Genomic DNA, 72,089 nt, shown 5'->3' with positions numbered 1-72,089 from the left:
TAGTTGGTGGAGCCCTTTGGTCGGATTAGGCTTCATTGATTTTCCCGATCTTATCAAACCTTTAACTAATCTAAATACTGATGATTTTTGTGTTCATATATCTTTTCCTAAATAAACAAATACCCAACCAATAGTAGAATAAGACAAAATAAAAAACAACGGCGGGGAGACAAAAAAAGGATAACTCAAGGGAGAAACTTTGTTGCAAACAATATCAGAGTCATTGATACCAATGTTTTAAAAACTGAATCGATCATCAAATCAGTAAGGGTACTGGGTCACTGGTTCATTGATCGAACAACTAGGTCATTGGTCGAACCACATGACTAAACTAGAAAAAATTCAAATAACCCAGTTGAATAAACTGATCTCTATAACAAAACTATATAGTTATTAAACCAATTAAACCAAATGACTCACTCTCTAAAAAAATTATGATACCTAGAAATTTTTAAAATATCACCATTTCATAGTTTCATTCTTTAAATTCAAATTTTAAATATAGTTACCACACACAATAAAATAGTACAAAATCCAAATCCAAATAAATTTTAAACAAATTAATTTCAATATAAACTGAATAATAAAATAACTCTGGTGTCTAATAAATTTAATTCTAAGGAGGGAATGTTGTTCCAAATAAATTTTGAACAAATTTTATTTAAATTTTTAAAAAAAATTTATCCGAGAACAAAAACAAACAATTGACTAGTTAGTTGTCTGAAATCACCAGTTCGCTAATTTTTACTAATTTTGACCGATTCTTATTTGTTTAATAATTTATCCGGACCAACAATCAAACCATATTTATGACCCCTCCGATTCCAAATTCGACCGACCTGTTCGGTCTTGCTTTTAAAACACTTGATTAGTACCGGCAACTTGCACTTTAAATTTAAATAATATACACATCAATCCTTTTATTCTTTCTTAAAATGAAAAACAATCCCTTTATTCTTATCTTTACCAAGAATCTCTCGCTAGGATAATAATCTACATAAATTCACTTGATATGAAAACCTATACAGAATAAACACTTATTGCAGAATGTTATTGAAAAACAATTGCACTCAAACCTTTAAGTAATGTATAATTTATATTTAGGCTCAACTTAAAGAAGTGGAAATATTCAAACTGTAATGAACATTTGTCTGCTTTCTTCCCAATAGCTACGCTCAACAGCTTCACGGTTTAGTGGTTGAATCGTTATAATAGATTCTGGCACCGGCAACATAGGTGGTGGTGCTTCCGATCCAACAATCTTTCGACAAGTCTCAAGGAGGCACTGTCTGCACTTGGGGCATGATGAGTGTGCCTTTAGCCATTTGTCAATGCAATGAACATGGAAACCATGATTGCATTTTGGCAAAATGCGTACATTTTCACCCTTAGTAAACTCTGAGAGACATATCACACACTCCGTATCTAAACTAGGTAATTTCAGTTCAGTTGAATAACTCACTATTGGGAATGTTTTGAGAGCCTTCTTTTTGATTCCTTTGTTGACCGATTGAGGTGAAGAGTTGCTGCTCGAACTCGAAGAAGCGTTATTGTTGATGGCCATGTTTGAAAACCTTAAAGCACACCTTATGATGGAGTTTAATACAAGTGAGCAAATAAGAGCACATATTAGAACTGCAAGTATCATCACAACATTTGCATCAGTTTCGCTAAGACCAAAATATATATTTGTTGAATTGTTGTGTGTGAGAACTTGGGAGGTTGTTAATGATTGACGATCAATAGGTCCTTGGAATAGTAACCTTCTTGTGTGAGATCCCACAAGAAGTTCATGGAGGAGTGGTGAAGAAAAGGAAGTAGAAGCATACATGTTTTTTGTTGAGGAAGTGGACGAATTAGTTCTTTAGAACTTATATATAGGGCAGCTAATAAGGTAGAATTGATATGGTATCTGGCTTTAACTAAAGTTTGAATAAACTACTATAGTAGTTGATGTTTTTTTATCCCTTTTTCTCCACTCATCACTATGTCTTTTTGTGCATTATTTAATTCAATGCAATCTGGCTTTATAATCAATTAGGCTCCATTTTAATTCCACTTAAAAGGACTTAATCCAATGTCTCATCTTTTACGTCCCTATGAGAGAAAGATATAGAACCAAGTGGGCAGGTGAGTGGAAAAGGTATATGGTTTTCTTATCTGCCAACGTCCTTTTGGTGATACTCTTGAAACTCTTGACAAGTTGAGGTTCAAAACAATAACAATAACCATCGAATTATGGTTGGGAACTTAGTTAGAAAATGATTTACATTTAAATTTCGTCAAAGTATAAGTGGTGTTTAAATCAAGAATTTCGTAGTCCAAAATATTTTGTTTACCACTAGACCAAATCTTTTGAATATATCATATCAATTATATAAATAGTGGTCATAGTGGATGTACATCTGGATTTAAACTGAGGTCCATTGCAGATATATTTGGATTTATTGTAGGACATTCATCATTTAACTATTTTGAAGTTCTTATATTTAAAGGCAGACATAGAACTCATCATTTTCATATTAATGTAAATAGAGTATTGATCAAGCTAACTATTTAGAAAAATCGCCTCCTTTCTACGATTGGTAGGATTCGTTTGATCTAGTTAGTTATACAAGACACTTAGGATTTATGATGGTCAATCAATCTTCCTAACAAACTAGATTTTTGCATTAGAAAATTTGTCTAGACAGGTAGCATAGAAAGTAGAAATCTGACTACATCTTGGAATATCATTTACTCACCTTTTTTAAAGGAAGTCTTGGTATGAGAGATATTGAGATAATAAACAAAGCCAGTTGTTTATCTCTTTGTTGGAAATTGTTGACTATCAATAATCAATGGTCTTTTGTATTATTAGTAGATACCTCAGTCACAAAAAACTAATCATGCATAATATTTCTTCTTCTATATGACTTGGGGCAATGGGAAGAACATTGATTCATGGTCTGAAAATGAGTTGAGATACAAAATTAAAGATTTACATCTAGTATTACCAGTGGATATTCATTTTATGCAAGCTGCTAAGATTTATTCAATTATCCAAGACATAAATTTAGAATATTCATCATGGCTTATCCATTTTTCCTCCTCAAAATTTTGAAGACATTTTGAAGATTAACTTGTCATTTGATAATACATTTGCTGATAAACTTATTTGGACAAAATCTATAAATAGTGATCTATGTTTTAAAGATATATGTGATTGTATTAGGAAGGATCGCATTGAACATTCTTTGACAATTTATTTGGCATCCCTATTACCACCTTATAAGTCATTAGAGACTTGGAAACACTACGCCAAAAACTGGAATAGACAGCGCACCTTAGAGGGCGCTTTATTACAAAAGCGCACTCTAAAGTGAAGCAAAAAAATAAGGAGCGAACAACTGGAATAGACAGCGCACTTTAGAGGGCGCTTTTGTAATAAAGCGCCCTCTAAGGTGAAGCGAAAAAATAAGGAGGAGATAGAGGGACAACAATACAGGGCGCTTTTAAAAAAGCGCTCTATAAGTCCATGTGCATTTCCAGTTTATAAAGCGCTTTTGGAAAGCCTTAGAGAGCGCTTTCATAAGCGCCCTCTTAGGCCCCCTTTAGAGGGCGCTTTTTTTCCACAAGCGCCCTCTAAGGTCCCCTTTAGTAAACATTAAAATTATAACATACTGCGCGTTTTATTATTTCACTCTCTGTTATTTTCGTTCTTTTTCACGTTAGGGTTCTCACTGCTACGATTTTCGCTACTTCTAAGGCGTTCTCCTTCCACCTCTATTAGATCTACGACGTTTCCTCCTTCTATTAATTCGTTGTTAGCTGTTCGATTTTGACACCATAGGTATTTTTCTAATCTTCATATTACTTGGTTTCTCTTCTGACGTTCGCTATTGTTCATTTTTGATTTCATTTTTCTTGGTTCATACATTTATTGAGTATTCTCAACAATAATTATTGTGTTGCAATGCTAGCAATGGAGACTAGGCATTATGGGTTAAATTTCACCAACTGTTCCATTTGTTTCTCGATGTAGAAAAAGGAGGCAGCAATATCTAAAACACCTTCTACCAATCAAAGGTATACTATGCAGCTTATGAGTGTATTTATTCTAGCATACATAGCGTAGCTAGTAACTTAAGAAGTTTAGGTATGGATGTTATTTAATAGAGTAAATTAGAGTCGACTATTCTTCTGTTAGCTTTCAGTTAGACCATTATACAATTCTACATATATATTTTCTAGTCAATGTTTATCTTTTGTAAAAACTATATGATGATATATAACTATGCTACAAATTAGTGCATACCACTAATGCTTAATGCATGGTTCATACATTCTCATGCTATTGAAGTCAGAGATATCTGAAAATGTTGAGAAACTAACTCAATAAACCAAAATTGTTTTGGTTTTGGGTTGTTGTTGGAGACATGAATGCCCTGCACAGAGACTAACTCAATAAAGCGAAATTGTTTTGTCTCATCCCATTTTTGGTTTCTCTTCTGAAATTGTTTTTTGTTTATTCTAATTAGTAATGGATAATACATGGATGTCTTCCAATCGATTGTAGAGAGAGTACGAGAATGGGGTATCAGAATTCGTTAAGTTTGTCGTTGCGCACGCCGAAGACCCCAGTAGAATGATATGTCCTTGCTTGGGTTGTTGTTATGGGAAACGGGTTAACGCAGTTCAGTTGACATCGCATCTAATGAGGCATGAAATTGATCGAAGTTATACATGTTGGAATTTGCATGGTGAGAAAAGTAACGAAAATGTTGAACCGGGGGATAGTACGACCTATGCCTCAAACTATAGTGGCGCAGATACATACGATTGTGATCGAGTTGAAGAGATTGCAGAAGCACTTGAAGGAGATCTTAAGGATTGTCCCGAAATGTTTGAGAGGTTGGTAAGTGATGCAGAGAAACCTTTAATTTGTATGATGGTTGCACTAAATTCACAAGATTGTCTGCGGTATTAAAGTTGTACAACTTAAAGGCGGGCAATGGATGGTCGGATAAAAGTTTCACAAAGTTATTAGCCCTTTTGAAAAATATGCTTCCTGAGGATAATGTTCTTCCCAATCGAACATATGAGACCAAAATGATGTTGTGCTCTATTGGCATGAGCTATGATAAGATACATGCATGTCAAATGATTATTGCATGTCATGATTTTACAATCAAAGAGAACTTAGTGAAAAAGGTACAGGTCAAATTGACATTACAATCAAAGAGAACTTAGTGAAAAAGGTACAGGTCAAATGATTTTAATTGTTTTCTTTATTACAGGTAAAATGGCTTTTATTACAGCAAATCGAGTCAGTTGCATCAAAAAAAAAGGTATAAACACAATTATATGATATTTATGCATAGAAAATGTTAATTCTTGATCTTATACTTCACCTAACTAATTTTATGATATTTTAGGTTCATGCTATTGATATTGAACAAAAAGAGGTTGTTGCTAAGAAGACTGCGGCTAGCAAAAAAAACATACATCTCAGAGATGTTTTTGCTACTTAGTTTTATTTCTTTTTAAGTTATGAATTGGTTGTATATTTAGAATCTTTAGAAGTTAAACGATTATATATCAGTGGATTGTTGTATATATATGGATTGTTGTATATAAGGCTTGTTGAATGCAATGTGTGAAAAAGGGCTTCAAATTATACAGTTTTAGGTGTACTGCTTCAATATACAGGTTGTCTAAAATAAATAAAAAAATATAGCGCTTTTAAAAAAAAAAAAATTTAAATAACCACCCACTTTAGAGGGCGCTTTCCAAAATAAGCGCCCTCTAAACCCTTTAAATTTCCTCTTTAGAGGGTGCTTTCCAGTAAAAGCGCACTCTAAACCCTTAAAAGTTTCCACTTTAGAGGGCGTTTTCCAGTAAAAGCGCCCTCTAAATCCTTAAAAGTTTCCATTTTAGAGGGTGCTTTCTTTAAAAAGCGCCCTCTAAAGTGGCCCTTAAAGGGCTTAAAGAGCCACTTTAGAGAGCGCTTTCACCAGGAAAAAAAACGTTGTCTTTACCTATGTCAGCGCCAGATTATAGGACGCTTTAAAGCGCTGTTATAGGCCAAAAAAAGCGCCCTCTTTTCCCTTATTTGGCGTAGTGAAATTAATACACATTGTTATTGCAATAGAAGACAACCTAATTCGAAGGAAATGTATATGGTTTTGAGGTACTCTCTTTGCAATCATGACGTGGAAACTACACACCACTTATTTCTTAGATGCATGTACAATTTACTTTTCTAGCATTGGATAAAGCGATTGTTTCACATGAACATTGATAACACTAGTTACGAAAGCTTATTCAAACTTGTTGGTAGAAGTTGAAGCTCTCAAATTCCAAATTTGTTAATGACTCTCATCATAATACTCCCTCTGTTTCATAATAAGTGTCTCATTTGAGTAACGCACGGTTCTTAAGAAAATGATTCGACGTGTTGATTTTAATTATAAAATTAGTACAATTTACTATAATGCCCTTATTAATTATAGTTAGTGGATTAGTTAAATAGAGTGAAAGTTAATAAATAAGAGTATAGTAGTGGAGAAAAAAAATAATAAATGTTCTATTGATATTGTAAAGAGAAATTTATTTTGAGAGAGAGAGAAAAAAATTATAAATGAGACATTTTTTATGAGATGATATGAGTAATTATTTGGAAAACATGACACATAACAAATAATATCAAGTTTCAAAATGATAAAACTGACTTTGATAGATACATTCTTCATGTTAAGCAATTGATTTATATGGCATCTAATTTTTTCAAGGATAACATGCACTCTTTAATTCGCAGTTTACAATTATTAATCGCTTTGACATTAATTGTCGACCTCCTCCCTCACCTAGAAGCATACAAGTTAATTGGTGTTTTCCTAGTCATAATTGGATTAAATACAACACAAATGAAGTTTCAAGAGGAAATTCTAAACTATTAACTTGTGGTGACATATTTAGGGATATTTAGGAACATTCTTTGAAGCTTTCTCAGTTAAGTTTGGAGTTTGCACCTCCTTTAAGGCTAAATTGTATGAAATCATTCATGCTATTAAATATGCTAACATAAAGAATTTGAGAAATCTTTGCCTTGAAACTAACTCAAGTCATTCATGCATTTTCTAATGTGAATATTATCCTTTGTCATCTTTTAATTAAATGGAAGAATACTTTACACACTATATACTCCTTTAGATTCAAGATATCTCAAATTTTTATAGGGGAAAATGCAAGTGCAAATAGATTAGTCAATGCAAGTTTTTTTGTTGATTATGACACTTGGTGAAATTCATTTTCTATTTGTACTTTTTATTTCTTTTTTTTTATTTAATAAATTATCTTTATTAAAAAAAAAATCAACTATGATAGAAGTATTTTTGATTTATTGTTTTATATTTATAAATTTTTAAAGTTTATGAATCACACCTCAATTGTTAAATTTATAATTTTAAAGAATTGATTGTAAGATTTTCTTTGAAAGAGTTTGCGTCCACTTGAAGATTATGATATAAAAGTTTTAAGAAGTAAAACTAACAAAGCAAAATCGTAATATACTATATAAAACTATAGTTTTTATCTTCTAGAGAGGAAATCTAGTTGGTGCAAATTTGAAACACATTCCTAATACTGTTGTTACCATGTTTTGTGACATACTTCATACGACAAATTGTAATATACTTTTTTATTTAAAAAAATACAAGATTGTGATGTTACACAAAAAGTGTCATTATTTGCATTTTGTTAAAGAATATTACTTTCCTCGAAATATTCTAACCTATACACTTGCATTAATATAAACTTTTTATAGGGAGTGGAAATATAACAGTTGATTAAAAAAAAAATGGTTAAGATTTGTATGTATTTGTTTCATGTTTCAACTGAACACTTGCTGGATTTCATCTTTTAATAAATCCTTTGATTAAGTGTCGTATTTAAAAAGCAAATCATTTGATCAAATAGAGAAAAGTGAAAAAGAGTGTGTGATTTCAATACCTAGTCAGAGATCACAATAAAATTAAAACTAGAAAGTGTGAAGTAAATAGATAAAAAATGAACCATAGTATTCCTACTTGTAGTTCAATTATATTATCTTCTTCCAAAATCTTGTGTTTCAATCTTTCTTTTTGATTTTTATAATTGAATAATTTACTTGGCTTTGTAGGGTTTTTCTTCTCTTCATTGGTTTGATATCTATGTTTTGGGTATTGTTTCTTCAACAACAAAATCAATTGTTTGAATTTTGCGAAAATTTAGACCATCATAAATTTCATTACAAATCAGATTAGTGGCTTTTTTATTTTCAATGTATTGTATATCTTAAAATACTTTTATTTTTTTTGTTTTTGTTGTTGTTGATGTTGAGAATTTAGTGATTTGTGATCATCACAAAAGAACATTTATTTGTTTTAATTAGAAATATGTTGCTATAGACTAACCCATACTTTAAATGAGGAAAAGTTTCTTTAATATAAAAAAAAAATCTGCTTATTAAGATCTCGTACTATTCGATTAACAAAGTTAAAATAGAAAAATTAGAATTTCTATGTCATTTAATTGATTATCAGTTTTCTTAATTGATTAGGATGTTTTACACTTTGATTAAGTAATTAGAAGAACCTCTTAATCAATTAGAAAATGTATTTTACCTTAATAATTGATTAAAACAAGCTTATAATCATTTAAGTATTTGCCTAGATTGCTTTTAAGATGTTTTATCAAAAGAGATGAGGTGTGAAAATTAATTTTGGGTGTGGTTTTGCATTGCCTTAGTATCTGAAGACTTATTCTTGTCCCTTTTATAAATAAACTGATCAAAATTAGATAAAATTTTAAGCATATGATCAGACAAACTTTGACACTTTCGCATATCCAAGATCATAACTTCACATTCACAACTTCAAGCCTTCAAGATCCTTTGCTTGATTTAACATTGTTTAACATTTTCAACTAAAACTTTATACATTTAAATGATGAGGTTTGTAATATTTCTTTCTTATTCCTATGTCATCATTAGGAACCTTCGAGAAAGTTGTCATGATCAAAACTATTTGATGGTTTTCTTCAACACAACTATTTGATAGTTGTCATCATCAAAACTATTTTTCGAAATTACCTTCACAACACGTAGAACCAAAGATCTCATTAGGACCCTTGGAATCGCTAGATGTTGTATGAGAATCCATCTCTAGAAGATTGGAAGGATTGTGGAGAAGGAGGTTGATGTGGTGGATGAAGTGGAAACTGATATATGATTTTTGAAAACTTTTTTTTAAATGATATTAGCTTGGTCAATTTTAAGAAAATAGATGAAGTGGGGATTTAAGCACGAAAGATAAAAGATAAGAAAGTAAAATATAATATTTAGAAAAGTGTACATCAGGATTTGTACTAGTTTGGTCTTAAATCATATAACTTACTCCAACCTTAAGAGTTCCACTGTCAACTTGAGATTTTATCATATGATAAATCCACAACCTTCTTACACTATGATTTTACTCAAATTTAACTTGTAATTTTTATAAAATTACAATGTCACAACAATTACACATCGCTTACTTAAGTATTTTTCTCTTTCACCACTAAAATAATGAAAAGTGTATAAAATAGTTTCTAATAATAGAATGAGTAAGATATAAGAGTAGAATATCAAATTTTTTTCTTGCTAGAAGTGAACACAATCCCCCTTTTATATAGAAAAAAATTGACAAAGAGAGGAAACTTTTTTGGGTCGAATCCACTTCCAAGTCAATTAAACTGTCATTTTAATCGATTAGACTATTACCCTAATCAATTTAACTTCTTCTTGCTTCCTAAGTGGTTAGACTTAGAAAAAAATGAAAGATTTGTTGGGTTTAAATCCTAAACAATTAGAAAGCTTAAATAATCAACTATTGAGCAATGTTTCTCCATAATTGATTATATATAACCCATAATCGATTATAGGTCGACTTTTTATTATATAATCAATAAAAAAACATCCATAATGGATTAGATATTGGCCAGAATCATTTTAAGTAGGTTTTTAAAATCGATGAAAATTTATAAGATATTTAAGTCACTACAATATTTTTCCTCTAAATGTTGCTTAAAAGAATATGGGACATTTTCTAGACATTCTCTATGCGAGCATTGTCCACCGTTAAGAAAACATTCTTTTCGCTTTTTGTGCACATTTTTCAAAAACGTCCCCTAAACTATATGAAAATGGGACTCTTTTCTATGACATTTAGGCATGAATTTTATGGTGTTGTTAAAAGTTACGATAGATGAAAATCGTACCCCAAAAGTGATAGTGTGAGAATACTATATAAGGGCGGTTTTTAAATGTTGTCATATCTGACAACAATTAGCAATTGTTCCCTAAAAGTGAAATATTGAGCACACTTGGTAAATGTTTCTATAAGTTACTTAGGAACTTTTTTACCATATTTTTTTATAAAACAAACAATTCAAACAAGAATTGCACCAAACATAAATTGTATGTACCACAAAAGTTGTGTTAATAAAATTTTAAAAAATGACAATACATAATTTCTTTAAGCTTAATGTTTAAGCATTAACTCAAATACATAGCTTCAAACAATAACTCAAATGCGTAAACACAATAGATACAAAATGTCTAACATTACTTAATACTATAAGTTTAACACTTAGACGTATAAGTCTAACAAAATGATAAAATACATAGTTTCTTTAAGTTTATTGCTGAAGCACAAGCCTAAAACAACAACATCCAACTCATTTAAGTTTGTCAAACTCATTGTCATCTTCATCATCCTCTTCATCACTATGTCGTCCACTTGAAGCTCATCACCTATGTCATCCTCTTGAAGTTCTTCACCTACTTCATCTTCATCACTTGAATCATCCTCATGAAATTGGTCACTTAGGTCGCCGTCCTCATCAACATCTTCATTGATATCTTGTTGCATAAGAAAATGAAAAAAAATCAACCAAGACAATTCTTACAAAAATCTAAGCCACTACCTTTTTTAGCAACAAATATATTATTAAGAAGATAAAATCCTATAACTAATTCATCCGATCCAAATAAGAAATGGAAGTCGTTCGATCCCAACAACTAATCCAACAATTAAAATTATAAATGAATGTGACTTTATGATGTTAAATCCATTCTTAGGTTGGAATGTGTACATGGTTCATTCTTTATGTTGGATTGTGTACATGGTTCATTCCCCACAACTAACATTGTTGTGCCACGACTCTTTCACCTCACCAACACGAAACAACAACTCTAACACAATAATACCCTCATTCAAGAATAATAGCTCATTTTTAGCATGCCCTAGCAGAAAGGTTGGTAGTAGCAAAAGATGGAGTGCACCATAAGAATTGATTTTTCCAATCACAATTGGAGTACATACAAACAAATTTTCTAAATTACTATATAAAACAAAATATACACATGATTCAACCAAATGCATCAAGCCAACTAGATATGCAATTTGTAATCAAAATCATGAGAGGATTCATAACAAGCTGTAATTTCTATATCTCATATATAATATGAGGCATTCGTGCTAATGTATTATTAATAAGATAAAACCCAACAACTAAAACAATAGCAGTAGAAACAATTTTCAACAATAGACCCTATGATCATGTAGATGAGCCAATTATAATAACATAAAATAAAACAATAATATTTATATATATATATATATATGATTACCATTAGAAGACATGGAGTATGAGTTGATGTAAAGGAGTGCATTTTTGGGCCACTCTCCTCTGGATCACTATTAGCATCTCTATGGGATAACCCTAACAAATCTTCTATTAATTTATATTAATTTAAGAATTATAATGTTGAATTAATGTCTTAAAAATATTTTGCAATCTATCAATCTTATCTTCAAAATTATGCCTCAATGTAAAAACTTCTTTATTGTGTACTTTTTTCAAAACATTGATCTCCGACTTTTGCTTTAAGGAAGTTTTAATAATGTTTCTCCCATAACAATGTATCACTTTCCTCACTTTCCTCGTCCAATCCTTCTTTATCATGTTTAGTTTACTAAAAGAATATAAACTATTACTAAAAGGCTGTAAGGGAATGAGAAATTTAAGATATTATAAGGCTAATAGAACATAAACACGGTATAACAAAACAACAACCCGTCAACCTAAAAGAACACAAGGATAGACTACACTCTTCATCAAGAACAACAAAATAAATTCTAAAAAGACTATCGGATCCACTAAAGAAAATTCAGATGACTTGACAAAAATTCTAGTTTTTTCTTTGTGCAAAACGTTTATGAAAATAGTGGACAAACAAAGTCACATGGATGGTGGAGATGGATCTAATTGGCGATACACTTGCAACAAAACGACAAAAGGGTTGTGATTTCCTCCAATTTTGTAAAAGTTAGATTTAAGAAACAGAGTTTTTTCCCTTCTTTCAACATGTGAACATTTTCCATTTCTTTCAATATTGTCACCGTAGGCCTTAGACTTAATTGGGTCCAGTTGAATATTTTTTTTTTCATTTACTTAATGTTATTTTAATATCTTTTACTGAGTGTGTTTTATTTTATTTTTTCTTAATGTTTTTCTTTTCATAATTAATATTATAAAATATACAATTTTATTATTAATTTAAATAAAAATCATATATATTAATATTAAATTATATTAATATTTAGTGACATTTATTATAGTTAAATCATATTATCATTAAATTAATTGATAAATTTAAAATTATGTGTAATCATGATAAAATTATAAATGTGAAAACATATTGGAAAATGAATCAATTAAATTAGAAGTACATTGGAGAGAAAATTGCTATCAAATTTTTTGTTGTTATTGAAATTTTTATGCAACATTTGAAAAATATAAGAATAATGAAACAATCGAAAATTGTTCCCATAAATATTTAAGAGGACATTTATCGGTTATTGTCAAAGATAAATTATAAGAACACTTAAAAATTGTCCCAAAAGCATTTTAGGGAACATTTGTCAAGTGTTGCGAGGATTATCTTAACAACAATAAAAAATCGTTGTCTGATATTTTTTTAGGTAAAAATTTACACATGTTGCCTAAAATAGTATTGCCATAATCAATAAGTGTGTGTGTGCGCGTGTGTGTGCGTTCGTGTGTGTGTGTTTTAAATAATATTTTTTTGAAATCTCTCTCTCACTCACTCACACGCACACACACATTGGGGGAGGATAGGGTATTTCATGCGTAAATACATATTTGACAAGGCGGCACCTAGATGATTAAAATTTGGTCTGTGTATAATAATATTGTAGGAAGAGGGGCCATTAATGACCAAATACTATACCTTTATCTCTTTGGCTTGATCTTGTTCTCCGAAAGTAATCTTCAAGGAGATGTATCCTTTTACTTGTACATGTTCTCTAGAGAATCCCACCAATGATCCATTGAAAGGATTTACATCTTTTGGATTAAGGCAAAGTCTTTTGAACGTCTCCCAATAAAGTATGTCTACAGAAGTCCCGTGGTCGACGAGAACCCATTTTATCTCTCATTCATCGCACTTGATGGTAATGACAATGAGCTCATCAATATGAGGGAGGATGTCAGGTGTATCTTTCTTTGAGGAGGCGATTGTGGCTTCTGGTGCACAGGGTTCACCCTCGCTCTCAACCTCTAGGAGATCTTCTATATTCAGGATCTGTTATGCGTTCCTTCTGCAGGAAGAGATAGTTTCCCCACCCCTAGTGAATCCTTATGCTACGATGTTAAGCGTGTGACACACAACTTTACTTCCCTCGCCTTGGGATACTTGTTTCACCTTATTGGGTCTGGGACTTCCTATACCCTCTCGCCCATGTGAGATAGGTTTGTCTGACGCATGGGAGGAGTCAGCCTTCACATATTTCTCGAGGTTCCCTACCTGAATCATCCTCTTGATTTTCTTTTTGAGTAGGTAGCAATCTTCATATGGTGTCCCTTGACTCTATAGAACTTGAACCATCTTCCTAGTCTAGGGTCCATTACATCTTCCTTTGGAGTAGGTGGTGCAGGGATATTGTACAGGTGAATAGCCTCACACCAGATATGCTCACGATGGGTGTTTAAGAGCGTAAAGTTCTATTTTGTCTTTCCTATCCTCTTGAATGCTCTTTTGTATTATATGGGAGAAGTATAATTCCTCTTCCTCTGTTGGTGAGAACCCTCGGCGTTGGGAACACGCTCCATGATATCGCATGCCTTCTTTTCGGCGTAGCACTTCTCACCTTTCGTGTATCATTATGTTATGGCGACCACATCCGCAAACGAGAGCGTTGGCTTATGGGCGAGATATTTGTTGAAGTGTCCCTCCTTAAATCCATTTTGGGACGCCCCAACAAACATTTCTTGCTTTGGTGGAACGATCCTGATTGTGGCCTTGTTAAATTAGGCAAGGTAGTCCCTCAGCGATTCCAACAGATCCTTCCGTATGTTGAAGAGGTTGGTGGTGGACATCTTTCTATGACGCCTGACGGTGTAACACCTCATTTTTTATTTATCTTTAATTTTAATTGGAGTTAAATTGATTTATATTATTTATTAGAGTGTTCTAATTAAATTAGTGGTATTTTGAAGATGGGTTTAATTTTTGTAGAATTATTATTATTTTTAATTATTTTTAAAGAATAGAATAGAAAAATGTGAGGTAATTGGTTTTGGAGAGGAAAATAGAAATAAAATAAAAAATGAGGAGAAAGGTATGATTAGTGAGAAATAAGGGTAATGAAGATAATTAATAAAACAAATTTAGTTTTTTTTTATTTAAATAGAGGAGTTGGGAGATATTGGAGTCAATGTGTGTTTTTGATGGAAAATAGGCAGAATAGAGAAAAACCTAGAAGAAGCTTTTGGAAGGAGAAGAGACAAAACCCCTTAGCCAATCTTCATACATGCTGTAAATTCGAGGTAAAAGAGAGGGAGAATTATTCATGTATGGGCATTTAAGCAGATGGATAGCGAGGATTTCTTATCCCCCTTCCTTATTCTCTATCTTTTTCCTCTTTAATGATGTTTGAGGCCGGTGAAGGTTTGAGCAAAACCTTTCTAAGCGGTTAATATAATTTGACTTTCTTTCTCTACCACGTTGATTATACTTTTGAATTGATGAAATATTGTGTTGACACTTTATGATAAGGCGATAATTAAAAAATTTCATCCTTAAATGATTGAGTATGTGATGGAAATGTGATAACATGTTGAATATATGATGTTTTAGTCATATTCATCAGGGTTGTATTTATTGCTATGTTAAGGCGGTTAGGACTAAAAAAGGCGAGTCAAGTTTGGATCTATTCAATACGGATAAAAATCAGACAATTGTAAAACTCGGAAAAGTTGGGATACAAATTGGGTAAGGGTGTGGCAGCACGTGGCAAGACTGCGGCGACATAGTCGCGCCAGAGGTCCGGAGTGGGAGGTCACGCAGCAGGAAGTCGCATCAGCGTAGGGCGGCATGCGTATAGCTGTGGGGCGATGGTGTAAGGTGGCATCTGCCGAAGGTGTGTGGCCCGCGTAAGTACGCTATCTTTTGACAGAGTACGGAGGCGGCAGGTGGCGGGTCGGCGATGTCAGGTTTTACGGTCCGACTCGGCGAGTTTCGAGTCGTTTTCTAATCTGGTGACTGTTCGCTGTTGTTTTGATGAGTTTAAAGTCGTTTTGAATTAAGAGAGTTGAGTGTATTATATTTTAAAGCCTTTCAGTTATTTTTGTAAACCTTTGATGATTGTTCGAGTTAAGACGGGAGTTTGGAGAGAAACCCTTGCCAAAAGGTAGTGAGATGATTTCAGAATTTAAAGTCAAGGCAGTTTTAGAGTTAAGTTTTGAGTAATCTGATGAGTTAGAGTAGAGTTGATTTTGTTTAGAGTTGTTATTAGTTAAATGAGTTGAGGTTAGAGTATGTCTTGTGACTATTTATTTTTGAATAAAAAGTGGAAGAGTTCTTGTGAGCTCTATTGGGTTATGAGTTGACACATCAACTGTTAAGGTTTGGATAATGCTATTTTGTCTACCGTGTTGGTGAGTAGTTATATAATTATATGTATTGTGTTAAGTTGTAATTATATATATCATGTCGAGAAGTGTATTCAGAGAGGAACTACGATGTTGGCCTTATATTGGCAATATTTATGTTGAGGTGTGTAGCTCAGAGAGGAACTACAATGGTGGTCTTATATTGGCGATGTTGTGTGTTCAAAGAGGAACCAATGATGATTATTGTATTGATATTGTTTGTTGCATTGCACATATGCATCATGTGTATCAGATATAGGTAGGACTTCTGTCTAGTGAGTGTCACAAATTCAGAGAGGAATCATTGGTTCCGAGAGGAACTAGTGACGAGTCTCAGGTTTAGAGAGGAACCGTTGATTTAGAGAGGAAACAGAGACAATGGATCAATTAGTAATATAACTCTAACATCTAAACCTTGGCACCACATGCATTGGAGAAGGAGATGAGCAATGCATTACATTATATATGTGTTGTGATTAATTGTTGTTATCAATGAAGTTATGTGATCGATTGATAATATGATTGAGCTATTATCACTGTTTTATGCATTATAACATTTATGAATGTATTCTCACCCCCATTTTTTTGTATTGTTGTTATGCATATGCTTCTTGTGTCAAATATGGCTAGTGGTCTTGTTCATTTATATGCTTCTTGCTATGCTTTTTTTTGTATTGTTGTTATGCATAAGTTTTTGTGTCGCTTTAATAGTGTAACAGTTGGGTTGGGATCATTTACTTATATTATTTTTTGGGTGGTTATGTTTACCTAAACTATTATTTCATTGAGTTAATATGATTTCTATTTTGATGAGACAATGAAGTTGTGTTTTTAATTTTTAATTTCTGTTGCTATTAAGTATAATTCTGAGGAAGACGTTTAATTTGAGAAAAAATGTGACACCCTGTCATACCCCAAAATTTGCCCATTAATATTTCAAGACATTTTTCAGGGCACTCCGACTCATTTTTATGACACTGATCTCAAAGGAACGAAGGCCCAGCTCACGAATGGCCCAATCCAGAAAATGGCCCAAAATTGGCCCGTTCGCTACACGCTCGCCTAGCGAACGTTCGCTACACGCTCGCCTAGCGAAGCAAACGTTCGCTACCAGCTCGCCTAGCGAGGCTGACAGACAACAAAAATTTCGGGCTTCATTCTGAGCCCATTAGGTCATGAAAAAGGGCATTATAAATACCAGCACTTCAGTAACGAAAAAAGGGAGGGAGGAAAAACAGAGGAAGACGGACGGAAACCCTGGCACGGAAACCCTGGAGGCTACTTTAGAGAGTTCCGAGTGAAGAAACCCTGAAGGCCGCTTCCCCGCCCCGAAGCTACTGCCGCCCAACTCAATCCGGCTCGCCAATTCAAGGTTGCAATTCGATTGCAAACAGGTTTGCATTACTATTATCGTGTTATTTTCTTAATTTGCATGTGATACCGCTTTATGTTCTTAACTTACATGTGATAATATAATTGAATTCATAAACATATTTGAGGTTTTGCATGTGAATTTAAGTGTGCCTGGATATTGTGAATGCTGAACCATATAATTATGTGTTGGATGCCATAAGCCATGCCGCAGGTTGAAGTCATACTGTTCTGAAATTCAAAACCCGCAGCCGCTCGCTAGCACATCGCTAAGCGAGCACGCAGCGAGTGTTCGCTAGACCTTCGCTAGGCGAAGCAGAGGCGAACAAGGGCAGCCGCCAATATTTTGTTTGTTATGTCTTATGCGTATCTGGTCGATTCTATGTTAATTATACACTGTTGTCTTGCTGTTGTTTTTCTTTTACGGTGTAATCCTCGATTGCACCCGGATTTGGTATGCTAACCCGTTTGTTGAATTTTGCAAAGGTTCATATGTCCCAGAAAAAAGATCGCCGTTTAGGTCTTCCACTTTATTTGTGGGATACCCTTGGGGAGACTCACCCTAAATTGCTTAATTAATTTTAATGTGTTAATTTTAATGTATTAATTTTAATGTATTAATTTTAATGTATTGATTTTAGTATGGACTTAATTACTTAATTGACTTTAAAATATGACCTTTAAATAAGTGATCTTGGACCTCTCTTTGCTGCCTTACGGTATTACGGTATAACGGTCATGTCCCGCGAATGTAGGGATACACTTAGCAACGGCCCTTCGGTTAAATCATCATAAAATAAATCATAGTCCCTCGGATGTTGCCTTCGAAAATACGATTTTGTCCCTCGATGACCCTTCGGTGTAGCCTACGGTTAAATGATGATCGTCCCTTCGAATGCTAAGGTATCCTTACAACTGTTGCCTTCAATGACCTATCGATGACCCTACGGTGACCCTTAAACATCCAAAGGGTAAAATTACTTACTTCTCAATAGTAAGGACAGTTTTACCCCCATAAGGATAGGAAACGTTCATAACGACCTTAGGAAGGTATAACTCTCAATTGCTGGATCATAACCTAAAACATTTCCCACCCCTCACACTTTGCAAATCCTAGAAAATCACCACTTGGTATACATTCATACTAGAATCATTACCAAGTTACATTTTTCTAAACCGTTTTCCAAATCAAACGAGATAAATACTTTGTATACATTCATACGAGAATCATTACAAAGTTAAACTCTCTTTTCGAAACATTTTTTTAAACAATTCACGAACACTTTTCAGACAAAAATATAAGTGATCCAGCAATTAAGAGCCCATGGATAACCATGGATACAAAGGGTGCTAATACCTTCCCTTTGTATAATGTACCTCCCGAACCCAAAATCTATTGAGGTCTTTCCTATTCTTTTCCACCTTTCCTTATTGGATAAAAGAAAAGTCGGTGGCGACTCTTGCTATCCGCGACATTGCGATAAAAAGCAAAACACCCCAAGTCAGTTCACCGTATGATAGAACTGGCGACTCTGCTGGGGATGACTTTAAAAAGAGAGGTTACCTTAAAAACAAGATCACTTATTTAAAATTGTCTGATTTACTTTTAAGGGATTGCTTGGGTATTCTTGAGTGAAAGATCCTACACCCGGATCTAGTGTACCTTAGGTAAGTAGCAATAGATCATCGCGACTATCCGGCGTATACTGGAATGGTTAAAATGATGGCTACGGTTAATGTGACACTTTGGATGTCCTGATGTTCCTCATGTTCACTTGAGGAAAAATTTGGCATTCGCGTGGTGTCATCAAAGCATTAACCAGACCTTTAGAACCCTAATTGACTCATCCTAGCCATTAGAAAGTAGTGAGATGACTGGCTTCGGTTCCGACTGAGGTTGGTTGAGACTCGATACTACACTCTTTGAGATTGGACTTTAGGGAAGCTTCGGTCAACCACTTGGTGTTGCACTGAAGTGGACTTAAAGAAAGGTCAATGATTAGAGATCCTTCTAGAACCCGGTTACTATTCTAGGACAGGTTGAACCAACCAAACTTCAGTGGGGAGGGTACTTACCTATGGAACTCATGCAAGCCTTAAAACCTAGGAATGATGGTTGTGTGACTTGCTTGTGCTTGTTATTTATTTAACCTCATAACATCCTAACATCTTAACATCATAACATCATGACATCATAACATTGTACTAACCATTTCAAGGACTTAGGGATTTAACTTTGCTCTGTTTTGTAAAAAAAAAAAAAAAAAAAAAAAAAAAAAAGAGTTTCTTTTTTTTGTTGGTTTACGTAAAGTTAAATTCCAAAAGTCCTTGAAAACATTTCATACATTGCATAGCATAACATAACATTGCATAACAGGTAATCTAAAGGGATCAATGTTCTCACGGTTTTCATGCAAACAGAAAAATGGACCTCGAACAAACTGTCAAAGATCTCCAGACTCAGAATGCTCAACTCCAGAAGATGATCTTGAACTTATCCAGGGGGCAGGAGGAACTGAAGGCTCTCTTGCTCGAGAAAAAGAAAGACAAGTTTAGCACAAGCACTGCAGGGTATGCTAAAAGCAAATTTAATTACCCTCAGAGATCCTCCTGCAAAACCCAACACTACTTCTCCTCGTTATAATCCCAATGCCAGGTGTGCCTATCACTCCGATAGCCCCGGGCATGATACAAACGATTGTTGGTCGTTGAAGAACAAAATTCAGGATATGATCGACGCCGGAGAATTTGAGTTTGATCCGCCTGAGACTCCTAATGTCATCACTGCTCCTCTGCCTAAGCAGGACGAGACTGTCAATGCTATGGAAGATACTGATGACGATTATGACTTGGATAGCTGGATTTTCCCAACAATTGGTGACGGACTCAATAATTGGAAGGCTGAAGACACTATCCCGATTTCCTTTAGTCGGGAGTAATTGTTATTGCTGTTTTAACATTTTAAAGCATTGTGTCTATACCCGGGGCATAATAGCTAATTTTTAAGGGTTTGTCATTTTCATAAGCATATTCATACTCAATAAATCAATGGACTTTTTGCATTCAAATATTGCGCTCTTTATCTTTCCTGTCATTTTTCAAACAAGCTATGTTTCTTGCACACACTCACGTAACAAATCGCGTATCCATATTCACTCTGGATCCTGTGGATAATAGTTCTACTACTGTTCATTATGACTTTGAAAATCCGATCTACCAAGCCGAGGATGGAAGTGTGGAAGATTGTGAAGTACCTGGTGAACTTGTCAGACTGTTACTACAAGAAGAAAAGACCATACAGCCGCAGGAGGAATCAATTGAAATTGCAATGGGTACTGAAATAGACAAGAAAATTGTCAGAGGTCTCTTGGGACACTTGAATTACATTGCCCGATTCATTCCACACTTGACTGCTACCTGCAAACCCATCTTCAAATTACTAAAAAGGAAAAATCAAGAGATGGTATGGAATGATGAATAATAAAATCAGGAAATATCTCCAAGAACCTCCAGTTCCGATGCCACCAGTTGAAGGAAGACCTTTAATCACGTATTTGACCGTGTTAGAAAATTCAATAGGGTGTGCTGGGGCAACATGACGAGTCTGGTCGAAAAGAGCATGCCATATACTGCCTTAGCAAAAGGTACCGACTGTGAAACAAGATACTCACAGCTCGAGAAAGCTTGCTGTGCTTTGGCTTAGGCTGCTCGCCGACTAAGACAGTATATGTTGAATCATACCACTTTATTGATTTCTAAGATGGATTCTATCAAATATCTACTTGAGAAACCTGCTGTCTCCTGAGAGAGTTATCACTGATAATGGTACTAAACTGAACTCTACACGCAGTTCAAAATAAAGCACCATGACTCTTCTCCGTATCGGCCAAAGACGAACGGCGCCGTGGAGACTGCTAATAAGAATATCAAGAAGATCATACAAAAAATGACATAACGTACAAAGACTGGCATGAGATGTTACCTCTTGCTCTTCATGGTTACCGCACTTCGACAGGGGCAACCCCTTTCTCTTTAGTCTATGGAATGGAAGTCGTTTACCAGTGGAAGTTCAGATTCCCTCTCTAGGAATCAGGAAAGAGATAAGCTCAGATGAAGATGAACGGATTCGAACTCGACTCGATCAAATAAATTTGATTGATGAGAAGAGACTTGCGGCTGTTTGTCATGGGCGGATATATCAGAAAAGCATGACCCAGGCATTTAACAAAAGAGTTAAGAGACAGGTGTACCAACTTGGCGACTTGGTGATCAAACGTATCATTCTACCACAAGGTGATCCCAGAGGCAAATGGACTCCCACATACGAAGGGCCGTTTGTGGTTAAGAAAGTATTCTCTGGTGGAGCCATGATACTTGCTACAATGGATGGCGAAGATTTCCCGCACCCCGTGAATGCAGACATAGTCAAAAAAATACTACGCATAAAAGAGACCCGCTAGGTCGACGTACCTAGGCAAAAGTAAGGGCATCCCGACGAACAAAAAGGGTTCGGGCAAAAATTAGGGATAAACATATACAAATGTACACCCGGCAAGTCGAAAACCTGAAAAGGCGGCTTGGGCAAAAAGGGGTATCCTGGTGGACTGAAAACCTGAAAAGGCGGTCCAGGCAAAAATTAGGGATTAAAGCGTATGACTATGTCCCGTTCTCTGTCAGCTTCACCCAAGTTTCAAGGGACCGAACAAGCCAATCACTTCTATCCGACAGCAGGAGATGAGATGCTTGAAGACATAATGACGGTAGTGGATTTAAAATCAACAGGACTTTTCCTGCATAGCTTTTTCTTTGTTTTCTCGGCAATTTCCTCTTACTAGGATTTCTGTCTCCTTGTACACGATTTGCCTGTTCATGGGCCCTCTTTCAAAATCAATACAATTTCATTTCCAAAAAGATGCTTTTGTCTTACTTTCTCTGTTTTGTTTGCGTAAACGTCCATTGATTTAACTTGAATTGATTTATGCATTTGAATACGATCAATGTTTACCAAAAATGCATGCCTAGAATGGTAATAGCAATTACTACACGACTTCAGGATCGAGGAGAAGGTCTAACCATGCTTCCCAATGAATCAGTTGCTAATTCGATTCCCCGGCAACGCCAATTATTCCCCAGAAGAGGTCGGCACCACCAGACAGACAGGTCATCTCTTCCATCCCCAGCCAGGCTCTGTTGAGTGTTTTCATCGTCAGACAGAAATCAAGTATCCCCCAGCTAAGAAAGGGTCATCAATACAAATATCTCCCACCAGAAGTTCGAGATCTATCTCCCCAGTAGAGTCCCCTGGAAGAACGTTTCAGACGCATAGCGCATTCATTACATCATTTCACATCACATACCTACATACAATTTTCATTCCGCATCATATACATTACATCATTTCATAACATATACATGCATACAATGCTCGCATTTATTCCAGACGCATAATTCACTCTGTAGCACCTCAAATTTGCACCTATCATTGTACATACATTCTCATATTAGGTCATAGCATATCATGGTCCATCTGCATAGCATTGCATTGTCCCATTTGCCTCAAGTGCAAGCCAATCAAGAAATTAGGTCAAACTGGTCAGGAGATCAGTCAGTCAAGCAAGCAAGTACAAATTCCATTGAGCCAAGGCCCTAGGGTTGGTCCAACATGTTCACATGACTTGGGGATCCATTTGAAGTGTTTTGGTCAAGGATTGGATGTTCAGAAATCATCAGTCAATGCACAGTCAGTCAGAAACCCTAAAAGTCAACTGTTGGTCAACTGTCCATTTAATCAGTGATTTGATGATGGAAATTGGTTTGAGAGGTCTCATTCATGTCCATATAAACCTCATATATCATGTCAAACACCATCATGGAAGAATTTGAAGCCAGATCAGAAATTTCCAAAAATGGAAACTGGACCTGTAATTGAAACTTACCAAAAATGGAAAGTCTTGATCCTCAAACTTACATCATGATACAAGCTTCAAATGAATTTTTGCCCAACATGAAAGTTGAAGATCTTGTTCTCCCATTTCCAAAAAGTCCAAGAACTCTCAATTCCCATGTATGGTTGGCAAGTTATGATCAAATCATTTTCAAAAATTTTTGAACTTCAAAAGGCCATATCTCTCAAACCATTTGGCCAATTTTGGTGGGGTTTTTTCCTACAAGTCACATTTGATCCCCTCTTTCCAAAAATGTAATTTTCATGAACCAAAACTTCACCATGCAAAATGGCATTTTTGAACTTGCCTTAATTAAATTCAAGTGAGTTGAATTTTGACTTTTCAAAATAATCATTTTTAAACCATTCTACCATTCAAATATGTTCTGAAAATGCATTTTAGACCTGTTGGAAGCCCATCCTTGTGCAGTACATATAGCCATCACCTACTTGCTTGAAAATTGGAAGAAAAGTACAACTTTCAACCACTCTTTCATGAACCATGCTTGGTACCATCAAACAGAGATTTTGGACATCATTTTTCTGTCATTGAGAACCCTAGTAACAGCAGCAGCCATGATTTTGCACACGAAAATCACTCATTCCCTAAAAACTTCATTTTGGCATTTTCCAAAAATCTGTCAAAAACTCTCAAAGAACTGAGCCTGGCCATTGTTGTTCCACCATCCAAGCATCATTGTGGACACAGTTCAATCATCATTCTCCATCTGTAACAGCTTTTATCCAACTGTTTTTTCTTCACACATCATCCATGGCAGAACTCGGGTTAGGCCATTTCAAGAGCTGCTGAACCAAAATCCTTCAACCATCCATCTTTGGGAAGCTATTGGCACATCTGTTTCAAGCCAAACACACGAAAAAGCAACTGAACCACGACTGTTCTTCAGAACTGGTAAGGATTCGACCTCCTCATTTTGCTAAATCAATACATGCTTTAAAAAGATCTTTCCATGCTGAGCTTAACAGTGGTTGTGGTTTTAAAAATGATTGAGTATTTGCAAAGATGTGTTGGTTTGAAGTTTGGTGATGAAACTTGTTTGTGCTCGATTCTTGAGTTTTGTGATGTCTTAATGAAAACCAATGATGGATTCATGTTGCTTGTTGTCTGCTGATCATTTTTGTATATGCAATTGCATTTTCTGGAAAAAAATTGGTTGAGTCGAATTGGGAAGGGATGAATGTTGTTACTGTGTGTTTGAAACCCTAGAAATATCCAAACCTTGCCCAGAACTGGAATTCACGTGCTGTAGCTTCCAGAGCCAATCAAATTATTTCATTTCATGGCCCAAAACGGCAGCGTTTTGTTAAGTGGCCTGGATAATTACAAAATTGCCACTGGCGTGGCATGTCTCATTGAATAAATGTTGTTTTTCTCATTTTTATTTCAATTTGATGCAACAACTTGCAAAAATCATAACATCTCCAATTTTAATCCAAATTTAATGGGATTTTTTGCATTAGATTCATCATGATCTTTACTTTTTTATCATAATTTTTCCAGAATTTTGTGATCAATGGATTTTAATTGGTATTAGGGTTTGTGACATGTATGCATATTTTGTACACTTTGCCAAAACATTTGTGAAATGATGATGCTTTATCCTATGGCCCTCAAATGTTTTGTGCTTAAACTAGACACACTCATGGTGATTTTGGTGTAGAGTTTGTGAATTTATCATTGCTGGTTTGTGAGATATGATTTTTTGAATTAGGGTGTGACAATTTGTGTCACACCATTGATGTACAACTTGCTGATTTTTGTATCCATGTTTCTTGACCTTCAAATGATTTGATTTTTTGCATGAACCTACTCTTGTATGTCTAGTTTACATGTGAATTTTCTTGGATTTATTTGTGGCATTTCCTAATTGTTTGACATTTTCTCCCCTGCTTGGTCATATGTTGACTTTTTGTGACACATGTTCCCATTTCATTTGTGAAATTCTCATACTTTATTAGATGGACATGAAATTTTACATGAGATAACTAGACATCCTCATCTTTGCCATGGTTTTAGTCTCATTCATTTATCATACACCATCTCTGATTTATGATTTTTCTAAGTTGATGCATGTTTGGTTGACTTCTTTGAGCATGTTCAAAATTGCTTTGACTTTCTGATTTTTATTGACTGCCTTCCACTTGTCCAAATGAGATGAAATTTGACATGCTTACCATGCTGTGGGTTAGGATTGATCATGATTTATTTGTTAATTTTTGGAAATGTTTGAGTTGACTTTTGAGTTAAGCCTTGCTGTTGACTCCTATGAGCTTCTGTTTGCTATACCTTGACCTAATTTGTTCATGAAATGATGATGATGATTGATATGAATGTGAACCCAATTGGTTTTGGTTCTTGATTGTTTGAGCATGATTTTGGATACTTGCCCTTTGCTGTTTTGACTTTTTCATTCTCTTTTGACCCTAGGCTTGCCCTAGTGGTCCTGTTACTCACTTTTGAGCTTGTGTTTTCAGGTTGACCAACAAATGACCAATGAGACCAATTCTTTTTGATTGAGCTTGCTTGAATATCATTGATTAACTTGTTTGTTTTGTAGGTGGCTTGGCTCACATGCCTTGAGCCTTGTGCCTTGCACCTTCATTTGCTTATGATTAACTGTTGTTTTGAAGTTGCATACTAACATCTGCTTGACCATTTCAGGTGCTTTTAGTTGCTCAGTTCCTTGTGAACTTTTGCTTTGCTTTGCTCGTATAAGCAATTTGCATTGAGGTATACTTCTAATCTTCATGTAGTCTGGAAGACCTGGCCTGTTACTTGGCCAGGCAACTGTCTGAAGTCCTCCTTAAGAGGCAATGTTTGTGACTGTTTACTTTTGTCCTTGTATAGAGTCAAAGACCTCCTAAGTGAAGAGGCAATTGGCAGAACCAAGGGATAAGCAACCTATCCCCTGCTATTCAGTGTGTCTTCTGTTTTGCTCACACCACTGTGTTGATGCATTGCAGATACAAACCCAAGATCTTGTACAATTGTACAGTTGAGTCAGTTTCAAATGTGTAGAAGGGTTCCCACTTTCTGAACCCACACATTCTTGTCTTAAGCTCTCCCAGGCCAGGGATAAGAGCTGTGAAGTCTCATCTTCACTCACCCTTCATCTGCTTCACCTTGGCTCTCAATGTCAAGGTTAAGAGCAACATCTACCCAGATCCAGAGGTTTGTTTGTCGAGGTTGATATGACCCCTCGACTAAAACCTAACCTTGTTTGAGCCCATTGCTTGCATATAGTGTGTGCTACCTGTGCTTGTATGTTTGTTTGACTTGCTTCCTGTGCAAGTTAGGGTTAGTTTAGACTTGCTCCCTGTGCAAGTTAGGTTTTGCTTGGCTTGCTTCCTGTGCAAGTTAAGTGTGTGTGGCTTGCTTCCTGTGCAAGTCATGTTTAGGATAGGCTTGCTTCCTGTGCAAGTTAGCTAGAAACCTTAACTTAGGGATGATTTTGCATGACAACATCTAGGCTCGAGTCGTAGTCTCCCTAGTTGTGTCTCCCTCTGTTATCTGGTTAGGCTAGGTCCTTTGTCCCTGCGTAGGGGAACTACATCGCCCTGATCTTTATACCAGATGAAGTATGTAGGCAGGAGATTGAGCTGATCTCTCCGGGCGCCTTTTTTTTTCTTTTTTGTGTGTGTTGTTTGACAATTGCTAGGCTCGAGTGCCTGGCTCCTTAGCAATTTGTTGTCTGTTTGTTTGAGTGTGTGCTTGACAGTTATAGGCTCGAGTCCCCGACTCCCTATTAACTTGTTGTGTTGTTGTGTGCTTGGAAGCTGATGTAAGTCCATCGAGTGGCATTAGGGTTCCAGTGTGCGTGTGTTTGGTTCGGATGCTGATGTAAGTCCAACGATTGGCATTCAGGCTCCACGTTTGCCTTTGTGTGTTTGTTTGTGTGCGTGTCAGCCGAGCTACGAATGCTCTGATTCTTCTCTCGTCCGAGAAGATACGTATGCATAGGATGCGATATCCTAGCGAGCATGTGTCGTTTCCCCAGTCCGAACTACTTCGACTCTGATGTCTATGCTTGATAGACTAAGTAGGCCCAGGATGCGATATCCTGCCGAGTCAGCCTTGTCTGTTTTCTTGTGTCTCTTTCAGCCAGTGTGTGTGTGTATGAGCAGCGTGTTTAGCAACCATTTTCCTTCCTTTTGTGCGTGGATCCCGTCGAGTACGACGGATGCGTAGGGGTGCTAATACCTTCCCTTCGCATAACCGACTCCCGATCCCATTCTCTTTGGTCGCGAGACCATGTTCTTTCCAGGTTTACTCTGAGCGTTTCCTTTCCCTCTTTTGGGATAAATAACGCACGGTGGCGGCTCTGTTGTTCTTGTTTTCCCGCCGGTTTTTCGCGTGATGCGACAGCTGGCGACTCTGCTGGGGAATATAGAGAAGTTGACCTGTGCTGGTCCATCTTCCCTAAGCGAGTCTCTCCTAGCGCTCTCTAGGTTAGGGTTTTGGTTGCTGTTTGTTGTATTTATTGCATTCATTTGTATATATTTGCATTCACTGTTTGCATTTATTGTTTGCATTAATGTTTGCATTCATATTCATCTGTTGGTTGTGCTGTGTCTCTCTGTTGGGGTGGGAGTTACTTGAGGTAAAAGGCCCAATACCCAGGCCATGAGTGAAATTTAGGATACTTAGGAATAGAGTGATTCATGGGAAGCGGGTGGTATTGCGCCACTTAGCGGAACATTGATATCACGAGCAGTTCAGACCCTGGTGGGACATTATCGTTACATACTTCGGGTGTGTATATGATGATGTTCTGCGAAAGGTTATTTATGCTGCGTTTCTTTCGACCTTACCCTGGCCTAGATAACACCCGTGAGTGGGGAGGGTCTGATCATTACAGGTACAGTTGCTGATTGGTTGGTGATTTGTTGGTGACTCTTGGTACTGATGGTGACTGTGAATTATGGGGCATTTATTTCTGGGACGCCAGAGTTCTGTCCGTGGTTTATCAGCGGGTTCCGTTTATTTCGGATCCCCGGGCTGAGTTGAGAGTACTCGTTCAGAGGATCTGTCTGTCACCCGTTCAGTGGTTGTTCCTGTGAAGTTAGTGATGTAATCTCCGGTTCCGTTTATTTCGGAACTCCCCAAGTTGGATTTATGGTGACTTGGTCCCGCAAATTGACTGGTTCAGAAAAGCAGAGGGTCTACAGTTGACTTGGTGGCACAAGGGCCTGCATTCATGCATTTGCATCATATCATCTCGCATTCATCTGCATTCAATTCATGTCTGTCCGTACTCAGGGCCCGTTATTTTTAAATTAAAAACCCCGGTTGAGAGACATCCAGACGTCAAAGTGTTGTTGATTAAATTTTATCTGTCTCAATGAAACCAGAAAAAAAGAGGACTGAATGTTCCTAGTATGGACAGACATTGCATGTGTGAGTCATACTAACCCATTTGCTGTTTTGAGGTTTCAGTATTCAACCGGTACGCATAGCTCGTCTGTTCAGATAACCTGTTGGGGGTCAACAAATCCAAGCTGATGGATCTTCCCAACGCCGATATCCTTGAACTGAAAGAGATGATGAGGGAGTTGTTCAGTGTTGTGCAAGGGCTTGCCTTGGGACAGAAGGCCATGTCTGAGAGATTGGAAAAGATTGAGAAATGGCTGATAGTAGAGAAGGTTCAGGGGAAGGCTCCGTCCTCCGAAGTAAACAAACCTTCTGGTACTGTAGCAAGGAAATCCTCCGACAGTGGTCCATTCAAGAGGGAAGTTGAGCCAGTTGGTGTGCCTGCAAAGAAAGTTCATCCTGATTCAGCTCAACATATGACCCCTTCAGCTCAGATACGATCTAGCATACGATCCACTCTGATCTTCAACAACTCAGATACGATCTAGCATACGATCCACTCTGATCTTCAACAACTCAAGTAAGGTTTAATGTACGACCAAGTTAGACCTTCATCTTCTCAGATGCTACCTTCGGACAGGTACATTTCTGAATGGTAGTCTAGTATACGGCTACTCCCTTACTCAGATGCTACCTTCGGACAGGTACATTTCTGAATGGTAGTCTAGTATACGGCTACTCCCTTACTCAGATGCTACCTTCGGACAGGTACATTTCTGAATGGTAGTCTAGTATACGGCTACTCCCTTACTCAGATGCTACCTTCGGACAGGTACATTTCTGAATGGTAGTCTAGTATACGGCTACTCCCTTACTCAGATGCTACCTTCGGACAGGTACATTTCTGAATGGTAGTCTAGTATACGGCTACTCCCTTACTCAGATGCTACCTTCGGACAGGTACATTTCTGAATGGTAGTCTAGTATACGGCTACTCCCTTACTCAGATGCTACCTTCGGACAGGTACATTTCTGAATGGTAGTCTAGTATACGACTACTCCCTTACTCAGATGCTACCTTCGGACAGGTACATTTCTGAATGGTAGTCTAGTATATGGCTACTCCCTTACTCAGATGCTACCTTCGGACAGGTACATTTCTGAATGGTAGTCTAGTATACGGCTACTCCCTTACTCAGATGCTACCTTCGGACAGGTACATTTCTGAATGGTAGTCTAGTATACGGCTACTCCCTTACTCAGATGCTACCTTCGGACAGGTACATTTCTGAATGGTAGTCTAGTATACGACTACTCCCTTACTCAGATGCTACCTTCGGACAGGTACATTTCTGAAGGGTAGTCTAGTATACGACTACTCACTTACTCAGATGCTACCTTCGGACAGGTACATTTCTGAATGGTAGTCTAGTATACGGCTACTCCCTTACTCAGATGCTACCTTCGGACAGGTACATTTCTGAATGGTAGTCTAGTATACGGCTACTCCCTTACTCAGATGCTACCTTCGGACAGGTACATTTCTGAATGGTAGTCTAGTATACGGCTACTCCCTTACTCAGATGCTACCTTCGGACAGGTACATTTCTGAATGGTAGTCTAGTATACGACTACTCCCTTACTCAGATGCTACCTTCGGACAGGTACATTTCTGAATGGTAGTCTAGTATACGACTACTCCCTTACTCAGATGCTACCTTCGGACAGGTACATTTCTGAATGGTAGTCTAGTATACGGCTACTCCCTTACTCAGATGCTACCTTCGGACAGGTACATTTCTGAATGGTAGTCTAGTATACGGCTACTCCCTTACTCAGATGCTACCTTCGGACAGGTACATTTCTGAATGGTAGTCTAGTGTACGACTACTCCCTTTTCAGCAGATTCAGCCTAATGGACGGCTCATTCTGCTCAGATATGGTTTAATGTACGACCAAGTTAAACCTTCATCTTCTCAGATGCTACCTTCGGACAGGTACATTTCTGAATGGTAGTCTAGTGTACGACTACTCCCTTTTCAGCAGATTCAGCCTAATGGACGGCTCATTCTGCTCAGATATTGTTTAATGTACGACCAAGTTAAACCTTCATCTTCTCAGATGCTACCTTCGGACAGGTACATTTCTGAATGGTAGTCTAGTGTACGACTACTCCCTTTTCAGCAGATTCAGCCTAATGGACGGCTCATTCATCTCAGATATGGTTTAATGTACGACCAAGTTAAACCTTCATCTTCTTAGATGCTACCTTCGGACAGGTACATTTCTGAATGGTAGTCTAGTGTACGACTACTCCCTTTTCAGCAAATTCAGCCTAATGGACGGCTCATTCTGCTCAGATATGGTTTAATGTACGACCAAGTTAAACCTTCATCTTCTCAGATGCTACCTTCGGACAGGTACATTTCTGAATGGTAGTCTAGTGTACGACTACTCCCTTTTCAGCAGATTCAGCCTAATGGACGACTCATTCTGCTCAGATATGGTTTAATGTACGACCCAATTTGACCTTCGTCTCCTCAGACGCTACCTAGTGTACGGTACAGGTCTGAAGTGTAGTCTAGTGTACGACTACCCCCTTTTTATCATCAGATTCAGCCTAATGGACGGCTCAACCTGCAACTCCGATACAGTCTATCATAAGACCCATTTGGATCTTCAACTCAGAGGCGATCCAGCGTACGATCCATTCTGATTTTTCATCCTCGGCAAAGTCATCTGCCTAACGAACAGCTCACTCTGGTATTCAGATACGGTCCAGTGTATGATCCATTCTGATCCTTTACCCCTAGCAGTATATAGCATACTCCGACTCCCCGGCGAAGTCGACAGCATAATGGATGACTCACTATACGGTCTGATGTACGACCCGGTGACACCCATGTCTCTAGATATCGTCTAACGTACGACACAATCTGGAAAACTCTCATCATCAAACTTCCTGGATGGCATCTTTAAGCCCATCTCCATCAAGACTAATTGACAAGCGCAAATTTTCGGGGCATTCTAGTGTTCAATAATCTTCCACCTCCAGACCACGAATGGTGCACATACCATTCTACTCTCTCGGTCCAAGAATATTGAACAGGGGCAGCTGTCATACCCCAAAATTTGCCCATTAATATTTCAAGACATTTTTCAGGGCACTCCGACTCATTTTTATGACACTGATCTCAAAGGAACGAAGGCCCAGCTCACGAATGGCCCAATCCAGAAAATGGCCCAAAACTGGCCCGTTCGCTACACGCTCGCCTAGCGAACGTTCGCTACACGCTCGCCTAGCGAAGCAAACGTTCGCTACCAGCTCGCCTAGCGAGGCTGACAGACAACAAAAATTTCGGGCTTCATTCTGAGCCCATTAGGTCATGAAAAAGGGCATTATAAATACCAGCACTTCAGTAACGAAAAAAGGGAGGGAGGAAAAACAGAGGAAGACGGACGGAAACCCTGGCACGGAAACCCTGGAGGCTACTTTAGAGAGTTCCGAGTGAAGAAACCCTGAAGGCCGCTTCCCCGCCCCGAAGCTACTGCCGCCCAACTCAATCCGGCTCGCCAATTCAAGGTTGCAATTCGATTGCAAACAGGTTTGCATTACTATTATCGTGTTATTTTCTTAATTTGCATGTGATACCGCTTTATGTTCTTAACTTGCATGTGATAATATAATTGAATTCATAAACATATTTGAGGTTTTGCATGTGAATTTAAGTGTGCCTGGATATTGTGAATGTTGAACCATATAATTATGTGTTGGATGCCATAAGCCATGCCGCAGGTTGAAGTCATACTGTTCTGAAATTCAAAACCCGCAGCCGCTCGCTAGCACATCGCTAAGCGAGCACGCAGCGAGTGTTCGCTAGACCTTCGCTAGGCGAAGCAGAGGCGAACAAGGGCAGCCGCCAATACTTTGTTTGTTATGTCTTATGCGTATCTGGTCGATTCTATGTTAATTATACACTGTTGTCTTGCTGCTGTTTTTATTTTACGGTGTAATCCTCGATTGCACCCGGATTTGGTATGCTAACCCGTTTGTTGAATTTTGCAAAGGTTCATATGTCCCAGAAAAAAGATCGCCGTTTAGGTCTTCCACTTTATTTGTGGGATACCCTTGGGGAGACTCACCCTAAATTGCTTAATTAATTTTAATGTGTTAATTTTAATGTATTAATTTTAATGTATTAATTTTAATGTATTGATTTTAGTATGGACTTAATTACTTAATTGACTTTAAAATATGACCTTTAAATAAGTGATCTTGGACCTCTCTTTGCTGCCTTACGGTATTACGGTATAACGGTCATGTCCCGCGAATGTAGGGATACACTTAGCAACGGCCCTTCGGTTAAATCATCATAAAATAAATCATAGTCCCTCGGATGTTGCCTTCGAAAATACGATTTTGTCCCTCGATGACCCTTCGGTGTAGCCTACGGTTAAATGATGATCGTCCCTTCGAATGCTAAGGTATCCTTACAACTGTTGCCTTCAATGACCTATCGATGACCCTACGGTGACCCTTAAACATCCAAAGGATAAAATTACTTACTTCTCAATAGTAAGGACAGTTTTACCCCCATAAGGATAGGAAACGTTCATAACGACCTTAGGAAGGTATAACTCTCAATTGCTGGATCATAACCTAAAACATTTCCCACCCCTCACACTTTGCAAATCCTAGAAAATCACCACTTGGTATACATTCATACTAGAATCATTACCAAGTTACATTTTTCTAAACCGTTTTCCAAATCAAACGAGATAAATACTTTGTATACATTCATACGAGAATCATTACAAAGTTAAACTCTCTTTTCGAAACATTTTTTTAAACAATTCACGAACACTTTTCAGACAAAAATATAAGTGATCCAGCAATTAAGAGCCCATGGATAACCATGGATACAAAGGGTGCTAATACCTTCCCTTTGTATAATGTACCTCCCGAACCCAAAATCTATTGAGGTCTTTCCTGTTCTTTTCCACCTTTCCTTATTGGATAAAAGAAAAGTCGGTGGCGACTCTTGCTATCCGCGACATTGCGATAAAAAACAAAACACCCCAAGTCAGTTCACCGTATGACACACCCTTTTGAGAAAATTACTCTAATCACTTTATAAATAAGTGTTTGGGATTTAGGGTGTTACAAACGGAAAATTGGTCTACAAGCTTTCTTATCAACTCCTGATAATTGGTGATGAATGTAGGGGAAAACTCATATACCATCTAAGGACAACATCCTTGAAGGTGTCATATAACAACTTGCACTTCAGGGAGTCAGATGGTCATATGATGGCTATCTCTGTGTTGATAGAGACAACATGCTTGTAGGGGTCAATGCGATAATCAAACATGACCAACAATAAGGGTTTGAATCCCTCTGGGACTCACGCCCCCTTATTTCATCTGAGAGTGACTGGAGATCCAACAATTTCATATCTTCTGAGTGATTATTTATTATAATTTTTAAATTTTATTTCAAACTTTTTGTATAAATTTTAGAGTTTAATGGTAGTGCACTGTCAGTGTAAAAAAGTATTACACATGCATCCAATCAAAATACTTCAAAGTGTCAAATCATATAAATAATTTAAAATTTAATAGCTGATTTGACGGGATACATGATTGTCATTGGTTGACAGTGTAAAAATAATTTACACTATTAGTGCACAATCTATTTTCTTTAAATTTTAATAGTATTTATAATTAAATATTTAAAAATTCATCATACGACCATATCATTTATTATCAAATTTTTATGATTAAATATAATCGGTATAATATATTAAACCTGAAGCATCAGATTTATTACGATACATATTAACAATTTTATTCCATTTGTGTCACATCATCCTATAGTCCTACGTGACACCTCCAAAATCTTATTTTCACTTTTGAAATAGACAAATACAATATTTAATCTTCATTGGAGGTGACGGGTTCGAACCTTAGAAAAGACGAAGACAATTATTATTTTTATTATTTTTAACAAAAATGATCTAACAAGATCAGATAAATTTTTACAATCCCATTATAAAATTTAAATAATTATTTAAAAAACAATTAAATTAATATAGCAACTAGAATTTTCAACCCTTTATTCATTAAATAACTAAAATTTGACAATAATAAATATAAATTTTATAAAGCTAATAAAGTTTTATTTGATAATATTTGCAAATAAACTTTTAATTTTGTTTAACACTGAGAATACACTCCTTTAACAACTTGAAATTAAATATACAAATTAAAGATAACTACTAAAACGACATGAGAATCAAAATAAAACAAAAATCATTTTATAGTTATTTAAATTTGCAAAGCTAATTACGAATGTCATTCTCAATTTACAAGTATGTATTTTCCTTTCAAATAAACGGTATATTTTTAGAATTTAATTGAAATACACTGATAGTGTAAAATGATTTTATTCCGTCAGTTAATCATAGTCGTTGGATGTTGAAATAAGTTTGATTTTTATTTTAAAAATCTATAAAGTAATGCAAACGAGTGATGGTAATGAATCGATTGTGTAAAACTTTTTATACTGACAGTGCATAATAATTAATCTCATATGTTTATATGCGATTAATTTATATCATTGTCTTAATTATAACTCACGATAAATTACTGTAATATAAATTTAGTAATCATGTTTTTCAAAATAATTTCTAAATATATTTAAAATTCAATAAAAACGAATAAACTAATATACAACCGCGTGCGAGTCTTAATCTAGTTCATTATTATTCGTAGAAGTGGATCTTCAACAACTATTTTTGTATAACACTTTTTAACTCAATACATTGATTTGATTTGATTGCGTCAATTATAAAATTCACATTTCCATCATTAATACTTATATATATATATATATATATATATATATATATATATATATATATATATATATATATATATATATATATATATATATATATATATATATATATATATATATATATATATATATATATATCTTCGCCTCCCACGTGCCAACCACTCTATCGGGCCGCCGCCACCTCGATGACAACCACAGGCGGCGCCCATTCCTTTGAGTCAGTCTGACATAATGACTTTCTCCTCTCTCTCTTTAAAACAAAAGGTGAAAACAAAATTAAAAAAGGAAAATAAAAATTCAAAATTAGTTGTTGAGTTTTTTTATTAGGAGTTAATTTTTATTATTTTTCTTAAACGTTTAAAAAGTAAGGAAAAGCTCTGAATAAAACAAATTTTAAATATTTAATATTTATATGATATTATTAGATAATATATAATATATGGTACATATTAGTATAGTATATAGATAGTATGGTATAAAACAATATATGTTTAGGAAAACGATCTTAAAAACTGAATCGTGTAATTAACTTAAAAAAACCGCAACTATTTAAAAAACATTAGTCTGTTTAATGCAAGAGACCAACTCACATAAAACTAAAAGGACATGAGTGTGATAATATAACGTGTATAGTTCCGTCCAGGCGAGCGTGCACTATAAATTTAAATAATATACATTAATCCTTTTATATTTTGTTAAAATGAAAAGCAATCATTTATTTCTTATCCCAAAAATTTACTAAAAATCTCTTATCTAGATTATTATCTACATAAAATCACTTGATTTGTAAATCTATTTAAATGAAGGCATTTATATTATTGGTTCAAATAATTATTTATTGCACATGTTTATTAAAATACAATTCCACTCAAAATTTTGACTAATGTATATTTACATTTGGGCTCAACTTAAGGTTTCAAACTGTAATGAACATTTATTTATCTGCTTTCTTCCCTATAGCTACGCTCAACAGCTTCACGGTTTAGTGGTTGAATCGTTATAATAGTTTCTGGCACCGACAACATAGGTGGTGGTGCTTCCGATCCAACAATCTTTCGACAAGTCTCGAGGAGGCACTGTCTGCACTTGGGGCATGATGAGTGTGCCTTTAGCCATTTGTCAATGCAACGGACATGGAAACCATGGTTGCATTTCGGCAAAATGCGCACCTTCTCACTCTTTGTAAACTCTGAGAGACATATCGCACACTCCGTATCTAAACTAGGTAATTTCAGTTCAGTTGAATAACTCACTGTTGGGAATGTCTTGAGAGCCTTCTTTTTGATTCCTTTGTTGACCGATTGAGGTGAAGAGTTGCTGCTCGAACTCGAAGAAGCGTTATTGTTGATGGCTACGTTTGAAAACCTTAAAGCACACCTTATGATGAAGTTTAATACAAGTGAGGAAATAAGAGCACATATTAGAACTGCAAGTATCATGACAACATTTGCATCAGTTTCGCTAAGACCAAAATATATGTTTGTTGAATTGTTGTGTGTGAGAACATGGGAGGTTGTTAATGATTGATGATCAATAGGGCCTTGGAAAAGTAACCTTCTTGTGTGAGATTCCACAAGAAGTTCATGGAGGAGTGATGAAGTAAAGGAAGTAGAAGCATACATGTTTTTTGTTGTGGAAGTTGATGAGTTGGTTCTTTAGAACTTGATAAGGGAATATATATAGAGCAGCTAATAAGGTAGAATTGATATGGTATCTGGCTTTAATAAAAGTTTGAATAAACTATTATAGTAGTTGATGTGTTTTTATCTCTTTTTCTCCACTCATCACTATGTCTTTTTGTGCATTACTTAATTTAATGCAATCTGGCTTTATAATCAATTAGGGTCCATTTTAATTCCACTTTATTCGAAGCAGAATGGGGCGAGTGGCACCTGGATTTCACAAGGTTAAATAAAGATTTAAAAGAATAATCCAATGTCTCATCTTTTGTGTCCCAATGAGAGAAAGAAATAGAACCAAGTGGACAAGTGAGTGGAAAAGGTATATTGTTTTCTTTTGGTGCTACTCTTGTAAGTGTGACAAGTTGGGTTCAAAACATTATTATCAACCATCGAATAATGGTTCGGAAGACTATAGAAAATGATTTACATTTAAATTTCTCCAAATTTATTAGTGGAGTTTAAATCCAAAATTTCCAAGTACAAAACATTTCTATTTTACCACTAGCCCAAATCTTTTGAAGATATCTTATCAACTAAATGAATAACAGTCATATAATTTAAAATATGATTCTTTATTTATTACAATACTAGGTAAAAACCCTTTCATTATGGTTGGTAAAGTGATACCATCACGGTTGATCAACTAAAATAAAGTAGGATATGATTGTAAGTATGTTATTTTTCAACACGAGTGTCTGACCGTAATAATAGACTAGGTAGTATTCTACTAATCACAATAGTTATCTTAAATAATCATTGTGATATATATATATATATATATATATATATATATATATATATATATATATATATATATATATATATATATATATATATATATATATATATATATATATATATACATATGTCACGAGTTTGAACTCAGCAGCAAAAATTTAATTAAAATATTTATAAAATTAACATTTCATCATGGTTATAAGTTTCTACCGTGATGATATGTATATATGAGTTTATTATAAAATATGTGAATTGCTTATTTTTTCTACCTCTCAATAAACATATACAATTATTCAAATTGATTTAGAAGATAATAATATAAAAAATTAAATTATTCTTGAAAACCAACTTAAATGATCAATTTTTTTCCGAATTCCATGCATCTCGTAATTCATCTCACTCTTTATCATATAGAATTTGGTTTAATGCCTCTAGTTCTTCAAAGTAATGGTTCCTTCTTTTCTAGTTTATTTAGAAAATCATCAATTTATTGACTAATTCAGATTCATCATCAGCACTATCGTTCATTATCTTAAATAATGATGATGATTATTGTGATGATAGTGATGACGATGAATCAACCTTTCTCAATAAATTTGATGCTTGGCAAAAAAAAAACTAGAAGAGAAGAATCATTGTTTTCAAGAACTTGGGACATTTGACTAAATTTTATATTTTAAAAAGCGATAGATGGATTACGAGTTGCATGCAATTCAAAAAACATTGATGATCTAAGTTGGTTTTTAAATATAACTTAATTTTAAAATTATTATTTTCCAAATCAATTTAAATGAATGTATGCTCAGTAAGGGGGTTAGGGAAATAAGCAATCTACATACGATATAATAAACTCATATGGACTTACCAATGTATTGTTCTTGCATGTTGGCCGATCGAAATAAGCTCATCTAGGACATAATAAACTCATATTCTAGGTTATTAACAATAACACAAACAACCACACTATAAACAAAAAAAAATCAACAAGACAAATATTTTGAAGAAGAACAACATATCAACTCATAAAATGATTCACAAACGTACCTTTTATTGAAAAGATTCGTGGAGAATGAAAATGAAGAAATGATTTACTTGTCTTAGAGTGGAATTATAATGAAAAGAGGATGAAGCTGGAGTAAAAACGGTAAACTTGTGTTAAATTTGAATGAATGTCATTCTGTGTCTTTCACATAAGTTTGCAGCTTTCACTTCTGTTTCATCCTTTCGTTGTAGTTTTTCTTCAAAGCAACACAAACCATTTATAACAGAAGCAAAAAATTTCACTTCTATAATTGATTCGTTGTCTCACACATGTCAAAAATGAGTAAATAAAGTGTAGAATAAGAAAGCGACACTCGAGTCGTATCGCAAGGATTCTAAGTTAATTTAAACAAAGGAAATAAACAAAAAAATGGGGGATTTTGGTTTAAGCAACACTCGTTGTCTCACACATGTGAATTATATTCCTATTTTCCGTATTAAGGCATGACAACTGAAGATCAAATTTAATCAACACTATTATATGCAATTCGAATTAAACAAACAAGAATACAAAAAACAAGATTGAATTGAATTGAATAAAAAATGATAATATAATAACATCGAAGTCTTGATAAAATTGTGAAACAGTAGATTAACCTCAGAGTTTAGCCGGCCATGTAATCTCAATGCTCTCTCTAATTCCTATAAAGTGTCTACTTTTTCTAATGCTAGTTTAGCTTAAATAATAAAGAAAATCGGACCCTAAAAGCATCCGACCCGAAAAACATAAAAAATGGCCAAAAATTGATTATTTTATCAAGTATGGAGATGAAACAAATAATTCGACCCTTATGCATTCCGAGTTAGTTTTTGATTTCAACACGAAACTTGTAGCTTATCCTCTCATCTTTTCAACGCATATTAGAATGTGTCAATCTAATTCTCGTAGCTCAAGTTATGATATATATAGCAAGAAGGTGTAAAATTATCACTTATTCAAAAAATAATTAATTGAATTAAAATAAAAACATAAATAAGTTAAACTTAGGAAACACACTAAAAACAGTGAAATAACAACAACAAGTCATAGAAAAATTCCTTAGAACAAATTTAAATATGGTGTATTAAAATACACTAATCAATAATCCATACACTTATATAATCCATAAACCAGGAGAAAGTTCATTCATCGTAATTTATACATGTCATATTATCCTATAAACAACATGAAAGAAGTTTTGAAACATAAACTATGAAACATAGACAACATAGTTTACTTCCTAGGTTATACATTCACTCATATTAAGTTAACTTCTAAAGTTATTATACTCATCTTAAATTCACTTCTTAGATCATATTATCCTATAAACAACATGAAAGAAGATATATTATATATATTAATATAAGTTCATTTCTTAGGTTATACATTCACTTATGTATCATAAGTTAAATAGATTTGAAAACATAAACTATTGAACTACAAGAGAAGCTATATTATATATTGTGAATACTAACTTGTAACATAGCCATTTCCTATGATTTGGTGGAGTTAAATCATACTTTGTAAGTTTTTGTGCAACAAAGGTAACGCTTTGAAGAAGACGACTTCGCTGCATGAGTTTGGTGTTTCTATTTTGCATGTTTGTGAAGAAAGGTTGTCAAAATATTACTGTAGATTAGGATATATGAGAGAGATGAGTGAGAGAGATATTAGAATTTTATTTTGAGAGAGATGGTTGTTATGTACTGAAACGAGATAACTTCGCTTATATATATATATATATATATATATATATATATATATATATATATATATATATATATATATATATATATATATATATATATATATATATATATATATATATATATATATATATATATATATATATATATATATTTCATCATGGTTGATAAAAAGAATTGTGATAAAATGTTAGAACCTTACACCACTATTGATAATATATATTGTGGCGAAATATAAGGATAATCCAATTTTATAACGAAAAAATAAAAAATTGTTGGTGTTGGGATTCAAACCCTTACACTCCAGGTACATTTCACTACAGTTGTTAACATTGATCCTAGTGAAATGTTTTTTGATAAATACCAAAAAAAGCATCAAAAAATGAGTTATTACTATGGTTAATCAGATGACTGTTGTAACATGGTCTTATGAAATGTCTATTTTGTAATAATTTTATTTTATAGACAATCATTATGGATGTAAATGTTAAATTAAAACCATTATAACTAGTAATCTAGTAACTTAAGTAATTTCTTATTCGTCAAGAAATGTGAAAGAGATGGAGGATAAGAGTATCTTTTTTTGGATTGAAAGTAGTTTCTTTACCAGTCACCATTGAACTCATTCTCATTCTCTAACCTCATTCAGAAACCTATCTTGTTTCTAAACCATTAGCGATTCAAGAGCTCTGGCATGTTCCAATTGAGTTAAGTTGTTTTGGTATAGCTTGGGTTCATTAGTCTGTGATGGTGGGTCTATTGGTATGAGCTCTAGCCGGATCTTCTATTAAATAGGGTTTCACATACTGAATAGTGTTTTTTGATTTATCTCCTATTTGGGATGTCCCTAAAAGTTGGCTTGCCTGTTTATATTTTTGGTTTCTTGACACTTCTTATGCTAGTTAACTATAATATATGTTTGTTGTTTGAGATAATCCTTTTTCATATATATATATATATATATATATATATATATATATATATATATATATATATATATATATATATATATATATATATATATATATATATATATATATATATATATATATATATTCTAGTTATAAAAAATGAAACAAATAAAATTGTGACAAAAAGATTATGGTAATTGTACATTGAATTAGTGAGTAGAAAATACTTGAGGGAAAATTATTTTACAGGACATTAACCCCCTAAAGTAAACCTATAATTACTTTCACAAAGTTAGTTAGTGTTAACTAACACTTAACAAACTAACAATATACTAACAAATTATTAGTCAAACTATCCTAATTTTTGGTTTTATGTATTGTGCAAGTAATATTGTCATGTTGTTTTGATGATGAAGACTCTTTCAATTGTTATTGATGATTACATTTGGACAAGAAAGAATCAATCATAAGTCAAATATATAAAGTTTTAATTGAAAGTGTTAGATAAAGTTTAATCAAGTAAAGAAACTTGAAGATGTAAAGTGGTGATCTTGAAGATTCAAAAGTATGAAAGTTTTCTCGATCCTGCACTTAGTGTCTTATATAGTTTTATCAATTTATTATAAATGAAACAAGCGTGAGTCTTGAGTTACTACAAAAATGTACGTATGCACACATACATGCACATACACACTAAATCTTTTAAAACCCCTCTTCTTTTTTATAAAACTTTTTAAAACATTCCAACAAAGTGTTTAAGGGATTATATAGTTTGTTTGATCAATTAGGAAAGTTACGTAAATTGGATAATCGATTAAGAGTGACTTCTAATAAATAAAATCAATTTATAACACCTTCATATTTTGGATTGGAATAATTGATTAATACATGTTTTAATGGATTAAAAGATTAAAAATTATTCATGGATTGTTTCCTTTTTGAGCCATACTTTTTTCTGTAAAGATGAGGTTTCTCCTCATTTCAAAATACATCGGATTTCTGAATAAAATATCTTTAATATTATTATTTTATAAATATTTTTCTCACTAGAGTTGTTTTAGTGTCAAGAGATAAAAAAGTTCATATAAGAGTTATGTTATATTAGTATTGTATTAGAATCGTTTATTCAAGACATAGTTATCTAGTGATCCATTTGTAATATATTTGAATATTGCAAGCTAACACTACAAGAAAACTTAAAATAATCGCAACAATTTACCCACAACATATAGTGAAGCTAGCGGAAATATACCTGAATATATGCACGCTCGAACATACAACAGAGTCGCCATCGAACTTTATTTATCCCCAAAGGGAAGGGAAAACATCAATAAAACCAAGGGGAAAGAGATATATTGGATAAGGAAGTCGGTTATGCAAGGGGAAGGTATTAGCACCCCAAACATCCATGGTACTCCATGAGAACCGTTTTGATTGTTCCCGCTCGAATAGGTGTTATCTAAAGATTACTCGTAAAAGCGTGGGGAAAGGAAAGAAATAGATAAAGTGCTCGGTGAGGATTAGGGCCCTCATGCCTACGTATCCTCATAGTGCAATGAGGAATTCAGAGCTTCGTAGTTCGAAGAACTAATGGTAGGAGGTGAAAAGAATTGTGATCAAAGTATGGTCTGAACCAAAGAATAGTTTGATTTAAACTCCAACAAGGGTGAAAAGATGAACCCAAGAGTAAGGTGGCTATTACCAATACGCGGACTAGCAGGCCGCCGCTTTAGGGTAAAATCGAAAAGGAAGGAATTAAGTGTTTGAGGTTGTAGCCCAAACATCTCTTGCTTCATAAGGTGAAGCAAGAAGGAGCACAAAGAGGTAATGTATTTTGATTCAAAGGTAACTGGTATATCACATGGGGTGAAGGAAGGTGGCATATGGATGCATCGTGGAGATGAACTTAATGAAGTGAACAAAGTTACAGAATTGAATATTTGGTGATAAGTGACTGAAGAAGTATTGTTTGAAACCGAAAGGTGAAAGTGTATTGGAACCCATAAGAGAAATGAGATTTGTACCATGGAGGGAAATAGCTCTAACCGCTATGTGAACTAGCAGGCCGCCATTATAGGGTGTTTAGCCAAAAAAAGGAAGGAATTAAGTGTTTGAGGTTGTAGCTCAAACATCTCTAGGTAGAAAGGTGGACTATATAAGGTGTCCTAAAAGGATGTATATGGATATCCAAAGAAAGTATATTTCAATGTCAAAGGAATGATATGTCATTGGATGAACAATTTATGATCGAAGGTAGATAATGAATAGTGAAAGATATGAATGATGCCCTAAGGCGAATGAGGAATAATTAGCAGTATGCTCGCCAAGGATTCGCATCCTCGTGCCTAAGTATTCTCATCGTGCAATGAGAAAGTCGGAGCAATCGTAGTTCGGAATCACGAGAATAGAGGAAGAGAGACATTTGTCTAAGCAACGGGGGCTCAGAAGACAAAAACCAATTCAAGGAATGATTATAGTACGAAGAATGGTATCACTTGCTGGGGAAACAAATAGTTCAAGATCAACAAAGGATAGTTACTTGGATCCAAGAAAGGGATGGACTCTTAATCGAAGAGCAAGGTAGGCATTTACCAATACGTGGACTAGCAGGATGTCACTATAAGGTAAAGCTAAAAAGAAAGCCTAAATTAAGTGTTTGAGGTTGTAGCCCAAACAACTCTTGATTGATGAGGTGGACTATCGTTAAGACATCCCAAAAGGATAGACAAGGAGTCCAAGGAGTAGTATGATTGATCTCAAAAAGTGGTATAGATTGAATGAATGAAGAATGATTGACTGATAAAGTAGCAATAGATAAGGTAGATCGATAAATAAGATAGCTCACGAAGAATCTGGATTCTCCTGCCTACATATCCTTATAGTGAAATAAGGAAATCATAGCGGTCGTAGTTCAGCCCACTAAGACTGAAAAGAAGAGGATTTGATAGGATTTCCCAGAGGCGAGGTAGATTGCTTAATAAGTAAGGAGGTGGTACTAACAAAAGATGGTGAGCAATCACAAGGACAAAAGAGGTTTAACCAGAGTCCGAACTCCATGAGGCAAGAATTCCAAGATCTGTATCTTAGGGGCAAAGAATAAAGCCAGAGTCTGAACTTCATGGGCTGAAGGGGTTTGCCAAGGTCTGCACCTGGAGGAAAAGGATCAAGCCAGAGTCTAAACTCCATGGGCTAGAAGGTTTCCAAGGTATGCACCTTGAAGGAAAGCAACAAAGTAAGCCATAGTCTGAACTGATAGGCAATGCCTGAAGCTGTTGATTGAGAAATGGGTATGTGACCCTTGCATGGAATGGATGAAGATTGACTGATCTGAATTGGGGTGATATGAACGGAGAGAGAAGAATTTATGTTGTTGCTTGTGTTGATGAAGACCTTACCAATCGTTTGATTCGAGTTGCACTAAAGTCTATGAATAGAGGTGAATACGATGAGCGTTGGGTCATTCGTCCCATACCCAAAGATACTCATAATGGGGGTAGGAATTCTTCAGTCCCACTCCTTCTCTATTGCTTAAGGCTCGTGTCGTACAACTTGATTCATAATTGATAAGTTGTTGATGTAATCTTTACTTGTTGCATGATGCTGTGTGAAGGGAGACTTGCAAATTGTATGATTAGAATTGTGCTAAATTCTATGAATAGAGGTGAGTACGATGAGCGCTGGGTCATACGTATCATACTCAAAGATACCCATAATGGGGGTAGGAATACTCCAATCCCATTCCTTCTTTATTACTTAAGGCTCGTGCCACACCCTTCTAACTTTGACTTGACAAGTTTTTAAAGATGCTACCTTTGATGTACTTGCATAATCCACTGCTTGGTATGCTTGAGGATGCCTTGATTGAGAAATCTGATTTGAGGCCTCACGTTCCACAGCTTAGAAGAAAAGTCTTATTAAGTGACCAAGGGTCTTTTGGTCACTCAAATTAGACTATGGGATTATACAAGTACAAAGGATTTAATTAATAAAAATTTCTTTTGATCAACTTAATCATGGATTTGTTTTGGTTTGAAAACTAGGTTAGCACCTAATCTAATGGTTACAAGCTAATCATAAGGGATCATGTCATGGTTAATTGCAAATTCTATGTTAGCAACCCTAAGGGAACGCGTTAGTGTTGAGACTTCGGATTAAAATTCTAAGTCAAATTCTATTCCTAAGGGAGCATGTGATTATATGAGTAAAATGTCCAAAATTACCCCTAAAGGGTAAAATTGTCTTTCGAAAGTATCAAATCATGAACGCAAATTTAGAAAACTATACAAAAAATTATAATTAAAGTTTAAAGCCTAATTATACCTAATTAAAATGCTAACAAGACAATTAGCAAAATTATAATTGATGGTAATTGAAATGGTAATTAACATGTTGGGCCACGAGGCGCAGGCCCTAAATAAAGAATGCAGAGTTCAACAATAGGGGCTTTGGGCCTAACAGGATAAGCCCAAATACTAAACTTTAGTTGGATTCAACAACCATGCTACCAAGCAAAACAGTGGTGTAGAAAGCAGAGTATTGGGCTTAATGTCTAAGCCCAACAGAAATTGCAAAGAGACATGTGGAAAAATCAACACTCCCTCTCTCATCTCTATACATCATCTTCCAATTTCATGTCAAAACAGAACCACCACCGAAGCTCCGCCACCACCACGCCAAAGGCGGTGAAGTTGGTCAGAATCAAGAAAAAACATCGATTTCTTACTCCTCTAAACCTCTTCTGTCCTAATCCCTCAATCACTCTAACCATAAATTAATTAATTCTAGAAATTGAAACAATAAGGTCAAGAACCCTAAGTATGAAAATTTGCACTTAAATAGAGGTGGAGGAAAGTCACATCATTAAACCTTGGGGTTTTGATTCTCCATTACACAAGCTACAATATGGTATAAAAATTCAGCAAACAAGCATAAATGCAAGATGAACATTCACCAACCTACAAGACAGAGGATTGTCTTGGAATTTGTTGCAATTTGGAAGTGATAAACATGGAGAAAGAGAAAACCAGAGACTATGCTACTTTGAATCTTCAATCTCCTCCTTCCACTATGAACTCTTCCTCTTCAAGAATTAACTTTGAAGAATTCTGAATTGAATTATTGAGGTTGATGTTGATCATGTGGATGTAGGGATGATTATTGAATGCAAGGGGTTTAGCTTAATTGAAAACAAACTTAAATATGAAGCTTTCTCCAATGGTGGTTTGAGCTTTAGTATAGGGTGAAGAAATGGAGAAGATGAAGTGAGAAAAGTTGAAGGCGATGTTTGCAGAAAAAGTGAAAGTAGTGAAAAGTGAAGTGAATAGTGAAATGAATAGTGGACCCTCCAAATGATGGTGAAGATGAGAATTTATAGGGATTAGTCTTGGGATCCCTAAGGCTTTGAGTTAGGCTTGGAGTTAGTTAAAAGAGGTTTGGAGTTAGGTTGAATGAACTCAGCGAGTTTTGGTAATTAACTCATTGAGTTGGAAGTTAGTTAATTAGTTAACTTATTGGAAATGTGTTCATGGCTGGCTATCACAGGTGGAAATTTGAATGCAATTAGCTTTGGTGTTGGTTTAGGTGCAATGTAGACTCAATCATGACTTGTGAATGTAGGTTAACAATAGTTGTGTTGGTGATTTTGGTCTTGGTTATGATTTTGCAAGTTGAAGGGCTTGTGGATTTTACTGCACTTGTTTTGCTGCAGGTTTGATATGTTCACAATGTGTTTGGTTTAAGCTCGATGAAGTACCGAACCTCGAAATGTCGTCGAGTGCCCACGACTCTCCCAGTGTTCATGCAGGTGTCTACTTGCTTTGGATTGCAAGCCTTAATGGAGGATCATGTTTCAACCCAAAAAGTTCCCTTCTCACATTAATAGTGCAAAAATCCTGCAAAACAACCTATGAGTCAACTCAAACAGGGAATGAGTCGACTTAAACAGTGATTTTCCTAGGGTTGAGTCGACCTGTCCGGACCCGCGACAAAAAGATTGAAAGAAAAATTGGAAATGAGTCGACGCAAGTGACAGGTGAGTCTACTCAATCATGAATTTCCAGAATTGAGTCGACCGGTGGGTCGACCTGTTCCGACCCAAGGGAACATGGTTCAAGGAAAGAAGGAGCATGAGTCGACGCAAAGAGCGAGTGAATCAACTCACTTAAGTTTCCCAAAATTGAGTCGACCAGTGGGTCGACCTGTTCGGACCCGGGGGTTTTGCGTCGAGTTATGAGTCGACTCATAGGGCTAAAAACCTCCAAAAATGATTTTTTTTTGCAATGTTACACCTTTTTTTGCACATTTTTTGTATGTAGTGAATATTTTAGGGATAAAAACGAAAGAAATTGTCCAATTGAATGAAAACGACTCGGCTTAATACATGAACATGACCACGAATCAGACCCGAGGTTTATAATTGACACACGAAGGCGAGAAACGGGAACCCAATGACCAAGTATTGTGGCATGACCATGATTAGGTGCATGAATGAAGGTGGAAGGGAGTTATGAGACCAAGCACTTGGATTATGACCAAAAGACTCGAGCACCAAGGGGGACAAAATGGACGGACCAAACACCGGATGCTGAGTACGACACACCGAGATCACCTAAGATTAGGGTTTTAGAGGCCTTGGTGCCCCGGGGCAAGTCCAAACCAATCGTTTCCAGTTGTAGTACCAACAAACCAAATCCCTGCAAGCCAAACACTTAAAATCCATGGTAATGAATGATGCTTATGCATGAGTTTATAATGCATGAGAATGAACCCTAGTCGAACGATTAGATGGCAATGTGAAAAAAGGGGGAGGGTGAATTTGGGGGTACTATAGTTGCCCCTATTTAATCTTCTTGAACCTGAATATGAGAATTGCGAACGCTTTTTAGGTATTCAAGGTGGAAGAGGATTAAATACTACGTATCCTAAAATGTGCCCGTTAAGAGCAGACGTAGTGAGACTTTTGTGGTTTGCCAAGCAAAGGTTGGGCTTTGGGTTAGTCAATAAAAATTGGATTTTCGGATTTTCTTGTTTGCATGGTTTCATGTTATGCTTTATGAATGTTATGCATGAATGAAACGACATGGTGTATGCATGATAATGATTTATGCAATGGTTAAGCCAGATGCTCATATGGAGGGCGATGGGGATTTTGGGATAGGATATGATCGTCCAGACGTGATTCTCCGACACCTACTTCGAGCTGAGAGTTGTTGTTACACCTTTGGCCTTGATCTGAAACATGGAGAGAGCTTGTACCTACGTAGCCTGCCTCTGCCCCAATATACTGGATATTTACACCGACTGCCCCAATCACAAGTTAAGGAGTAGTTTCAACATCTGAATATCTCAAACCGGCCTGCTCCAGCATCTTGAAATTGTGTTCTCTTGATTAACCATCTTGGGAGTAATTGACTTCTCATGCTCTCGAGGTGGCCTACCCCAATATGAGTCGTGAAGTAATTTTGCCCCTATCCGGCTGATTCGTAGAGGTTTATAGAATCTCGACGTAGTTGCCCCAGATCGACTGTCTTCTTGGAGAGATCCGAACTATGGGATATCAGGAATTTGATCAACTTTCCCATTGTGAACTTCATTGATGTCAAATGATGGCTCAAATGTAAAATGCCCCTTTTAAGAATGATAATTGTAATGTCGTTCTCATGCAAGTTTTGAAAACTCACGCGTGTTCACTAAGATTATGACATATAGTGAACGAATCACTGATTGAAATGTCATATCAGTATCAATACAAATGACAAGCAAATCTGCAGGAGTCAACTTAACGCGATCTTACCTTAGTATGCTATCGAAATAGACCATGCTTCAATTAGGTCTTTTAAGGTTTGTAAAGTGGCTTGGTTCACGGTTTCAGAAAGGAAGGATATAAGGCTAAAAACCTATTCTAACCTGCTCATTCTTCGTGATGTTCTCTAGTCCTATGTCTAGTTAGCTTATAACAAGCTTCCGTCTTTCAGAAAAGGATTTTGAGTATTGTCGGAAATGGTTAAGGAACCTACGAGAATTTGGAGTGAAAGTCACTCACCTTCTGCTTTTGTTTGCAGTCACAGAGATTTGCTCTTATTGAGGATTTTGATATTGATCCTCTGATTCTTTTGTTTTGCTTACCCTTACTTTTTCCTGGGATGATCCTTTGGGTCGGCCGTCCACCGGGATGCCCTAATTTTTGCCTAAGTCAGTCTTGTTTTCAAGTTCTAGACTTAGCGGGCTTCTCATTTGCTTTTGATTTTTTTCATTTTGTTAGTCTTTTTTTTTGTACTTGAGCAAATCCTATGACATTGCTTTCTCGATTTGTTGCGTAGGTTCGTGACTATCTCACTCCTTTGGTAAGGGATAACCATTTTGAATTTGTGATCTATCCTCTTGAGAAGGATATGATATGTTTGATCACTTGATGAGATATTCTCCTTCTGAAATTTGAATGCAAGTCTATACTGAACTGAATACTACCTTGCCCCTGGTTTAACATGAGGGTTTGATGTGTTAAAGAAAGAAACTCCTACTTCAAGGCCCAAAGGGGTTGACTAGGGATTAACTTCCTTATATCTCTTGTGTTTAGGGATTTGAACAATGCCTTACATCATCAGCACAGTCTTTATTCAAAAGCATACAGGCAGCAATCTTGCGTATCTTTAATTGTATCATTCTCTTTAATTTTATTTGACAAACCGTTTGATACTGAAAAATAAAATACGAGTGAACACGAATGGATTTAAGCAAAACATGCACGTTTATTTCATTATTATTATCATCTGAAAACCAGACAAGTTTTACAAATGAACAACACATAACAAGCAAGAAAGATTACAAACGATACATGATTGAATCAATATGATATTGCTAGCCTTGATACTCCTCTGAAGAAGCAACTGAATATTAACAATCCTCACCACTAATTGCATTGATAATCTGTCCACAGTGGTCTGGCAGCGGGTTGGTTATGACATTGGGTCCGACTTCGGAGAATGACAGAACCTTCTGATCAATAAGCTCTTGTACCCTGGCCTTAAGGACCAAACAATCCTCTGTAGAATTCCCTATGTATTCGGCATGGAACACACAAGACACATTGGGATTATGCTTGTTATTGTAGGGAGGCATTGCAGGCGGAATCTCCTTTGGCACAATTTCCCCTTGCTGGATAAGATACGACAGCAACTGAGTGTATGATACATGGATCTGGTCATGCTGAGGACGCTTCTTATCAAACCGTCTACATTGACCTTGATTCTGGTTTCTGCTGTTTTTACGATTCTGCGGAGCTGGAGCCTGTGGAGGCTATTGATACTAAGGTTGATAGGCAGGTTGCTGATATTGAGCAGCGGCGATGTACGCATAAGGGTAGTATGGCATAGGAGCCATAGGTACTTGAACTTGAGGATAGACATTTGTTATTACAGCATTTGCCTCGGCCTCTTTATTCTTAGCAAAACCCTGAGATTTCTTAGCCATTGACTGGCTGTCAATACTAGCAATCTTCCTAGTTTTCAACCCATTCTCACTACGTTCTCCGATGGTTACCATGTCAGCAAAGTTGGACGACGAGATACCAACCATCTTTTCATAGTACAAACCTTGGAGTGTGCCCATGAAGATATCAACCAATTCAACATCTGTTAGTGCAGGTTTAACTCTGGAAGCTGTCTCACGCCATCTTTGAGCGTATTCTTTGAATGTTTCATTGCACTTGCAGACTTGATTTTGCAGTTGTAACCTGGTGGGAGCCATGTCCAGGTTATACTTGTATTGATTGAGAAAGGCTTTAGATAAGTCCTTCCAAGATCTGATTTTGCTGCGCTCCAGGCCTATATACCAGTCCAAGGATGCCTAGATAAGCTGTCTTTGAAGCAATGGATAAGAAGATCATCATTGTCAATATAGGATGCCATCTTCATATAATACATGATGACATGACTTCTTGGACAACTTAAACCTTATATTTCGGTAGGTATGGCACTTTGAACTTAGGAGGAAGCACCACACAGGGGACTAGGCACAAGTCCTTAGCGTTCATACCATAAGCAAAGAAACCTTCAATGGCTCTGATCCTTTCATCTAGTAATCGGTAGTCTGCTTGTCCATTCTGATCTAAACCAAAAGCAATCTGATTCGCAGGATGAGGATTAACTTGATGATTAGGAAGCTGAACACCCTGAGAAGCTGCCTGAGCAATAACTGGAGGAGAAGTAAGCTAAGGATACCCTTGAGGATACATCAGACCCTGATTCACCATCTGACCAACGGTATGACCATATTGATTCTGATGTGGAGCATAGGGTGCCCTAGGATACACAAATGGAGGTGCAACAGCAGAAGATGCCCCAGGATGAAGAGGAGGTACCTGAACACCTTAATTCAAATTCTGAACAGTAGGTTGAGTATCTCGAGGAGGAAGACGGAAGTGAAGAGTAGGACCTCTGTATTCATCTTCGTTGTCATTCGGAGTCTCAACAATCACTGGTACAGCAGTCTGGAGAACTTGTTCTGGGTTGATCTCACGGTTGTCAGCATTAACCATTTGAGGAGAGTGAGTGGTCATGCCCCACGGATGGGCAACAACATTCCCATTGGCAGGATGAATAGCAAACAGTTCGTATGGCACAAATGCATTCCCATTAGCAGCTTAGGGAGTAAAGTTTGGAGGCAACCCCCGGGGATAGGTAATGGCATGCCCACTAGGACCTGGCTGACAGATAGGTTGGCTCGCCACAGGCTGAATCATAGTGTCTATAACAGCATCAACAGAAGTGGTGATAGCAATGGCATCAGTAACTATGGCAGAAGCAGGATTGGCATCAGAGATGGAGGTAGTGGCCTTTTGAGCTTGAAGGTACTCCAATATAGTGTTCATGTTACCTTGGAAGCTGTTTATTATATATTGGACTTGAGCCAAAGTTCCCCTATAGGTAGCATTCTCTTGTCCCATATCTGCCATGATTCTTGACTTGTTAGCTCTTGTGAAGTATTGATGTCAAAGAGTCGTGGAGAAAGGACAACGTAAGCTTTTTCTGGTTGATAATGATGAAATGTCGATGCATGAATGCACATGTTAGGGATGGAATGCAAAATAATTATGCAACACCCATAGATTCAAATTATCGATGGCGTAATAATTCAGGGTCAAAACTCCAGTATCTGTACAACAATGCAATAATGATATGCAATAGAGTATGTCAACAGGATAAAACAATCTAGATAGTCTGTGTACACTTCCTGATGCAGGGCCAAAGGTCGGACGTCCATGATAATAAAGGTATGTAGAGTATATGGTTTCCTGCAGAAAAATCCCATATCCCCCTCACAGGTGTGGACTATGCTCCAAGGTGGTCCCTAGAAGGTCTCCCAGAGTCATCAACTCGAATGGGAAATACCCTGCCGTAGCGAATACTCACAGGACAAAAGTACTTCCAAGTGAATCTAGTCTGAGTGTGGTTCTCGTGACAACCCAACGCGTGAAACGCAGGCGTACACGACTATCCACGAGTATAACTTATGTGTATATTAAGCTCGGTTATAGAGATTTCCTCTCATATAGTTTATCCCAACCCAACAACAACATAACATATAATATCCACAACAATATCAATAAAGTAAATGCGATAAATAAAGCGAGTGAATCTATAAAGGTAAGCACCTGAACTAACGGAGAAGCGATTAAAACTAGGCTCGACTCCTTTTAGCGACTAGGAAGTACTCCAAGTAGAGAAGCATCCCCAGCAGAGTCGCCAGCTGAAGTTGGGGATGCTCAAGAAGAGACCCCTAACTACAAGCAAACTCCCCAGCAGAGTCACCAGCTGAAGCTAGCGAAAATATACCTGAATGTATCGCACACTCGAACATACAACAGAACCTCCATCGAACTTTATTTATCCCCAAAGGAAAGGGAAAACATCGATAAAACCCGGGGGAAAGAGATATATTGGATAAGGAAGTCAGTTATGCAAGGGGAAAGTATTAGCACCCCAAACATCCATGGTACTTCATGGGAACTGTTTTGATTGTTCCCGCTCGAATAGGTGTTATCTAAAGATTACTCGCAAAAGCGTGGGGAAAGAAAAGAAATAGATAAAGTGCTCGGTGAGGATTAAGACCCTCATGCCTACGGATCCTCATAGTGCAATGAGGAATTCAGAGCTTCGTAGTTCGAAGAACTAATGGTAGGAGGTGAAAAGAATTGTGATCAAAGTATGGTCTGAACCAAAGAATAATTTGATTTAAACTCCAACAAGGGTGAAAATATTAACCCAAGAGTAAGGTGGATATTACCAGTATGCGGACTAGTAGGCCGCCGCCGTAGGGTAAAATCGAAAAGGAAGGAATTAAGTGTTTGAGGTTGTAGCCCAAACATCTCTTGGTTCACAAGGTGACGCAAGAAGGAACACAAAGAGGTAATGTATTTGGATCAAAGGTAACTGGTATATCACATGGGGTGAAGGAAGGTGGCATATGGATGCATCTTGGAGATGAATGGAATTAAGTGACCAAAGTCACAGAATTGAATATTTGGTGATAAGTGACTGAAGAAGTATTATTTGAAACCGAAAGGTGAAAGTGTATTGGAATCCATAAGAGAAATAGGATTTGTACCATATAGGGAAATAACTCCAACCGCTATGTGGACTAGCAGGCCGCCATTATAGGGTTTTTTAGACAAAAAAGGAAGGAATTAAGTGTTTGAGGTTGTAGCCCAAACATCTCTAGATAGAAAGGCGGACTACATAAGGTGTCCCAAAAGGATGTATATGGATATCAAAGAAAGTATATTTCAATGTCAAAGGAATGATATGTCACTGGGTGAACAATTTATGATCGAAGGTAGATAATGAATAATGAAAGATATGAATGATGCCCTAAGGCGAATGAGGAATAATTAGCAGTATGCTCGCCAAGGATTCGCATCCTCGTGCCTACGTATTCTCATCGTGTAATGAGAAAGTTGGAGCAATCGTAGTTCGAAACCACGAGAATAGAGGGAGAGAGACATTTGTCTAAGCAACGGGGGCTCAGAAGACAAAAACCAATTCAAGGAATGGTTATAGTACGAAGAATGGTATCACTTGCTGGGGAAACAAATAGTCCGAGATCAACGAAGGATAGTATCTTGGATCCAAGAAAGGGATAGACTCTTAATCAAAGAGCAAGGTGGGCATTTACCAATACGTGGACTAGTAGGATACCACTATTAGGTAAAGCTAAAAGAAAGACTGAATTAAGTGTTTGAGGTTGTAGCCCAAGCTACTCTCGATTGATGAGGTGGATTGTCGTTAATACATCCCAAAGGATAGACAAGGAGTCCAAGGAGTAGTATGATTGATCTCAAAAAGTGGTATAGATTGAATGAATGAAGAATGATTGACTGATAAAGTAGCAATAGATAAGGTAGATCGATAAATAAGATAGATCACGAAGAATCTGGATTCTCCTGCCTACGTATCCTTATAGTGCAATAAGGAAATTAGAGCAGTCGTAGTTCAGCCCACTAGGACTGAAAAGAAGAGGATTTGATAGGATTTCCTAGAGGCGAGGTAGATTGCTTAACAAGAAGGAGGTGATGCTAACAAAAGACGGTGATCAATCACAAGGACAAAAGAGGTTTAACCAGAGTCCGAACTCCATGAGGCAAGAATGCCAAGATCTGTATCTTAGGGGCAAAGAATAAAGCCAGAGTCTGAACTCCATGGATTGAAGGGGTATACCAAGGTCTGCATCTGGAGGAAAAGGATCAAGCCAGAGTCTAAACTCCATGGGCTAGAAAGTTTCCAAGGTCTGCACCTTGAAGGAAAGCAACAAAGTAAGCCATAGTCTGAACTGATAGGCAATGCCTGAAGTTGTTGATTGAGAAATGGGTATGTGACCCTTGCATGGAATGGATGAAGATTGACTGATCGAAATTTGGGCGATATGAACGGAGAGAGAAGAATTTATGTCGTTGCTTGTGTTGATGAAGACCTTACCAATCGTTTGATTCGAGTTGCACTAAAGTCTATGAATAGAGGTGAATACGATGAGCATTGGGTCATTCGTCCCATACCCAAAGATACTCATAATGGGGGTAGGAATTCTTTAGTCCCACTCCTTCTCTATTGCTTAAGGCTCGTGTCGTAGAACTTGATTCATAATTGATAAGTCGTTGATGTAATCCTTTCTTGTTGCATGATGCTTTGTGATGGGAGACTTGCCAATCATATGATTAGAATTGTGCTAAAGCCTATGAATAGAGGTGAGTACAATGAGCGCTAGGTCATACATCTCATACTCAAAGATACCCAGAATGGGGGTAGGAATACTCCAATCTCATTCATTCTCTATTGCTTAAGGCTCGTGCCACACCCTTCTAACTTTGACTTGACAAGTTTTTTAAGATGCTACCTTTGATTTATTTGCATAATCCACTGCTTGGTATGACTGAGGACGCCTTGATTGAGAAATATGATTTGAGGCCTCGCGCTCCACAGCTTAGAAGAAAAGTCTTATTAAGTGACAAAGGGTCTTTTGGTCACTCAAATTAGACTGTGGGATTATACAAGTTCAAAGGATTTAATTAATCAAAATTGCTTTTGATCAATTTAATCATGGATTTGTTTTGGTTTAAAAACTAGGTTATCGCCTAATCTAATGGTTACAAGCTAAGCCTAAGGGACCATGTCATGGTTAATTGAAAATTCTATGTTAGCAACCCTAAGGGCACGCGTTAGTGTTGAGACTTCGGATTAAAATTCTAAGTTTTATTCTATTCCTAAGGGAGCATGTGATTATATGAGTAAAATGTCCAAAATTACCCCTAAAGGGTAAAATGGTCTTCCGAAAGTATCAAATCATGAATGCGAATTTAGAAAACTATACAAAAAATTATAATTAAAGTTGAAAGCCTAATTAGACCTAATTGAAATGCTAACAAGAAAATTAGCAAAATTATGATTGACGGTAATTGAAATGGTAATTAACATGTTGGGCCAAGGGGTGCAGGCCCTAAATAAAGAATGCAGAATTCAGCAATAGGGGTTTTAGGCCTAACAGGATAAACCCAAATACTAAACTGTAGTTGGATTCAACAACCATGTTGCCAAGCAAAACAGGGGTGTAGAAAGCAGAGTATTGGGCTTAACGACTAAGCCCAACAGAAATTGCAAAGAGACACGTGGAAAAATCATCACTCCCTCTCTCATCTCTACACATCATCTTCCAATTTCATTTCAAAACAGAACCACCACCTGAGCTCCGACACCCCCACGCCGGAGGCGGCGAAGTTGGCCGGAATCAAGAAAAAGCATCCATTTCTTACTCCTCTCAACCTCTTCTGTCCTAATCCCTTAATCATTCTAACCATAAATTAATTAATTCTGGAAATTGAATCAATAAGGTCAAGAACCCTAAGTATGAAAATCTGCACTTAAATAGAGGTGGAGTAAAGTCACATCATCAAACCTTATGGTTTTGATTATCCACTACACAAGCTACAAGATGGTATAAAAATTCAGCAAACAAGCACATATGCAAGATGAACATTCACTAACCTACAAGATGGAGGATTGTCTTGGAATTTATTGCAATTTGAACTGATGAAGATGAAGAAAGAGAAAACCAGAGACTATGCTACTTTGAAACTTCAATCTTCTCCTTCCACTATGAACTCCTCCTCTTCAAAAATCAACTTTGAGGAATTCTGAATTAAATTGTTGAGGTTGATGTTGATCATGTGGATGTAGGGATGATTATTGAATGCAAGAGGTTTAGCTCAATTGAAAACAAACTTCAATGTGAAGCTTGCTCCAATGGTGGTTTGAGCTTTGGTGTAGGGTGAAGAAATGGAGAAGATGAAGTGAGAAAAGTTGAAGGCGGTGTTTGTAGAAAAAGTGAAAGTAGTGAAAAGTAAAGTGAAAGTAGTGAAAAGTAAAGTGAATAGTGGACCCTCCAAATGATGGTGAAGATGAGAATTTATAGGGATTAGGCTTGGGATCCCTAGGGCTTGGAGTTAGTTAAAAGAGGTTTGGAGTTAGTTGAAATGAACTCAGTGAGTTTAGGTAGTTAACTCACTGAGTTGGAAGTTAGTTAATTAGTTAACTTAGTGAAAATGTGTTCATGACTGGCTATCGCAGGTGGAAGTTTGAATGCAATTAGCTTTGGTGTTGGTTTAGGTGCAATGTAGACTAAATCATGACTTGTGACTGTAGGTTAATGTTGAAAGCATATTTCGTGTCGGGTTTTTGTTATCGTATCCACAGGGATTGTAAGATATCACCGCCGTTCGATGGTTGAATTAATCTTAGCTCAATGTAACAATAGGGTTTTGGTTTTAATCAAGTTATCTTGCATAAAAAGTAATAAATTGCGGTAAAAGTTAGGGTTTGATTAAATGAGAAATATTGTCAAAGTTAGGTTTCAATGATCACTTTGCATGTATTTGCTCGGTCAACAATCTTATAAACTCCTTTAGATGATAAATAATCTCACAAAGTCCTCTCAATATGTTTCTCTCGAACACACATTGTGAGTTTTGCCATTTTGATCCATTGTTTCTCTCGAACACAATCTATCAAAATGACAACTTTTTGGTTCAACCTTATGGTGAACAAAATCATTCGTTACTATCTCTAGCTAACGAACAAGTTTGGATGAAAACCTAGGTCAAGAGTCGGTAAACATCTCTCGATCATAAACCAACACAAAGAGTTTTACATAGAAACAAAGTTTTCATCATATATTTATCATTAGAGAGTTTACATATGAGGATCCTTACATTTACACACAAAGCTAGTAATCACCTACATCTAACCTTGACAAATGGATGACTTAGCTACTCATTTTCATGGTAGCTTGGTCGGCAAGTAAGGAAAGAAGGTTGATCAACATCCAAGTCGGATAATCGAAGTTGGATGGGAATCCACCTTCTTTTTGTGGAAGATGGTTGCTAGATGAAGAGAAAATGAAAACTAGGGCATAAAAAGTCCCAAGAACAATGCTGCAAAAATATCTAGAAGAAAGTACAAAAGTGGAAAAAGTTGGTAAAAAGGAGACAAAAATGTGATATGGTGCCCAAAAGTGGCACCTGCTACTTATAGACTACTGCTGGGCTGTCAAGTTCGCTAGGCGAGCAGAATGGCTCGCCTAGCGAGGGTCAAAAGTGGGCACAAAAGTTCCCTGCCCACAGAGAAAACAGGGCCTGCTTAACTGTCATGTTCGCCTAGCGAACATACCTTCGCCTAGCGAAGGACACGCTTCAACCTTCGCCCCAGCGAGGTTGAGAGGTTTTGCTACTGTAATGCTCGCTGGGGACTCGCTAGAGCTTCGCCTAGCGAGTGAGTGCTGGCTGCGTTTTTCACCAAAACAGAAGGAACTCGCTACCACCTCGCCTTCAGCTCGCCTAGCGAATTAATTTGACAATTTACTGGAGCTTTTCGCCAGGAACTCGCCTAGCGAACCAGTTGCTTCGCCACAGACTCGCCTAGCGAGCAGGCAGATGAAATGCTTGTATGCTTTGGTTCCTTTGCCAATTTTCTTGTGTCTTCATTTTCAATTAGTTCATGTCTTTCCTGCACAATAGCACACAAATCAAAGGCACCAAGCTTGTTTATCAATGTAATGCATTTCATGTAAAACAAATGTGGTTTTGACAGTTTTAGCATGGAAAAAGAGTGAAAGATGCCCACATATGATAGCTCAAACAAGCACTTTTGGGCATCTAACAACTCTCCCCAACTAGATTCTTGCTTGTCCTCAAGCAAAGTATGCCTCTTGAAGGACAAGAGGATTTGCTTAAAGAAAATGGTTTCTCCGAAGTTGGATAAACGGCTCAAACACAAGCGGAATCAGCAAATACAAGTTCCCAACGGTTCGAATAAAATAATACATAAGAACTAAAACTTAAATAGCAATGCAAAATATTTATCTATCTACAACAATACTATTCTGAATGAATCATCCTATCTCTCCTCTTCGAATAAGGAATGAAGATTTTGCGCGTTTGCAACCGCGGGATTAATCTCACTCTCTAACAAATAATGAAGAAATCAAATAGATTCATACAATGTCTAACAATTAAAAGTGGCACTGTGGAAGCATAAAGATCACTAAGGGCTTTTCGGTTGAAGCTTGGCTAGGTTAACAAACAAGGGACATTTCTAAGGCCATTGAAACGAAAGTGCCGATGCAAAAGAGACATTCACAGTATTATTCACACTACTCGACTTTGTTTCATTTGTTTCTTATTTGAAACCTTCACAACACATACTCCACAACTCAATTTTTATTTTTCACTATTTTTCTTCCAAGCAAGCATTCATTTTCATTTTTTTTTTTGTTCTTTTCTTTCACATCAAATATACAAAACAGATGTTTCTTTTCTATATTTTCTATACATATATTTTTCTATGCTTGCTCGGTTTTTCTTTTCTTTTTCAAGAGTTGTGGTACTTACCAATTCTTTTTCGTTCTCCCCAACTTATTTCTTCCACACCCTAAGTGAATGCTCTTAACTTTTTACGGCAAAAGAACAATAATCAAGATTTTCCGGGTTGTAAAAAAAAAGATTTTTGAGATCTCGCTTTATTTCAAGCCGAGATTCAACTGTTTAGGCTCAAAGGGGTTAACAAATACTCTCTCTGCTCACAGGTAAGTTGTTTTTGGATGTAGTTGTGCTCGAAAGAAAACAAGTGCCTTGATCATTTCTAATTGCTTCCACACTTTCACAATAATAAAAGACAAATAATGAATCACATGAATCAACAAAACTTATTAGAATCCAGCATTTAAGTGAACAATGGAGGTCTCCTCACAATTTGTGGTTTTAAGTTCTAGATGAAGCATTCATTCAATTATGTTGCAAAAAGACAATATTCAATTTACCAAAAAGAGTAAAGTTCCTAATGCATTCTAAAATTCTAGCCGACGGTAACAATGTACCTTAGCTTCATTCACTTGTTTATTCTTATCATTGCCATCCAAGCTCGGATGCACCTTCGATGGGTACTTCTTGAGGAGCAACCAATCTAGAAGGGTTTGCCACTTAATCAACCAAAAATTTATTAAACACACAAAATTAAAAACATAAATAAATAACATTAACATAAAATATAAATTTGTTCATGGGGGACAAAACACCCCAATAGTACAACACCATGGTCAAAATAAAAATAGAAATAACATAAAAACTGAAAATACACAAAAACTTAACCCACTAAGGGCTCAGGACTCCTCCTCGCTACCGGCCTCAGAACCGGTAGCCTCATCATCAACATCATCATCATCAGCATCATCAGCATCAGCGCCCACCCCCTCACCATAGACTGGCCTGTCCACAGGCCAATTAGCGTTAAGCATAAACTGCTCACGCGCCAACAATGCTCGAGCACCGAAGGGGTCATTACCTTGCAGTTCCAACCTCTGCATACCGCTGTGCAAATCAATCATAGCTCTTTGGGATGTCGCCATCCACTCAAAACTGTAGTCACACACCGCTCGGAGGTAGGGATCAAGTCCGGGAGTAGAAGCACTAGGACCAATTCCTCAGCAGAGCCGTTTAGAAAAATATTTGAAGGTTTGGGCAAAATGGCCCTGCTGAGATTTAAATAGTAAACAGTACTGCAGCGCTCGCTGCTGCCTCACCTAGCGAGCAGCTAGCGAGCGTGCTCGCTACTGCCTCGCCTAGCGAGCTGCAAGCGAGCATGACAGCAAGTGCAATGGCAAATGCAGCACTTGCAAGTCATCCAGCATGGGTTTAGCACAGTGTACTCGATACAACATAAAACATAAAACATTAAATACTTACAATGTTGGGGTGCCTCCCAACTAGCGCTTGTTTAACGTCGGCTAAGCTCGACGGTGCGATGCTCACAGAGGAGCATCGAGCGGCTGAGCACAACTCTCGCGATCCACATGATCGCCGAGATACACTTTCAATCGTTGGCCATTCACGGTCCAACTGTCTTTCTTGTCCATGTCTTCAATGACAATGGCCCCGTATTCTTTCACTTCTTTCACCCGAAATGGCCCGGACCATTTTGATTTCAACTTCCCGGGAAACAACTTCAATCGGGAGTTGAACAATAGGACCAATTGTCCGGGCACAAATTCTTTGTTACGGATCTTCTTGTCGTGATACTTCTTTGCCTTTTCCTTGTACAACCAACTTGAGTGGTATGCGGCATTGCGCATCTCCTCCAACTCAAGTAGTTGTACTTTCCTTTTTTCACCGGCCAACTCATTTTCAAAATTTAAAAACTTTAGGGCCCACAAGGCCTTTAAAGCTCCAATGGTCGTACGGTAGGCCCATAATGCTTCGTCCAATTTTTGGGACCACTCTTTTTTAGAATTAGACACGGTTTTTTCTAGGATTCTCTTAATCTCACGATTAGAGACCTCCGCTTGCCCGTTAGCCTGAGGGTGGTACGGAGTTGTCACCCTATGCGATACACCATAATGTTTTAGAATTGTTTTCAAAGGTGCATTGCAAAAGTGTGACCCTCCGTCACTTATCAACACTCGGGGGGTTCCAAAACGGGAAAATATGTTTTTCTTTAAAAAATTTATCACCGTTTTGGCATCCGCCCGAGGTGAGGCAATCGCCTCAACCCACTTAGAGACATAATCAACAGCAACAAGCATGTACTCATTCCCATAAGAGGGTGGGAAAGGTCCTACGAAATCTATGCCCCAACAATCAAACACTTCCACTTCTTGGATATTTTGGAGAGGCATCTCATCTCTCTTACCTATCCCACCGCTTCTTTGGCAGCTGTCACAATTTTGCGCATGGGTATGTGCGTCTTTGAAAATAGTTGGCCAATAAAATCCCGATTGAAGAATTTTAGTGGCCGTTCTAACCCCATTATAATGTCCGCCATAAGGCGAGTTATGACAATGCCAAAGGATGCTCTGGGCTTCATCACCAGTTACGCATCTCCTTAACAGGTTATCGCTACCCAACTTAAACAAGTATGGGTCATCCCAAACATAATACTTCGCATCCGAAAGGAACTTCCTCTTTTGGTTCGAAGTTAGGTCGGCAGGCACAAAACCACTAGCCTTGTGGTTTGCAAAGTCTGCAAACCACGGCCTAACTTGAACCTTAAACAATTTTTCATCAGGAAATTCTTCCCGGATTTCCTTTTCAGATGCGGTAACCTCGACATTCACTAAGCGGGATAAATGATCCGCTACCAAGTTTTCCGACCCCTTCTTGTCTTTGATTTCCACATTGAATTCTTGTAACAAGAGGATCCAACGGATGAGCCTTTGCTTCGAATCCGGCTTGGTAAGCAGATATTTAATCGCTGCGTGATCGGTATACACAACGACTTTAGACCCTATAAGATAAGACCTAAACTTTTCTAGCGCATACACTATTGCGAGTAGTTCTTTTTCCGTTGTGGCATAATTTATTTGAGCCTCGTTAAGAACCTTGCTCGCATAATGTATCGCATGAAAAGTTTTGTCTTTTCTTTGGCCAAGTACCGCTCCAACGGCATAGTCACTCGCGTCACACATTAGTTCAAAATTTTCATTCCAATCGGGAGCGACTATTATTGGAGCGGTAACCAATTTTTCTTTTAAAACCTCAAAAGCTTGCAAACAATCTTCGGTGAAGAGAAATACCTGGTCCTTGGCGAGCAAATTGCTCAAAGGCTTAGCCACCTTTGAGAAGTCCTTGATGAAGCGCCGGTAGAACCCCGCGTGCCCCAAAAAGCTACGGATGCCCTTCACATTCACCGGAGGGGGTAATCTTTCAATTACTTCAACCTTAGCTCTATCCACTTCAAGCCCCCTTTTAGAGACTTTGTGGCCTAGCACGATCCCCTCGGTCACCATGAAGTGACACTTTTCCCAATTCAGCACCAAATTGGTCTTCACACACCTTTCCAACACCGTCTTCAAATTTGCCAAGCATAGACTAAACGTCCCACCAAATACCGAGAAGTCATCCATGAAGACTTCCATTGTTTTCTCTATCAGATCGGCAAAAATGGCTTGGACACATCGTTGGAAGGTCGCCGGTGCATTGCACAACCCAAAGGGCATTTTTCTGTATGCGAACACTCCAAACGGACACGTGAAAGCCGTCTTCTCATGATCAACCGGGTCAACCGCAATTTGGTTGTACCCGGAGTAGCCGTCCAAAAAACAATAGTATTGTTGGCCCGATAGTCTTTCAAGCATTTGATCCATAAATGGGAGTGGGAAATGGTCCTTACGAGTCGCGGTATTCAACCGTCTATAATCTATACACATTCTCCACCCCGTGGCAACTTTAGTCGGGATCAATTCGTCTTTGTCATTTCGGATTACGGTCATTCCACCCTTCTTCGGAACCACATGCACGGGACTAACCCACGGACTATCCGAGATCGGGTAAATCATTCCCGCATCCAATAGCTTCACCACTTCCTTTCTTACAACCTCCTTCATCGTAGGATTTAAGCGGCGTTGTGGTTGAGCCACCGGCTTAAAATCTTCCTCCATCAAAATCTTGTGCATACAATAGGATGGACTAATTCCTTTTAGATCGGAAAGAGTCCAACCCATAACTTCCTGATTGGTTTTTAGCACAATAATTAGACGGGCTTCTTCTTCTTTTGTCAAGAGGTTGCTTATGATGACCGGCTTTGCCTCTGTCTCATCTAGAAACACATATTTCAAAGTCGAAGGTAACTCTTTTAATTCAATTGGCGCTTTCTCGTCAATGACCTCCTTCTTCAAGTTTTCTTCCTCTACTTCCCACGGTTGTAGGTCTTCCAAACTATCAAGTTCCTTTAAGCATTCCTCAAGAGCTAGCTCCTCTTCAACAGTGAAAACCTCCAATGAGTCGTCAAGAGCTAACTCCATAGGAGATATCTCATGAATATGCTTTGAAACCTCCATAATAGCGTCTTCGATCACATCGATGCGAAAGCTATCATTTCTATCCTTGGAATGCTTCATCGCCTCGAATAGATCAAATGTGACTTCCTCATTTTGAACCCGCACCTTCATTAAACCGTCATCAACATCTATCATCATTCTTGCGGTCTTCATGAATGGTCGGCCCAAGATGAGCGGAGCATCATCATCTTCCTCCATATCAATAACAATAAAATCGACCGGGAAAAAGAATTTGTCGACTTTCACCAACACATCTTGGGCTACGCCATGAGGATGGGTCGTCGACTTATCCGCCAATTGTAATGTCATTCGGATGGACTTAATCTCGATGTTGCCAAGCCTCTTGATAATTGACAAAGGTATAAGATTAATGCTCGACCCCAAGTCAATAAGTCCCTTTCCGACATACACGTCACCAATTTTAACGGGCAATGTAACTCTTCCCGGATCAACCTCTTTCTTAGGAAGCGTCCTTTGAATAATGGCACTACAGCTCGCATCAAGGACAATGGTCTCCGGTTCCGTATACCTCCGCTTTTTGGTTAGTATGTCCTTCATGAATTTGGCATACTTGGGCATTTGTTCCAAGGCTTCAGCAAACGGAATGTTGATTTGCAACTGTTTAAAAATATCCATGAACCGGGCGTAATGCCGTTCATTCTCCCTTTTGGAAGGAGCATGAGGATAAGGAAGATTTTGGACCGGAGTAGCGCTCACTACCTCCTTTCCCTTTGCAATTCTAGCACTCTTCCATCTAGGCTTCTTCACTACCTCCCTTATTACCTCATCACTTTTATTTTCCTCAATCTCCACACCTTTTTCTTTTTCAACTTCACCGTTATTTTTATTCTTTTCAACTACTTCCTCATCACTCCACACTCCTATTTCACCATCAACATTTTCCTCCACTATTTCCTCCTCAATTTCTTTCTCTTTCTCTCTTTGTTCACTCTCAACTCTTTTTTCATTCTCACTACCCAACTCCCTCCCACTTCTCGTCGTAATAGCCTTACAATGCTCCTTAGGATTTGTTTGCGTATTAGCCGAAAAAGAAGGACCGGTTTGTTGTTCAGCGAGTTGCTTGGCAAGTTGCCCAACCTGAGTCTCGAGATTTTTTATGGCCGCGTCATTACTCTTTTGATTGGCCATTGACATTTGCATGAATTGCGTCAATGTCTCTTCCAATTTAGAATTGACGACCGACGGTTGTTGAGATTGATACGGATTTTGGGGAGGGTTTTGACGGCTAGAAGAACCACCTCCATAACCTTGGTTATGATAATAGTTGCTTCTAGGTTGGAACCCTTGGTTCCCTTGGAATTGTTGTTGTTGTTGTTGTTGAGGGTGCGGTTGATAAGGTTGTTGTTGTCTCGGTTGATAATCACGTTGATTGGCCATGTAGTTTACTTCGTCAAAACCGGGAGGTGGACAAAATCCGGTGTCATGTTCACCTTTGCAAAGTTCACAACAAGCTATTTGTTTAGCTTTTGACGGTTCTCTTAACTCTTTGATTTGTTGCGTTAAGAGTTCCACTTGTTGTGAGATGAGCTTGTTTTGGGCAAGGATGGCATCATTCGTCCCTAACTCAAGCACTCCCGCCTTCTTCAAAGAATTTCCACGACTTTGACTCTGAAGATCATTTAGAGCCATTCGATTGATAATGTTGGTGGCTTCTTCGGCACTTTTTGACATCAACGAGCCACCCGAGGTGGCATCCAACAACGTTTTGCAGTTTGGTTGAAGTCCATTTCTGAAGATATGGATTTGAGTCAATTCATCAAATCCATGCCCTTTACATTTCCTAAGCATGGACTTGAATCTCTCCCACGCTTCATTTAAAGATTCATTGGTTCCTTGAGAAAACACCGAGATGGCCGTCTTTGATTCCATGAATCGGTTATGGGAGAAAAATCTTTCAATGAATTTCTCTTCTAACACGTTCCAGTCTGTCATTACGGCTGGTGTTTGATCGAGATACCAATCCTTTGCTTTACCGAGCAAAGCGTGGGGAAATAAACGTCTGAACAACGGAAGCTCCTGAGCCTGATCCACTCCGGCAGCCAATGCTATCTCATAAAATTTTGTGAGAAAAGCAAATGGGTCTTCATGGTCCATTCCGGTGAATGGACTCCCATATAATAAATTCAGAGTTCCCGTCTTCATCTCAGCTTGCCTTCCTGTGTGATTGGCAAACTGAGCGGTGTTCCTTGGACTATTGATACATGGAGTAGAAATAGGCGGTTGTGGTGGTGGCTCCATGTTTGGTATGAATGGTGGTGAATTTGTGGTTAAAGAACTTTCTCCTTGCTCTTGGTGTTGTCTAGCCTGTTGCCTCCTACGTCTCGTTTTGCTATTGAGCCTCCTTGCGGTTCTCTCGATCTCAGGATCAAAAAGAAGTTCTCCCACAGGGATTTGCCCTCGCATAAAACGTAAGCTGCACACTAAACCAAACAAATTACAAGCACAAGTCAAAAATTCACAAGCTAAAACTTAAACAACCATTGCGATGCTCGCAATATCAATTTACAATCCCCGGCAACGGCGCCATTTTTGTTGAAAGCATATTTCGTGTCGGGTTTTTGTTATCGTATCCACAGGGATTGTAAGATATCACCGCCGTTCGATGGTTGAATTAATCTTAGCTCAATGTAACAATAGGGTTTTGGTTTTAATCAAGTTATCTTGCATAAAAAGTAATAAATTGCGGTAAAAGTTAGGGTTTGATTAAATGAGAAATATTGTCAAAGTTAGGTTTCAATGATCACTTTGCATGTATTTGCTCGGTCAACAATCTTATAAACTCCTTTAGATGATAAATAATCTCACAAAGTCCTCTCAATATGTTTCTCTCGAACACACATTGTGAGTTTTGCCATTTTGATCCATTGTTTCTCTCGAACACAATCTATCAAAATGACAACTTTTTGGTTCAACCTTATGGTGAACAAAATCATTCGTTACTATCTCTAGCTAACGAACAAGTTTGGATGAAAACCTAGGTCAAGAGTCGGTAAACATCTCTCGATCATAAACCAACACAAAGAGTTTTACATAGAAACAAAGTTTTCATCATATATTTATCATTAGAGAGTTTACATATGAGGATCCTTACATTTACACACAAAGCTAGTAATCACCTACATCTAACCTTGACAAATGGATGACTTAGCTACTCATTTTCATGGTAGCTTGGTCGGCAAGTAAGGAAAGAAGGTTGATCAACATCCAAGTCGGATAATCGAAGTTGGATGGGAATCCACCTTCTTTTTGTGGAAGATGGTTGCTAGATGAAGAGAAAATGAAAACTAGGGCATAAAAAGTCCCAAGAACAATGCTGCAAAAATATCTAGAAGAAAGTACAAAAGTGGAAAAAGTTGGTAAAAAGGAGACAAAAATGTGATATGGTGCCCAAAAGTGGCACCTGCTACTTATAGACTACTGCTGGGCTGTCAAGTTCGCTAGGCGAGCAGAATGGCTCGCCTAGCGAGGGTCAAAAGTGGGCACAAAAGTTCCCTGCCCACAGAGAAAACAGGGCCTGCTTAACTGTCATGTTCGCCTAGCGAACATACCTTCGCCTAGCGAAGGACACGCTTCAACCTTCGCCCCAGCGAGGTTGAGAGGTTTTGCTACTGTAATGCTCGCTGGGGACTCGCTAGAGCTTCGCCTAGCGAGTGAGTGCTGGCTGCGTTTTTCACCAAAACAGAAGGAACTCGCTACCACCTCGCCTTCAGCTCGCCTAGCGAATTAATTTGACAATTTACTGGAGCTTTTCGCCAGGAACTCGCCTAGCGAACCAGTTGCTTCGCCACAGACTCGCCTAGCGAGCAGGCAGATGAAATGCTTGTATGCTTTGGTTCCTTTGCCAATTTTCTTGTGTCTTCATTTTCAATTAGTTCATGTCTTTCCTGCACAATAGCACACAAATCAAAGGCACCAAGCTTGTTTATCAATGTAATGCATTTCATGTAAAACAAATGTGGTTTTGACAGTTTTAGCATGGAAAAAGAGTGAAAGATGCCCACATATGATAGCTCAAACAAGCACTTTTGGGCATCTAACAGTTAACAATAGTTGTGTTGGTGATTTTGGTCTTGGTTATGATTGTGCAAGTTGAAGAGCTTGTGGATTTTACTGCATTTGTTTTGCTGCATGTTTGATATGTTCACAATGTGTTTGGTTGAAGCTTGATCGGGAAAATAGCAAGTGTACTATTTTGCCTTTTATAGTAATAATGGGGAAATTCCCCGAATGTCGATCGCAAGGACTGCAAGTCAATATTGAGTTTAAATTATCAATCAATTAAACAAAAAGTATTAATTTGGTTTTTGAGTGTAAAAATATAATAATAACAGTAAAGGTAAAGAAGGATGAAAATAAAGGTTTATAGAGAAAAAGGAACAATGTCAGGGAAGGTGTATGATTTATCCCTGTAACAACTCTGAGTCACTATTGCATTAACAACTATCAATTACTACCAGTTCTCAAGGGTATTTTCTCCCAAGTCCTTGGTGAGAAAACCTTTAATCAATCTACCCTAATTCCTATGTCCATAGCCAATTAGGGTGAAGTTAAGCTGTATAATATCAAGAATACTCTGGTTCATACAGGGTACCCATAGTCCTAGGTGATATCTACTGCAGAATAACCTTATGAAAACCTTATCAATGGCGGTCCAGCCTAATTGATAACCATAAATCAATCTTAATTGGTCCGAAAGAGAAAGCAATAAACACATCAAAAGGTTACCGTAAAAACAATATTATAAATGCAAATGTAAACTCAAATTCATTACAATTCTAAATCAGGGACACCCCCTAGCATTGGGGGGTTTAGCTACTCATATTGTTTAAAATAAATTCAAGATAAAAATTACACATTACAAGTAATTTGATGACTTTGATCTTCAATCGCTCCCGCTCATGAATATCTTCAGCTCTCCAAATGCCTTGATCTCTGTAATACTTGATTGCTTCACAATAATGTGTTTTGCTGTATTCCAAGATGATTTTTCCTATGGCAGAAGACCTCTTTTTATAGTGAAAGTTCTCAGCAGTAGTTGGACAGGTCCAATGATGTCTCTAAAAAGCCCGTAGAATAAAAGCCCGAGAAAACTGGAAATTTTAGGCTTGGGCTGACACGGGAGGCCGTGTCAGCCTACTATTAAAGCTGACACGCCCATGGCAGGGGGTGACACGATTGATGTTTCTGCCTGACACGGCCCATGTCAGCTGACATGGGTGGCCGTGTCAGGCTACTGTTTTCTTCACTTGCTTCCCTTGCCCTGACACGGCCCGTGTCAGGCCTCCTGTACTGGGATTTTCTGCTCCTTTGCGTGCCGGAATCTCGCACTGTCTTGTTCTGAGTTCTCCGGTTCTTCTACCTGGATCTGTCGGACAAAAATACAGTTATACCACGCATAAAATCAAGATAATAAAAGGTAAAACATAACAAATGTTAAAAACACGTAAATAAAACAACGGAAGTAAAACTAACTCGAAATGTACCATAAATGCTTGCACAGTGTGTCAAATGTCTCTGTTTTGCGTCGGATCAATAATGAAAACTCAATGTAAATGGTGACTGATCACAACCCCAAACTTAGCTCATTGCTTGTCCCAAGTAATGTTTCATGATCACTCCCCAGAATTCTTCCCTTTTCCACCACTACTGAGATCATTCGCTAACGTCTTCCCTTTTCCTTCCACAAGTCATGCCTATCCTCGTTAGTCATTATTCACACTTTCACTTCAAAACACCGTTTCACCTGTCAGCTTATATCACATTCTCACCAATTCTCTCGGGGTAAGCTGTTTACACTCATAATTCAAAGTATGCAATATCACTCACAAGTTTGAATGGTCTCCCTTTTCTCATCACCTACACATAAGACACACACTTTTGAGGTCTTTAGGGTTGTAGCTTGGCTTGGGTTAGGGTATGGATTAAAAAAGGAAAACAAGGGGCTTTTGGTTCAGAGTCAATGTTACATCCTGTGTTTGTTTCTTTTATTTCCTCGGTTTTCTTTTCTTATTTCTTTTTCACCGACTGCCCTTTTCCGTGCTTCTTTCTTTTGAATCTTCGAGTTGTCGAATTTTTATTTTTCTTTCTTTTTCTCGATTCATCAATTTTTTCTTTTTCTCTTGTTTTTGCACTTTCTTGGGCTTTGAGAGCTTTTGGGGTTTTTACCCCAAACTTAGCTTTTCAACACAGCTTTTAATGCATTATCATGACTCTGAACAGGATGAGGAAGTGTTGTGGCCAATGGTAACATTTGTGGTGTTTAAACAAAAAAATGGATATAGGCTCAAAGGGGGTTAACGAAGGATATAATTATTCGGGATGGCTAGAAAGGCTCGGGGTTAATTACAAACAACGTGCCTCAGTGTGTGTATCATGCAGTGACAATCCCAGAGAGTCTACGTAAATTTAGAGTGATAAAGACAAACCTGAATGACGCTCATGATGATCAATGTGTTTGGATTTTTATGACTCACTTGGTTTGGTTCAGCTTTGGCAGGATCCACAGTGCTCACTAATTTGGTGCGATTTATTTCTTACTTTGGAATGTACAGGATACTCGTGTCGGTTAAGCTGTATACGTTGCGTCCGATCTTTATTCAGCAGTGTCACTTTCTGGGGAGATCCTTCACAATAAGCCATGGTGAGTGGTGTGATCATTTCATCCATTCTCAATCGTGATCATTACTTTTTCCAACCTGTCAACACAGACTTGACACACTTGCAACATAATGTACCTTCAACAAACAACTTAAATCTAGACTACAAAAGTAAAAAGTAAAAATAACACAATAATCAAATACTAATAAAAGACATAAAATCTCCCCCACACTTGAACTCAACATTGTCCACAATGTTTTAGAACAAGCGCGGAGGAGGGTACTCACAGGGTCCTACTAAGGAGGAGGTTGTGGGAAATGCAACATCAACTGTCGCATCATGCTGCTCATCTCATCCAACATCGCTCCCTGACGGGCTTCCTCGATGCCTTGCTGTTGTTGTTCAGTCCTCAAGTCACCTATCTCGGTCTATACCCAACTCCGTTGGTCAGTTGACCAAGATGATGAACCCGCCGCCTGCTGGGTGGGTTCCTGATGCTGTGGGACAAACTTCTCAGGAGGTGCTTGAGGATCTTCTTCTATTTCCGTTTCTTCTGCCTGGTCATCCACAAAATGCTCACCTGCAGTAAAATGGTCAGTTTCGTAGCCTTCATCCGTATCGGGATCGACGCTCACATACAACCAATTAGCACAGTCAGTAATAGCAACTCTGTCCGGATCCGGCAGAGCGATGATAAAACTCTTATGGATGAGTACATAATAGTAAGTAGGGGCAACAAAAATCATACCTTGGGAAATTAGAGCAGACATGTTAATTTTTGTCTTACCTGCAATTGGCGTGTCCTCGAGTAAAACAGCTTGATACCCGAAATGCAATGCAATTTGGGTGATCATTCCCCCTACGGATATGCCTCCGAAGTTAGCTCGGTCGACTCTGCCCAGGTAGTCTACTGCAAAGGCAGCTACATTGATGGTCTTGGTTTGAGCCATCGAGTACATAAAGAATAACTCTCTCTGAGTAGCTACCCTAGTGCTATCGCCTCTTCCGAACAGGGTATAGG

The 72,089-nt window shown here is 37.2% G+C and overlaps 2 protein-coding genes across 2 annotated transcripts; both read right to left on the bottom strand.

Annotated features, from left to right (window-relative positions):
- Positions 1-938: 938 nt before the first annotated feature.
- LOC127105779 (RING-H2 finger protein ATL78-like) lies at positions 939-1,831 on the bottom strand. The gene has a single exon (XM_051042985.1). The coding sequence runs from the start codon at positions 1,829-1,831 to the stop codon at positions 1,130-1,132; it is 702 nt and encodes a 233-aa protein (XP_050898942.1). The 3' UTR covers positions 939-1,129.
- Positions 1,832-36,318: 34,487 nt separating this feature from the next.
- Positions 36,319-37,205, bottom strand: LOC127105780 (RING-H2 finger protein ATL78). Its single transcript, XM_051042986.1, has one exon. The coding sequence runs from the start codon at positions 37,143-37,145 to the stop codon at positions 36,462-36,464; it is 684 nt and encodes a 227-aa protein (XP_050898943.1). The 5' UTR covers positions 37,146-37,205; the 3' UTR covers positions 36,319-36,461.
- Positions 37,206-72,089: the final 34,884 nt, after the last annotated feature.

The sequence above is a fragment of the Lathyrus oleraceus genome, chromosome 7 (genome assembly GCF_024323335.1).
Source record: "Lathyrus oleraceus cultivar Zhongwan6 chromosome 7, CAAS_Psat_ZW6_1.0, whole genome shotgun sequence".
NCBI classification, from domain to species: Eukaryota; Viridiplantae; Streptophyta; class Magnoliopsida; order Fabales; family Fabaceae; genus Lathyrus; species Lathyrus oleraceus.
The sequence above is the reverse complement of the archived record's forward strand: the minus strand, read 5'-3'. Positions and strand labels throughout refer to the sequence as shown.

Coding starts and splice junctions, on each gene's coding strand:
- LOC127105779 (XM_051042985.1), bottom strand. CDS start 1,831: ATGTATGCTTCTACTTCCTTTTCTTCACCACTCCTCCATGAACTTCTT.
- LOC127105780 (XM_051042986.1), bottom strand. CDS start 37,145: ATGTATGCTTCTACTTCCTTTACTTCATCACTCCTCCATGAACTTCTT.